Below are 69558 nucleotides of genomic sequence, written 5' to 3'. Positions count from 1 at the left end.
AAAAGAACACATGTAAAATGCCTAGTACAATATCTAACGCATTTAAGTTTGTTCAACAAATGGAAATTCAAAAACAAAACCAACAAAAGGAAACCAAAGAGTTATTTCCTGATACCAGTCTAAAAATCAGCAAGATCAGGGGAAAAAAAAGGTGGGGAGGAATAGGTTGACAATGTATCCCTCATCTACTGTTATGTACATTTTGAAGACCTTCCTGATGATTTCCCTTCGCAAAGGGACTGTAAGGAATAGTAATCTAAGGGACTTTTCTCATTCCCTGCCCCAGAAGGGCTGCAACATTTTTCTTCTTCCACCATTTTATGTTTTGAAGTCAATTAACACTTTTTCCCCACTGCGCCAGAGTGATCATTTCTTGCTGGCACAAACTATCTTGGTGGCCAGCAGAGTCAAAAGGGGATTTAGACTGAAGTCGACAACCACTGGTAACCACAGTGTTCTTCCAGTTGGCCAGGGGTTCCCCTGGCACCTTATTCCAGAAATGTCCTGAATGCAGTGCCCAACTGAGTCTTCTGCTTGGTTTTGGGGGGCCAGCTCATCTGAGATGGCAGCATTGCCCTTGCCTGGGTTGACCACATCCCAGACCCAGAAGTAAGCTCCTCATTGTCTCATATAAGGGATATCTTCCTTTATATGCCATGGGTTGTATCAGAGACGTGTTACTGACTCTATTTCTAGATGGAATTCATATCTTGATAGTAATTTATAAGACGAAGAGGTACTTCAGCAGGACCCTAAGGAAGCGGGACTGAGGACAGAGTATTTTGACATCTGAGAGAGGAATAGAGTTCCAGGGACTGAGCCAGCGCACAATGTCAAGAAGACCAAGAACATCACATGTGAGAGGATCCTGAAGTCAACTCAGAAATTCTCCTCTGTCCCTAGATTGGCTTGCAGATCCCCAATCCCGCCATCAATGGCCCGGCTCCCCTCATCCTGGAGTTACTGTTCCATCATTCCCAAGGACAAGGTCCCAGTGGACTCCTCAATGAAATGCTGTGTGGTGAACAGAGAAAACTCAAGAAGAAAGAGATCGGCATACAGTGCACACCTTCCACGCCCAAGGCACTGCAAACATGTTTCTGTACGTATTATCACAGTTGATCTTGATAGCGATCACCTACATTCCTGGTTCACAGGCACAGAAGCAAAGACTCAGAAATTCAGTAACCTGCCCAAAGTTAACTCACAGAACTACAATTGCACTGGGTCTCCCTGTTTCCTGGACCACTTCCATTCCCTTCTACCCTGTGTTCATCGGGCACTCTACCCATTATTCAGCGTCTTTGCCTACAACTGAGACTTTTAACACCTACCCTCACTCCATCATCAATCCTCCATTCTGTACACAAAGTTGCCAAGAGAACATCAATGACTTTCAGAAAGCCCTATGCCCCAAGTGGATAGCATCCTCCTATTCTACCGTTTCCTAGGTGTAACTGGGAGCTTAAGAGGGGACACCTGTATCACTAATCTATTGCCGCATGATACACCATCCCAAAGCGAGAGGCTTAAAACAACAATATTTGATATCTTGTGATGCTGTGAGTCGAAGCCACATTTAGCTGATGGGTTAGCCAGGTACTGGGCTAAACTAGGACTGTTTGGGGCGACAGGGCCTCTCTCCCCATGTGGTATTTCATCAGACTTCTTCACAGCATGGTGATCTCAGGGCAGTTTCAAGAGGACAAGGCCAGAATGAAAGCGCTTTTCAAGCCTGTCTGCATCACAGGTGCTGATGTCCCATTGACCAAAGCAAGACTTACGGCCATGCCCAGAGCCAATGTGGGAGGGGGCTACACACAGCATGGATACCACAAGGCATAACTCATTGAGGGTTATCCCTGTAACATGTGCCATGGTCTCCCCTCTGGCCCCAGTGATTCACGTTTCCCTCATTTGAAAAATGCACTCCCCCTCCCAAACCACCAAAGATCTCATCCAATCATGGCATCAAGCTTCCAGTCCGGTATCTCCTTCTCCTGATCTGTCTCAGGTCCAGATGTGCCTGAGGCTCCTGAGGTGCATTTCTTCCTGCAGCTTCTTGGGTGTGACTTCTCATCACTCAGAACCCCTGGACTAAAAGAAATGTAATGTGTTCCAGACATATCAGCACACAATTTTAAGATGGAACACCCAATAGACACTCCCATTTTAAAGGGGGGAGGAATGGGGAGCCACATAGCAGTCACTGGTCCATAGCGATTTTGAAATCTAGCCAGGCAATTGTTGCAGGACCTCCTACTCTGAGTGCAGGAAATCGTTCTTGCATAGAGCTGGTTCTGCTCCCTGGAGGTGTCTGACCTTGCCCTCTGAAATGGTCTTCCTTTGTAATAAGAAAGAGCCTGTAGCTTGCAGCTAACTGATTTTCTCTGCTGTCTCCCTGCACCATTTAGTCTAAGCTCATCCAATTCCCTTATAAACTTTGTGGGCTTTCTACAAGCTGTGGTCCATTTCATTACACAAAGACTATACCAACAACTATTTTTGGTCAGCATGTCAAGGTGCTATGAAAAAAAACAATGCCCTTAAGATTCTTAGAGGCCCTTTTGTCTTGCTAACAGAGTGCAGTGGACATCACTTTACATCTTCCTGTGGTCCTCACAAAGTCTTAAAGCCACTCTTGATTTGATCTATACCCTGAGGTCATTCCTCATTTTGAGAATCTTTTGCCAGTTGCAGAGACTGGAAACGTGAAGTGGTTTTATTTCCCAGCCCAGCATATCCTGGACCCTGCATATTGACTTAAATTCTGCTTTTGAACAAAGCAGTTCTTTCTTGAGTGCACATGTCTCTCTTCCCATACCCTATTAAATACAACTTTTTAAGTTAATTGACCTCTTCAGCCTCCCAAATGGAAACCTTAAGCAACAGCCACAACTTCATGGTGTGCATTTTCTATCTTACAGGTCTCTGGCGGTGAGCGTGCTGCTCTGGGCTCCACCAGAAGTCTGCTCGTGCTGCCCTTACGGCCTCTGCCAGCCACTCAGTCCCAGAGCCAATTCCACATAGTGTAGGTTTTTATTACAGCAACAAGCCACTTCTGGGTACCGATTTTTAGAGCTGCTTTCCATCTCTGTGTAATAAACCACCCCCAAACGCAGTGACCCAACAATTCATTACTTGTCATGATTCTGTGAGTTAGCTGGGTCACTCTTCCACAGGTCGCGTCTTGGATCACTTGTGCAGCTGCGTTCAGCTGACGGACTCTTGGGGGCTGGACCCAACAGCCCTTTCCTGACACCTGGTATTAAAATCCAAGCTTCCTCATAGTACGGTGATCTCAGGGTTCCTGGTGGACAGGGTTCGTTGTGAAAGTGCTTATTAATCTTCTGCCTCTGTCACACTTGTCTATGTGTCACGGGCCAAACAAGTCGTGTGGCTGAGCCCGGTCTTAACACGGAAGAGGAATACATAAGGGTGTGGCTACTGGGAGGTGAGTTTCACTGGACTTGTGGCTGTGATGCGCAGAGCACCAAAATGTAAGTTCTGTGTTTTTCTCTGTATCGTCATTTAAGTATATAGCCCAATATTTTGTGCACCCACGCATATTTGGTATATGTTTGTATAACTGAGTTGAAGAAGCACAGAGTTTTCAAAATGCAAGGGCCAGAAAGGCTAGGGCTACTACAGCCTTGGAGGTCCAAAAATATTATATAACAATGGTAACCATCACAAGACCTTTTTCTCACCATCTTTCCAACATTCTTGTGAACCAGATACCTTTTCTAGCTGAGGGTCTTTGGGTATCATGAATTTCAAAGAAATAACTTGTCGACCTTGTTTCTGTAATGGTCAGAGGCAAGCCTAGAAATGAATTCTATATGAATTTGAAAAATTTCTGATCCTACATAACTGTTTGAACATCTCGATAATCACACAATGTCTATTCCTCCGTATTTGGACAAGAGAAAAGGAAGTGAATACAATTACTGGCATTTCAAAGCCAGTATTTGAATTTTGCTAAGATCAGACATGAGACTTGATTTGTCTTTCTCATCTAAGGAAAAGGTATGTTTAGTTTTTCACTAAAATAAAGAGAATAGTGAACGTGTCTCAATGGCCTCACAAGCTCTCTTTCCATCAATCATTTTCTCTAGAATAGGTTGAGGTTTCCATCAACAGTAGTGGGTAATGATGAACACATTTTGAAACTGCCTCTTGATTAATGATGTCTTGCGTTCCTGGATTGATAGGTCATAAAATGCTGCTAAAAGACACATTCTTCCCTTGCTACCAGTTGTGATTCTAAGAATCTAAGTATGTTTGCACTGTTTTTCCCCATGAAGCAGAATATCCCTTCAAAGTGTGACGAAGGGATTCATGAGAATTAGACTTGCCTGTGCTGGTTTTCTGTTCTGTTTTTTGTTGTTGTTGTTTTGGGGTGGGTTTTTTTGTTTGTTTGTCTTATTTGTGTGTGTGTTCATTTTTTGTCTGTGTCCTTGTTATGTAATTAACTCTCTGCCTACTTTTCCGACCCCAGCTCTGCAAACGATGCTCCTACGCCCATCTGGGGAACAACAGGGAGAGTGCCTGAACCTATTCTTTGGGACCAGATGGGGGCGGAGGGGAACGGACATCATTCCTACTACCAATTAGTCCTGGTAAGTACCTAGAGCCTCCTGTGATGATGATGAGAACAAGAGCCGGCGTTTATTGATTTCTCACTGTACCCAATGTCGTTCAAAGCACTTTGCGTGGATTAACCCGTGTAATCCTCATAATCCTATGAGGTAGGTGCCATGATTATCTCCACCTAATAGAGGAGGGTGCTGTGGGGGGAAAGCAGTTTATGCCTTTAGCTTTAAATGGCAGCACTAGGATTCGAACCCACCACCAGCTCCTCGGCTTCAAAGATGCTAGTCTTGTCAAGAATCCAAAATTCCTTCCCGCATCCATGACCTTGGGGACCGTCCCTTCGGCGGCAGGTCACATTTATACGCTTATGATGTTCGTTGACCCAACTTCCTGATTCGCACAAATGGTTGACAGAAAGACGATTACAGAAGCTCTCACCGGTCGCGTTAGGCAGTGAATCTCAGGCGGGGTCCTTTTCCCTTGGGCTGTCTAGCCGTCTACAGTCTCCCGGGACTTGAATGGAGTTGCTACCCAGAGCTGGGACCCCAGTGCCAGGCGCCCTCCTCAATCAATCAAAATGTTTTTCTGAGGACTTCCTACATGCCCCGCCCCAGAGCCAGCACAGACGGACAGACCTGCACTCTGGAAGCTCTCGGCCCCCACAGCCCTGACTCCCACTTGGAGAAACACGATTAATTGGAGGAAATACCAACCTGGAAGTAATCGGAGGGGATGTTTTAAAAAGATTCAAACGACACCACCTTTGTGGTCCCTTCCAACCCTACCCCCATCTTGCTGATTTCTCTCTAAGGCAAGCATTTATTAGTTTGATTTCAACACACACACTTGTACCTGTAATTACTATATAATGTCTGTTTACTTTTTTTAAATGAAAATGAATTTAAATTAATCTTGTTTTGTGAATTTCAAGGCACCCCCTGAGATAAATGAAGACACTCCAGGGTGTCATCAAAGCAGTGCTGGGAATCCTTGCTCTAAAAAGTAGAGAAGCAAGCTCATTAAACCTTCAAGGAGCCAGAGGGGAGAAATGTATAGAGATACACAGAGCACAGTAAAGGGAGGGCTTTATATGTCTATTATTCACTTATATACACACGCACACAAATACCTGTGAAAGGTGGTTCACCAAAGTGTGGTTATCTTTAGGTGAACTGTCTGTTGTAAACCTCCCAGCAATGCCCCTCATTATTAAAGCCTCTGCACCACAGAGGAGATGCTGGGAACAATGTTTCCAAAGGAGAGAAGAGGCCATTATTTTCCAGAGGTGGGCAGCTGCATGGAGAGGTCCACACAGCATCCAGGTGAACCTCTTGAGACTCTCCACATTCGTGCTGCAGACTGAGATCATCGGTGGGAATTTTCCAGACATTCTTCAGCTTCATAGCAGAGTGGCCTCCAGGCAAGGTCTTTGAGAGCCTCTCACGCACATGTCCCAGGCTAAGATCAATCATGTGGGACCACATCCCATCCCACGGGTATGTAAACCTCTAGAGGCTTTGTATTGCCTCCCTTTATACTTGGAAAACGTACAGCGGCTTCTCCTTGAACACCAACTAATATAATTAGGTAAGAGGTGATCGTTTCTTTTCTTTTTTGTGCATGTATATTTTTAATGCCTTTGGACTAAAAACATGTCATTTGTATGGTAAAGCAATAAATGCTTCAAGATGTTTTAGATAAGGAACATAATAAAAGTTTTGATAGAGATAACTGCAGAAGCTCAGAGAGAGCTACAAAACACGATCGTGTGGGTGCGGGGAAGGCGTCCTAGAGAGGGTGCTGTGTTCCAAAGTGGACCTTGAGGGAGGTGAGGAGTTGCAAGGTGAGCCCAGGACAGCTAATGGGAACAGCAGGTGCACAGACGGGGAGAGAGCTCTGCTTCTCCAACGACCCTTACTTTACGAAGTCTGACAGGGACACATTGCTGCAGAGAGTGAGGTTAAGGTGGGGCTGAAGAGAAAAGCAAGAGGCCTCATCCCAGAGAGCTTTCTAGGCCAGTCCACAATTGGGATTTGTCTTGAAGGCAGTCAGGCGTTCTCGGAGAACTGGAGACGTCAGATCTCTGTTCTGTGAAAGTCACTGTAGCTGCACAGAGGGGAAACGTGTAGAGGCTGGAATGATGGAGGCCAGTCCAGACAGCCACGGGGCTGATGGGTCCTAAGAAGATGCCAGAGGGACGGGGTCTGGGTGGGAAGGGGTCTGTTGGGGGGCTGCGGGATGTGACAGATGGTGGTCCGTGGCTCTCTTCCCCTTTTCCCCAAATTGCAGGGAGGCTGGGGGGGGGGGGATGATAAATCAGGCAATTTCTGTCATGCCTGGAATGTGCTGTTAAGGTGGAGAGAGTAGAAAATGATGTTTCAAGAATGCCTCCAGAAAGGAAATCTGAGAACCAAGCCCTTCCTTGAAACAAAACAGGAAAGCCACAATGTACATCTAAGCATATTTTTCTTGGACATCTGCCTAACTTGTAGAGAAAGCAATAGATTGTTTCCATTAGGGACTGTTCGGTGTTACTAAATGACCTCGGGCTCCTACCCAGGCCAGTCGGGCCTCTTTGAGGCCTCTGTCTGCACTGGTTGGTTCCTCTGCCCACAGACCCGCTCGGTCAAAGCTTCCCAGCTCCAAGGAGGAGACACCTAGAGATGTCCCCTCGTGACCAAGCCATGTTTTAGGTGCTATCAATGACTGTCAAGCAGAAGAGGTCCACAGAGCCACAGAACAAAGCGGACTTACACCGGGACTTCTAGGCGAAGATGTGCATATGAACCACCTGGGGATCCCACAGGTCTGGGGCGGGACCTGGGTCTGTACTTCTCAAAGCCCCCCAGGTGACACGCAACTGTGGGCCCCACTCTGAGAAGGACTGGTTCCAAAGCGTTCAGAAGAACGGCCAGGAGGTTGGTAAGGCGACCAGAGGGAAGAAGATATTGACAGGTCCTGAGTTCCATTGATTCACTATGTTTGCCGCCTCTGCACTGGACAACAGACCTGTGCAGTTTACAGTTTTGGACACTGGGAGACTTAAAACAAGGGGACAAGACACAAGAAATAAGACAGCAATTCCAAAGCCTCAAAGATCTACTACTGCAACCAGCATACTAACAATAAGAAAAGAAAGAAAGTCAATTAGGGCATCTGCGTTCGTGGTCTATTGCTACATCACAAACCGCCACAAACTTGGGAGCTAAAGAGATATCCAATTACCGCTTAGCTAGATCCTCTGCCCAGGGTCTCATGGGGCTGAAATTGAGATGCCAGACGGGCTGTGACTGTCATTGGAGGCTCAGGGTCCTCTTCCAAGATCATTCAGACACGGGATTCACTTCCTTGCAACTGTAGGACTGAAGTCCCTGCTTTCTCGGTAGCCATCAGCCGAGACCTTGCCGCAGCTCCTCAAGGCCACCTTGCCATGTGCGCCCCTTTGGCCGTGCAACGAACATAATCATGGGAGCCACATCCTCTCGCCAAAGGGTGTGGGCCTTTGGACCTGTCTTAGAACTCTGCCCACCACAGCATCTCACGAGTGTGTGTTCCACACTGGAGCTATTTCAGCATAAGTGTGATTACTTCACTTATTCTCATCAGGCTCTGAATCACCTGGGATAATGGTGGCATCACCCTCCATGCTCTGAGCACCAATGATGTGCAGGCACTTTGCTTAGGTACTTTACAGGTTCCTAGCATGTTCAGCCCTCTCAATAATCCTTAATGATCAGTTTTATTGTAGACATCTATATTTTGTAGGCGAGGGGACTGAGACCTAGAAATGTTAAGTAACTTGGTCTAGCTACACAGTTTCGTGACCCAGTGACTTCTGATAGAATGGATGGGGTCCCCAGTCTGGACCACCCATGAGTTTCCTCACCTAGAAATGGAGAGGTAAACCCAGGAGAGCTCTGAGTTTCCTTCCAGTTTTGACCTTTATGCCATGAAAACTGCAACGTGGAGGTTTTCAGGAATCTCTTCCATTCAGATTCAAGGCAAAACCAAGGCTGTAGCAGCATGAACCGTAGATGTGAGAGAGCTCACCGAAAGAGTTTCCATCCCGCAGGTGGCTCTTACCTACGTGAGCATCCCCACTCCTCTGACTCGGCTCTCTCACCTGCCTGGGTTGGTAGCTTTGCCAAGGACCAAAGCCCGATCCCCTGCCCTTGCCCACCTCCAACGCTCCTGATCACAGCTTCTGGTATAAGACACCGTGCCCCAACATCTCAACCTAGAGTCTCAGTGAACTTCTGGAATGCTCTAAAGGAAAAATTTACAGTGTCATGAAGGTGATGGAATTGTCGGGAATACAAGGCATCAACTGGTGAATTGGGAGGGTCCAGTCATGGAACGTTCTGTAACAGTATACGAGTCAGAAATTTTTCAACAAGACGACAAAGAAAAACAAGGAAAAGCTATCAGTGCCATCTTGTGGAAAGACCTGTATTAAAATGTCCAAGGTAATCTGGCCACACCCAGACCGTGTGGAAGCCTCCACACTCAGTGCTGATGAGCATCCAAGAGAGAGTAGGGTGGCTTCACTCTTTGTTTACAGCCACAGAGCTGATTGGTGGAGGGTCTGTTCTGATAGCTTGCTTCCTTTGCCATGGGCAGTAATTAAATAATTTGTATATCATCCCTAACTATATGGATACCACGTAAACGCCCATACCTCCAACACCACACACACACACACACACACACACACACACACACACACAACCCACACTCAAGCTGTTCAGCCTCGATCCTGTACACAGCCCAGCTCTCTAAATGGGATATTGGCATTGATCTACCACGGCACCTCAGCCCCAACAAACATGCACGTACGACACACTTAGACCACAACTGTTTATGGTATAACTTTTTCTTGTAAAAACAAATCTGATTTTATTTTACGTCTTGAGTTGATTCGATCTGATTCTATCTGGATATACCCCCCTCGTATTAGTTACCTGTTGCTGCAGAAAAATCACACCTAAATCTGATGGCATAGGAAATAGTTATTATCTCCCGGTTCCCATGGGGTAGGAATTCGAGAACAGTTTAGCTGGGTGGTTCTGGCTCAGGGAATCCATGAGGTTGTCAAGATGCTGGCCATCTAAAGTCTTGATGGGGCTGGAGAATCCACTTCCAACAGCTAGCTCCCTCGAGTGATATGGCCATGAAGCCTCAGTTCCTCACCTCATCTCTGCATAAGGCTCATTGAGTGTCCTCGCAACATGGCAGCTGGATTCTCCAAGGCAAAACCACAATGTCTTTCATGACTTAAGAAGTCACCCGCCATCATTTCCACAGAATCCTGCCGGCTACACTTCTGTCACTGTGGGAAAGGACGAGGCAAGGCAGGAGGTGGTTCACGGGGGCCACCTTGGAGGCCGGCATCACACCATCCCTTCTTAAGCCCAATCGCCAAATCCTCAGGTTCCAGATATGAAATGCGTTTACACAAAGGAAGAGCAGCATACTTAAGATGCTGAGAATTCTGACTGCAATCCAGGGGCCACAGGGACCCAGCCCAAGCAGTCCAGACAACGTGTAAGAGTAGGTCAAAACATTTGTATGGACTGGGGAAGGGGGAGCTATGGTACAGGATGCCCCCAAACTGTTCTGTTGAGCTTGTCGATGAAAAGTTACTTTTAATAGAGAGAGGGAGACCAAATCCCAAGGGGGCTTCCCAACGTCAGCGCAGAGCCCAACATGGGGCTCGAACTCACAGACCTCGAGATCATGACCTGAGCCCAAACCAAGAGTCGGACGCTCAACCGACTGAGCCACCCAGGTGGTCCAATGAAAAGTGACTTGTAGGATTTCGCAATGGAGGGAACAAAATGTAAGGTCACAGGACTTTCTGGTGATTCTAACCCAGGCTTATCTTTCCCCTGCTGACTTCTTTGTGCTTGTTATTTTTACTACACAATTAACGTTTTAATATATATTAACTGATTATCTTTGATGAGGAATTTAGTGCTTCATTATATGAGAACAATGACATTTGAGTCTAAATCCTCGCAAGTATGTTGTAAATTCCTTCAAGTCGGGGAAATTAAGCTTCTTACTCAGCTCACCATCAGTGTCAACAGAACGTTCTCCGGGAATATGTCCCCACCCCCAACACACTCAACATACACACGCAATCACACACACGCGCGCACAACAGGAGAGGAGCTCTAAAAAAAAACCAAGGGTTATTTATCCTCTTTAACAAAACTAGTAATTAGACTTAGCCAGGATCATACCGACACAGGTGTTCTTTCCTTAAAAGCACAGACAGGTAAAAAACACACCGTAAGAAGGTGTTACAGGACACCCAATACGGTCCTCAAATCCACGCGATTAAGAAGCGACACATCACCCGTTGTCACAGAGTCCCGGAGACTCACGTACGCTCCCAGAAGTGTGTCTTCTCAGTCTGGCCTATGCACTCTTTTTTCTCCCCCATTCGTTGGTTCACTGCACACTTCTGAGCACTGCGTATCAGACTCCACGTTAGATCTGTGGAATTCAAAGACGAAATTCAAAGACGGAATGATGCAGCCTTGGCTTCAACACAAAGAGGTAACCACAATGCAATAAAATACCTGTTGCCTGGGACTACATATTTATATAAGGTGAGAGGCGAGCCCAGAAAAAAGAAAAAAAAAAAAGCCTAAATCTTCCTGAGCGTCAGGTAACACCTGAAGGAAAACCGGTATCATACAGGGCGTGCAAGGCGCTGACGTGGTTAGTGGCAAAGGTCTGGGCCAGGAAACCATCACAGAGGGGTCTTCCTTTCAGTCTGAGACTCCCGAGGCCCAAGACAAAAAGTTAAACAGCACCCCTGGCCATGGGACACAGCCCAAGACAGGGACCCTGGGCCCTTTTCACCGGGGCTCTGTTGGAAGGGAAGGGCACAACTGTAGAGAAGAAAGGAGTTCCTACAGGCTCTCCATAAGGGGGCCCAGGCAGGTGGAAGGATGCACAAGGGGAGAGTCACTGTTAGGGGCTCAAGGGAGAAGGGAATCTCTGTCTTCCCCAGAAATAGCTCCGGAGAAGATAGGCTTTGACGTAGATCTCAAGGAGACAAGGAAGGGGCACCGGGTGGCGGGGAGGGATGTGGGAAGTTTTCCTCTGACGAGTGAGGGCTGCAAAGACGGGAGAGCAAGACAGGGAGACCAAGAAATGTTCAACCCCAGGAGCCCTGGAGACTTCTCTCCACAGTCAGTGCAGCCGGAAGCCCTGGGGAGCCACAGCAGGCAAGGAGGGGATGGATGGATGGGGATAGGCAAGAAGAGTGATCAGGGGTTGGTAGGAAATGTGAGTGCCAAAAGGAAGGGCCTCATCAAGGCTCGGGTTGCAGGGAAGGCAGGGAAAGGGGAAATGGCTCAGCTCCTGGCACCCAGCGAGCGAGGGGGAGGCAATGTTCAGCCCTGTCTGGGTGAACGGTAAGTGCATCTTCCGCAGGGTCAGCAGAGCCTCTGAACTTTGGGGGAAGAAAGTTCCTTTCCATATTGCTGGAACCAGAGCTTTCAATGGCCCAATGTGTGCATCAGGGGCTGGAGGGGACAGGGGGAGGGAAGCGCATCTTTATGGCTAAGTGCCCTGGTCTTGGGTTCAGGGAGGCCTGGGCTCAGCCAGCCCAGCCACATACTGGTTGAGTGTCCTTGACCAGGTTAACCAACTTGTCTAAGCCTCAGATTACTCCCGTACAAGAGGGACATAAAAATACCGTCCGCGTGTTGTTCTTCCAGAAAGCGCCTGGCACAGGGCCTGGCACATGAGCAAATTCAAGGAGGGTTAAATATTTTCACGATTATAATTAGTCTGCATCACTAGCAAGCGCATTGTCCAAAAGAGGATGTGGGCGGGTCAGATCACAGGGAAGGCGCTGTGCTCAGAGCTGGGTCCCCACCTTCTCCGAGCAAGGCTGATGAACTCTGGTCTCCCCACCGGAGGGTGACTCAGCCTGGAAGTCATGAAATATGAAAAGAAATTAAGAAGTGCTGCACTTGCTTCACGCAGATGATTTGGGAGTGTGAGGACGGTTATATGAAGAGGCAGCATCCTTTCATTTAACCTGAGCAAACAAAACTGGGGCGTTAAAGATGCCGGCGCCAGGCTGTCTGGTTTCAAATCCCCGGACATTAGTCATATCGGTGGCATTCCTGAACCTCTCTGGAGCCTCAGTTTTCTCACCTGTAAAGCAGGGTGCATTAGATTACCCACGTCATAAGATTATGGTGGCAATTAAATCAGTTCCTACAGGTAAAGTGCTTAGAACACTGGCATGTAGCAAATGCTCAATAAACGGTAATTCTTATGCTGTGGGTTGTTATTATCATTGGACTCTAATTCCTACCCGGGTAAGATTTCAGGGCACCAGATGGCAGCCCCGTAGTTTTTTGAAGAATTCCAGCGATAGAAAATGAGAAGAGTCCCCGCAGCGGTGATCGCCCCAGCTGGACGGGTTCACCAAGTCACTGGAGAGACCAGTCGGTCATCATAGAAGGGGTTCCTCCCCGGAGGCGGAAGATCTGCTGGGAGTCCACTGTGAAGGAAGACTCCATGAGGCCAGGCCCTGGGGTTGCAGGGGCAGGGGACACTGGTGTAATAACTGCCACCGGCCGCCAGGGAGCAGCAGAGCCCGACCCCGGGTGGCGTCGTGCGCAGAAAGCAATTCATCCCGGCCTCTAGGTTTGCCTCCGGCTGTTTGAGTAGCTCCACCAATCCCCGTGAGCACCGCTGCGGCAATCCCGCCCATTACCGGCTACCCAACCAATCAACGAGCGCGCTGCCCCGGACTGCGGCCGGCTCGCGGCGCCCGTCTCGTCGGTCCGGCGCCCCAGCCCCGCCCCCGAGGCGGGTGGGCCAATCCCCGCGCCGGGACGGGGCGTCGCCGGACGGGGCGCGGAGCCCACGTGGTACCAGGGCGCGGGTGGGTGGTGCCGGGCCCCGGCGGCGGGCGGGGGACGAGGGGCTGGCGCGGTCGCGTGCCCTGTCGCCGCCATGGGGGTGCAGCCCCCCAACTTTTCGTGGGTGCTCCCGGGCCGACTGGCGGGTCTGGCGCTGCCGCGGCTGCCCGCTCACTACCAGTTCCTGCTGGACCGGGGCGTGCGGCACTTGGTGTCCCTGACGGAGCGCGGGCCCCCGCACAGCGACACCTGCCCCGGCCTCACGCTGCACCGGCTGCGCATCCCGGACTTCTGTCCACCGGCCCCCGAGCAGATCGACCGCTTCGTGCGGATAGTGGACGAGGCCAACGCGCGCGGGGAGGTCAGTGGGCGGGGAGGAGCCTGCGGGGGTCAGCGGGGGGCTGGGAGGGGCCTGCGCGGGGCGGGGCGGGGCCGGGCACGGAGGAGCCTGCAAGCGTCAGCTGGGAGCAGGGCGGGGCCGGGCAGGGAGGAGCTCGCGGGGGACTGGGCGGGGACAGGGCGGGGCTGGGGAGGGAGGGGCCTACAGGGGGTGAGCGGGGGGGAGGGACAGGGAGGAGCCTGCGGGGGGACTGGGCGGGGCCGGGCAGGGAGGGACTTCGCAGGACTCGGGGAGCAGAGGGAGCGCCCAGGGGCCAGGACGAGAAGACGGGCGGAGGCGCGCAGTGGCGGGTAGGGCCCGCAAGGAAGCAACGAGTGTTGTGAGCTGAGAGGCAGAAGGGTGGCCGCACTGGGGCGACATGCGGGTGGAAGGCAGTGGCTCGTGAGCGCTCTCCCGAGCCACACTTATTCCAAATATAACGGAACCACATTTGCAATTTTAAAGTTTCTAGCAGCCACATTTTGAAAAGGTAAAGAAGAATGAGGGGAAACTCGTTTTGATGATGTAGGTTAACCCAGTAAGTCAAAAATATTACCATTTCAGCAATATAATCAATATAAATTCCTCATGAGATATTTTAATACTTTTTTGTACGACGTCTTCAAAACCTGGTTGTACTTTATGTCATATCTCAATCCGGATGAGCAGCGGCTCCGCGCTCCGCGGGGGGGGGGTGGGACAGGGGGGAGGCGGGCGGGGGAGTGGGGGTGTCACTGGTCAGTGCAGGTAGAGGGTTGTGGGCGGGCAGGCCAGGAACCCGGCTCTTGAACCAGCTACTTGAGGTGTGATTGGCAGCCTCCAAACCACAAGGGACGGGACAGCCCTCCCTGACTTTGATGTCACTTCTCCGGCCCCTGAGAGCCTGAGCCGGCCTGTGAGGTCCTGGGCCTCACCCAGAAGCAGCAGCTGCAGGGAGAGGGAGGGGTGTAAGGGAAGGGCAGGGGGCGGGTAGGGCACCAGGTTCCACCCGACCAAGCTGCTTCTTCGCAGGCTGTGGGAGTGCACTGTGCCCTGGGCTTTGGCCGCACTGGCACCATGCTGGCCTGTTACCTGGTGAAAGAGAGGGGCCTGGCCGCGGGAGATGCCATTGCTGAACTCCGGCGCCTTCGACCCGGCTCCATCGAGACCTACGAACAGGAGAAAGCCGTCTTCCAGTTCTACCAGCGGACTAAATAAGGGCCCCCGGCACCCATCTGCCTGGCCCATGCCCTGACCTGCACTGGAAGCACCAGGCCCTCCCGCTGGCTCGAGAGACTGAGTGGCCATTCCCTGCAGGCAGGCCTTGACCAAAGAGAGGGCTGGGGCTGCACTGCAGGGGGGGCGGGGGGGGGGGGGGCCTCCGCTGCTTCCCCGAATAAATAACTTCGAAGAGCCAGCTCGCAGCGTATAGCTCCGTGCAGTTTACAAAGCATTCCCACATGCCAACTAACTGGAGCCTCACGCTAGCCCTGTGACCCAGGAATGACAGCAGGGCCATCGCTGTTCTTTGGGTGAAGTAGCTCAGGCCCAGGCCCAAGGCCAGGCTTCTAGAAAGTGGAAGGGTGTGCCGGGACCACAGCACACGTCTTCAGCCCCTGAAAGATGCTGAGACGCTATGTGTCTGTTCTCTGACAATCTTTGATGTCTCTCCCGGGGAGCCGGTCAGCGAAAAGGTCACAGATCCCCAGGGGCCCGGGGTCTCTGATGCTCACAGGCCGGAAGCGTCCTGTGGACACAACCCCTCAGTCTGGACCCGCATGCCCCTCCTGTGTCATCCTGTCCACCCTCTCGAGACGGAGAAGGCCTGGGTGTTGTGCACACAGATAACTACTATTGCCAGTTCCCCAGGACCAGGCGTCTCTTACCAGCCGTGGGCTTCTGGGCTCCCCCGTGAGCCCCTGCCTGTGACACTGTCCCCCAGCCCCAGGCCCAGGGAGGCTGGAACCGAGCCAGCCTGGGCGGTTGTGTGGAGAGGGCTATTTGATGGTTAGATGAAGGGATGCGGGGCCATGACTCTTAGCGTGTTTCTCTGACGTTCCCTTCCCTTCCCGGTTGGAGACCATTCTAGAAGGCCCAGAGCCTTTGAGGCACAGGATGAATGGGGTAGACCAGCCACATGGACTCTTTATTGTAACTTCTGTCTGAATCCCCGTCCCCTGTTGTGCGGCAGGCCGGGCTGCACGAGGCAGAGGTTGGTCCTGAACCACGTCCTGAGTGCTGTGCGTCCCCGGCCTTGTCAGGTGCGGAGGCTCCAGCTGAGTGAGATGACTCACCACCTCCTGCAGGGACGGGCGCGGACAGGGCCGCAGCACGGACAGGGGCACTGGGACAGCCCTGCCTTCCAGATGCAGTGGACACAGAGGAAGGAGGCCAGCCCCCCCACCGCGGACCCCGTCCCGTATAGCCTAGGCCAGAGGCAGGCCCAAGCCGCCCGCTCCTGACCCATCTTTCTGCTCTCTCAGGCAGTGTTACGGCTGGAGTCTTGCCGCTGTCCCCGGAAGGGAGACAGGCCGTTAAGTTCCAGTCCTACAGCGGACTAACTAAGGGCCCCTCTCCGCTGAGGACTATCAGAGCCGAGTAATCGGTCCTTCATCCTGCTCCCCTGGGTCCCCACCAGCCCGGCCAGGCCGCGCGTGAGAGGCACCCACAGTTGCAGGCACTCCGGCTGCAGCCTAGCCGGAAGCGGCTCGGAGACCGATGCACCGAAGCCCGGCCACCTGTTCCACCTGCCGCCTCACCGGAGGCCTGGGCCTGTTTCTCCCACGTGCACCAGAGCCCCCTTCCACAGGGGAGCGTGTGTGTGTGCGTGTGCCAGAGCCCCTTTCCACAGGGGAGTGTGTGTGTGCGTGTGTGTGTGTGCGTGTGCCAGAGCCCCCTTCCACAGGGGAGTGTGTGTGTGCGTGTGCATGTGTGCGTGTGCCAGAGCCCCCTTCCACAGGGGAGTGTGTGTGCATGTGTGTGTGTGCGTGTGCCAGAGCCCCTTTCCACAGGGGAGTGTGTGTGTGCGTGTGCATGTGTGCGTGTGCCAGAGCCCCCTTCCACAGGGGAGTGTGTGTGCGCGTGCGTGTGCCAGAGCCCCTTTCCACAGGGGAGTGTGTGTGTGCGTGTGCGTGTGTGCATGTGCCAGAGCCCCCTTCCACAGGGGAGTGTGTGTGCATGTGTGTGTGTGCGTGTGCCAGAACCCCCTTCCACAGGGGAGTGTGTGCGTGCGTGCGTGTGCGTGCCAGAGCCCCCTTCCACAGGGGAGTGTGTGTGTGCGTGCGTGCGTGTGTGCACTAGAGCCCCCTTCCACAGGGGAGTGTGTGCGTGTGCGTGCCAGAGCCCCCTTCCACAGGGGAGTGTGTGCACGTGTGTGTGTGCGTGTGCCAGAGCCCCCTTCCACAGGGGAGTGTGTGCGTGTGTGCATGTGCCAGAGCCCCCTTCCACAGGGGAGTGTGTGTGCATGTGTGTGCGTGTGCCAGAGCCCCCTTCCACAGGGGAGTGTGTGCGTGTGTGCGTGTGCGTGCCAGAGCCCCCTTCCACAGGGGAGTGTGTGTGCGTGTGTGCGTGCGTGCACCAGAGCCCCCTTCCACAGGGGAGCGCGTGCGTGTGTGTGTGTGCACACGTGCGTGAAGGGAGCAAGCCTGTGGATGGCTTGCTCCCCGGACCCCTCCCCTCCACCCACCAGGATGGGAACAGGGAAGTGGGGGCTCGAGGCTGCACCCCAGGGTTCACGTCTGCTCTGATCCTGCCGGGCCCTGTCGAGCAGCCAGTCCTCACACTCCTGCCCTCCGCTCCCACCCCCCCCCCCCCCCCCCCCCCCCCGCATCCTGTCCTCTGGACGGCAGGAGGGGAGCCTGCCCTTCCCTTCCTCCCGGGGCTCCTTCAGAGGAGACGGAACATTTTTCTAACCCCATTAGAGCCCCCTATGCAGCCTCCGTCCCCATAATTCAAGCAGATCTCTGCTGCCTCAAGAGTTCCTCGGGGAAATAAACATATAATTATGTGCTTAAGGAAATCGGTTTTTAAATAAGTAAGAGTTGACTTGAGATGAAAAACTCTGCCCGTATCCTTCCACCTACCTGGGGAGGTTAGCCTGAGGCGCCTTTTGGGCGCACCCCCACCCCCAGATACTTGGGGATTGGGAGCAGAGGCCTGCTCGCCTCTCCTGTGACCACCAAGGAGGGGCTACAGGCCTCCCTTCCCCGTCCCACCTTCACTGAGATGACGGGTGTGAGGAACGGGCCACCCCCGCCGACACGGAGCCTGTGCCCCCCCCCCCCCCAAACCAGGCTCCCTCCAGCTCAGCACCGCTGGCATCTGGGGCTGACGCTTCTTCTTGGTTGCGAGGCCATCTGCGCGCCGTATGGTGTTTAGCAACATCCGTGACCTCTCCACGCACCAGATGCCGGTAGCGTGCCTACCCCCCCCCCCCCAAAATGGGACCTCGAGAATGCTTCCAGGCATTGCCAAATGTCCCCCAGGAGGACAAAATTGGCCCCAGTTGGGAACCAGTGCCTCGGCCCAGCAAAGCGCCAGAGGCAACCGTGAGCTTTCGTTCCCTATAGGAACGTGCTCGGGCATTTCTCCTGTGGACGCACGCGTCTCGAGGGGGGGGAAAGGGCCAGACGCCATCAAACGCTTCCGTCTTGCAGCGCTTCCTGCTGCCCGCTCCCAGCCCCGCCCCCTTGCCCAGGGTGGCTTTCCAAGATGGTGACAGACACCGTTCACTTTCACCGTCTGCAGTGATGTGGACTCACACCCCCGTGTCTTTAAAGCTCACGTCTACGGTCCGGCAGGTGGCTTGCCATCCCTGCCCGGTGGAGGCCGTTCTAAGTGGAAGACATCCGTCCACGTCATTCGGGTTCTGCGGCCGGCGCCGTTTCGGTTCCTCTCCCGGAAAGCTGTTCGGATGCGCGAGCGACCAGAATCGGGACAGGAGGCGCACGGGCCGCTCTCTGAGACACTCCTCCCTGGTTCTTCCTCCTCCGCTTCGCCTGCCGCAAGCCCCACAGGGGTACTTCTCCGTGGGCTCTTCCCAGGCCATGTGTCCCCGCCCTGGGGGGGGGACATGCGTCCTCCTGTGCAGAGATCCGTCTGCATCACGTATCCGGCACCCACCGCGTAGGGACCTGTCCCACGGGGCGGCCCCTCCTCCCCCTGGTGAAGGAAGTCCGCTCCTCGTGCCCGGGCCCCCAGGTCTCCCCAGGAGAATGATGAGCACGTCACGGGGACCAGGGATTTGATCCAGATCTCGAACCATTTCCCAGAATGAACCGCACTCCTGCGCCGAGCCTCAGACCAAAACTTCTGCTGTCTGCGTTGCCATTTTTCCTAAGAAGGAAACCAATTTGGTCTCACGGGACTGTTGCGTCGCAAAACAGCATCAGTGACCACGAATGCATCTCACGCTTCGTCGTGACTGAACCGTCCCATTTATGAAGCACCGACCGCGTAGCAGCTGTTTTACACACATCGTGTTATACCATCTTCTCCTTACAACCGCTCTGCGAATCAGGTATTTTTCCCTTTTTATAGATAAACTGAGGCGTGCAGAGCTGGCTAACTTGCCCACATTTGCAGCGACCGAGCTGGGATCAAACAGGGACCCTGCTCCCGCTGCCCGACCTCCCCCCAGCCCCAGTCACGTGTGGCAGTCTGTCTTCATGGTCAGAGCTCGGCCTCAAGGGCCGTGTTCACACAACCTCTGACGTCCCTCTGTCCATCCTCCGAGGAGGTCAGAGAATACACTGCACCTGACGCTGAAGCCAATGCATCCGAGCTGTGGCTGTTCCTTAAAATGCAGCCCCAGCGTTTAAGTCCCGAACAGGGAAGCCGGTCATCAGGTCACCTCTGTCACAGCTGCTACTACAGGACTCGGAGCTTGTGATGTCCTCGCCCAGCAGGACGATCTGGAGGCACGTGTGAATGTCACTGAGCCCTTGAAAATATCCAATGATTTATTGAAAACTCGAATCTCCTTTCTGGCTTTGTTGTCGTTATTGGAGCCCTTAATGCGTGCCAGGCTCTATGCCAAGTGCCCGACAGACATTATCGCAGTCGATCCGCAGAGCGACCCTACGAACAAGGTCATGATAATGACCAGTGCACGTTATGAGTAAACTGAGACCCAGAGAGTTTGAATAACATGCCCAGTCACATAGCTAGACCAGGACTCAAACCTGGGTTTCTCTAACTGTAAATGCCTTGTCTCTCAGGGGTGGAGAGGGGACATTGTTCTCATTAGAAAACACACAGCAGCATTTCGTGTTTCCCCAGAAACAAAGTATTTGGACCGACAGGCTCCCGGTGGAGCTCTGGGATCATGCACCCCCCCTCCACGGGCACCACCGCTCTGTCCTGGGAGTGTTGACCTGCCTGACCAGCCGCCACCCCAGCCGGCTTCCGCCTCAAGCCTGCTGCACCATCAAAAATATAGTCCCCTATTGATTTAGAAGTGAGTCACATAAGCACCTCTTCCATTACTTAAAAATTTGTCTCCGCTATTATGGACTCGAGGTGTACTCTCGAGAAGGCCTGTGCTTGTGCAAGCAAGCAGAAATCTGAGAAACACTTGGTGCACGTCTATGCCTCAAGTTGATGACTTATTTGCAACCTTGATAACCGAATCCTTTGTGCCAACAAATTCCCTGAATTGCTTCGGCCACCCTCTCACCCTATTTTTCCCTTGACTCGCTCTGTCACCCTGGACATGTGATCACGAAACAAAGTGGCAATGTCACCTCTGAGCTTTCGGTGTATGGGACTCAGCACCGCCAACAGTTCTGGGATGTCCCCCCTGCCTTTTATACTAAAGACATCACTGTGTCCTCCTCGGCGATGCGTGCTGAGTAGTGAGCCTGCTCCAAACCCAGGGTGGGACAGATGGGGAATAACCAGTGTAGATGCCCCACGTGTCGCACTGCTCACCTCCTGCAGTGCGTCTTCTGTGCCGCTGGGCTCCCCAGGCCCACGCCAAGCAAATTCACCGATTTGCGTGTTTAGGCACCTGTTGTGAGGGCTGGTTGGAGCTGGGTGCAGCCTGGGGCGTGGAGTAGAATTGAATAAAGTAACCACACTGGGATCAAGTGCACAGAGAGAACAGTGCTACGTTTGACCCTGACCTATGAGGCCCCAAAGAATCCAGTCCTTTTCGGGGTCCCCAGGACCACTCTTGCTAGAAGGACTCACAAACAAAACTGTTACATTACCAATTATATTATTGCAGAGAGAGGACACAAATGACGATCAGCACAGGAGGAAGGCACAAGGGACAGAGCCCGGGGAAACCAGGCATGGGCTTCCAATGGCATCACACGGGCACATTTATCTCCCCCGGAATTGTGAAAATGCATAAATAGTGCCTGACGGCGAGGTTCACCGGAGCCTTAGTAGTGCCCAGGGGTTTTGCAGGGGACACTCACAAAGGCACGCAGCCCCGGTGTGACTGACCTTCGCCGCTCGCTCGGTCTGCAGCCCCAGAGGGCAGAGTGAGGCCGCCCGGCCCCAAGCAGCCTGGCGTCCACACAGTCACGTTGTCAGCACACACCCTCTGCCCGGCCCGGGGTCTCAGGTGCCCAAAGACGTCTTTATGAGGCAGGATGTTTCAAGAGCTCAGAGATCACCTCACAGGAGCCAGTTGAGGGGCAGGCCTGACGACCTTGGAAAAGCGTAAGGTTTGGGCCACCCTGCCTGCTGAGCTGACCCCGTCTTGCGCACGACCAGGTATCCCGCGCTCTGCCCGTGACAGCCTGGGGGGTGCTGTTCCCTCTGCCAGCGAGGCTTTGTCCCCAACTGTGCCCAGCTCCCAACACCCGCCCCCGCCCCCCCCCCTTGGTCTCGGTTTAAAACCGTTTCTTGGGAAAAGGTTTCCAAGCGCCCCCACATACGCTCACACATATTCCCGAAGCATCTGTCCTTCTCCCTCACGGGCCCTTGCTCACCTATGATTCCTTTCACTGTCTCTCTCTCCTACTAGAGTGTCGGGACCTCGCCCATGCTGCCGGCGCCCAGCACAATGCCTGGAACCCCGGGTGCTCCGTAAACACGTGGCAACCGACTGACCGGGTACCTGCCCCGAGACGCAGAACCGGGAAGAATAATCCAGGGCATATAATCTAGTGGCGGATCCGTGGCACGCGTGACCCGAAGTGTGACGCAAAGATGGGCACAGGGCGGTGCACAGGGAGCCGACTGGCGCCGAGGAGCTAAAACCTCCCCGAGCGGGCGGCGGAACACACGTGGGTAGATTCGGTCGGTGAAGGGGCCGCAGACACTCCTGCCGGAGGGTCTGGGTGGGTTGCATCCGATCGCCAGTGCGCAGGCGCCGCAGGCCTCTGAGCAGAGGCCACCCCGCCGGGCTCCGCGTTTTTTCTTCAGTTCCGCGCGACAGCAGGGCCCCGTCGCCGGGCGGCGCTGCGGTGCTTTGTGATTTCACGCCGGCCAAAGAGAGACAAGGCCTCACCGCTGCTGATCCTTACGACGTTTCAGAAGATGCGAGTTAAGTAAGAACCCGCTTTCCCCGCTTGCTGAAAGTTAATGACGTTAACGCGTTGCCAGAGAAAGTAAAGGGGTTGTTCCAGCCTCTGGGCTTGCGGGTTGTGATTTTTTAATGCTTTTCAAATGCGAAAGGACCTCTAAGGGAGTGTCGCGCCCGCGTGCTAGAGGTGCGTGTCTTTCCCACGGCAGCTGGCACCCGCTCCCGCGCAGCCACCGCCCTGGCCAAGTCGCTGGTGTCGCGTTTTAAATCTCCGGCCGCTGCCTTAAGCCAACTAACCCTATTCTAAGGTCCGCAGCGGTGGTGGCCCCAATTCTGCATTCAGTCCAGTGTCCTGGCGTGTCTCCCTAGTGCCCCAAGGCCAAGGGTGCCCCATGAGCTCAAACTTTCCCCTGCTCCCCACCCCTCCCGTGATGTCTGTCCCCTGACCTTCATACTTTCTTCCTGTTGTCAAGTGGTGGTCAATTTGTCAAGTATAGACGAGCAAACAGACCAGATGGTATGTTCTCCCACAGGTTCAGGGCACCGTGCTTGCCAAGGAGGGGCAGTGCCGGGGGCTCCAAAGGCCGCCCCCGCCCCCAGCGCAGGAACACGCAGATTTTCAGTGGAGTTGAGGCAGCTGTGAACACCAGAGTACCCCTGAGCCCCACCTGGAGGCCTGGAGAAGAACAGACCAGCACGGACACCCAGGGAGCCCTCTCCTGCCCCACACGGGAGCCTAAGTCTGCACACTTTACTCCTCGGTCCTGCGGGTCCTGGGTCTGGCCTGGCAGGTGCACTCAAAACCCTCTGGGAAGGGAAGGAGGCTGGGGATGCATGGAGAGACCTCCAGGCCCACGATGCAGGCGTCAGGCTGCACCCTTGAGAGCTTGAGGGTGACTGACCTTCAACCCGCCCCAATCCACTTCTGCTCATCTGATAACCCAGAAGCCACAGAGGGAATCATGGAGGGGGGGGGGGTGGTTGGAAAGGAATTAGGGGAGTGCAAATTAAAGCGGCAATAAGATATGAGTTTATATAGGTCAAGCTGGACACACATACACCAAAGTCTCAAAGCACCAGAGTTAGCACGGCTGGGAGAACGGGAGCTTGCAAGTTGCTGGGGGGGGGGGGGGTATGTAAATTGCTCCAATACTCTTCAGAGAGTCATGTGGCCAGCTCACCTGGAAATTCCAGCCACTTCACGTCGGTATGTACATTCTGGGCAAATTCTGCATGTGAGCCTAGAAACATGTGTGAGGTTGTTCGTTTATTCATTAATCTCGATACAGATGTGCTGAGCACCTAGCATATCGCACACTTCTAGGAGCTCAAAACCGAGCGTGAACAAAACACGAAAATCTCCACCCTCACGGAGTGTATATACAGCATTGTTTGAATGGCCAAAACCTGAAAACATTTTTAAAAGATGTCGTTAGGAGAACGGATGAACACTGAACTGAATACACAGGTGTGGACGTGGCTATGCCGTGGGACCAGTGTTGGGTGTATAAGAAAGAAGCTTGCAGGGGCGCCTGGGTGGCTCAGTCGGTTAAGCGTCCGACTTCGGCTCTGGTCATGATCTCGCGGTCCGTGAGTTTGAGCCCCGCGTGGGGCTCTGTGCTGACAGCTCGGAGCCTGGAGTCTGTTTCGGATTCTGTGTCTCCCTCTCTCTCTGACTCTCCCCCGTTCATGCTCTGTCTCTCTCTGTCTCAAAAATAAATAAATGTTAAAAAAATTTTTTTAAAAAGAAAGAAGCTTGCAGAATATTAGGTACAGAACCATTTGTGTGAATAAAGGCAAACACTACTATATAATTGCTTATGGATACATACCTGTGTTATGAAATTAATGCTTTGGCTAAGCCACTGCTCAAACCCAGGGGCTTAGCTGCCTGCTGGAGGGGTGGGGTGTGGGGGAGAGTTTAAGTGAAGGACTAGGGAGGAGAACTCCAAGCAAACTCTGGAATGTTAAATTTCCTAAAAAGAAAACATCTGAAGCAAATATATACGTTAAGATGCTAGCATTGTACTTTCCGGGTGTGAAACACACAGATGTGTGTTTTCACATCCTGGGTCCTTTATATACAGTTTTAGTTCAAGGTGGGGAAGTTTTTGTTCTGTATTGCTTTCACTTTCGAAAAGAGTTGGTTGAAAGAAGGATTAAGGCCACATCCCCCCACCTCCCCCCTCAGCGACCCGGGGCCACAGAGCGCCCGCCGTCGCTTCTCTGGGATCGGGCCCTCCGTGGGGCACCAGCAGGTGCAGGCGCGGCCCAGGCGGCGGCGCGCGTCGTTGCGCCCCCTGGCGGCGCGTCCGAGCGCGGCAGCCCCGACGGCGCCCAGGCCCCGGCAGGTGCAACCGCGGGGATGAACACCTGGCGCCGCCTGGCCGAGCTGGAGGGGCGCGTCCGCTTTTCTTCTGAAATGCTGCTTTTAAGGGTCTACCCTAGGGAAACTCAAATACGTGCCAAAGGAGACGTGTACAAATGTTCTTTGCAGCTGCGGTTAAGATGGCCAAAAGTCGAAAACTGTCACCGCTATCCATCATTAGGAGAATCGATAAAGTTAGACGTAGGTATCCGATGAAATGAGGGCCAAGGTGGCGGTGACAGCTAGAGCCACGTGCGTCAGCGCGGACCCACCTCCCGAGCCATACCCGATCCTCCCACAATAAAACACCATTTGCGTCAACTTTACACGTGCCCCAAACACTAGATATAGTTGAGGGACAAATACGTGTCGTGAAAGTACAAAAAGAGAGAGGGCAACGACAGATACCAAATTCAGGGGTGACTTCTGGAAGGCACAGCGGGGGTGGGGGCGGGGCCTCGGCTGATTCCGTATTACTGTATTTAAAGTAATAGAGCTGGATGGTGGGTACCCAGGTGTCTGTGTCACCTGCTCTGCCTTCCAGAATGTTCGATGCCATTGTGCACACACACGGCAGAGCCCAGAGGCGAGGGGAAGAGCAAAGAGGAGGCCCCGAGGAGGAAGGAGCTGGAAGTTGCTCGAAGAACTGAAGGACACACACCCCTCACCCCCCACACGGACGCACAGACAGAGAAGGTCGCGGCCTCACAGGAGGCCTGAGAGGCAGACAGGGTCCAGCCTGCGGGGCATGACACAAAGGGGTATGTTTGATGCTCTGGAGGTGGAGGCACAGTGGGAGTTTTAAGCAGAGGCGTGTTGACATTGTGTCTGTTTATGTTCTGAGTAGGTCACTTCTTTCTTCTGTGTGTGACACTCATGGGAGGCCAGAGCAGAGTCCGGGAAGAGAATTTAAGAGGCTTTCACAGCAGCGTAGGCAAAAACCGTGGAGTGTCCCCGGAGGCAGGGCCGGCGAGGACGGGGAGAGAAAGGGGGGTCTGAGGCACACTTTGGAGAGGAGCCAGTGGAACTGAGGGCGAGATCAAGGTGACCCCGGAGTTTCTGTTGGAGTCATTGCTGGCGGTGTCTGCTGAGGCGAGGCCACCGAGGAGGAGGGGGGCAGGGGTGCTGCAAAGGGCGGTGGGCGTCTTGGTCCACTGCCACCAAGAAGGACAGGGCGCAGCAGGTGTCCGAGAGCTACCCAAGGGGAGGGGGAGAGCCTTCCCGTATATTCCAGCCTCGAGTCCACCCGCGAGGTCAGTCGGTCAGGGATTTGGGGGCCACCACGCGTTGTTTAAAGCCTTGGGACTGGGGCACAGTCAGTTGAGAGGTGTGGCCAGTGGAGCCAGACCCTCCATGACGGGACGGGGAGTGACTCCAGCAGAGGACGCGGTAGATGTGGGCCACCCTGGGGAAACCGGCAGCAAAGGGAGGAGTGAGGTGGGGTGGGAGCTGGAAGGAGCGAGTGAGGCCAAGGGAGAGGCTGTCTCATCGGGGATGACGTCTGGGCGCCCCCGCACATCAGCACCGAGAGGGACGGATGGCGGGAGGGAGGAGGATGAGATCCGAATTCTATGGATGCAGCCAAGCTGGGGTTCCTGTCTGACCCCGAATGCCACACTCCTTCCCAAATATCTCCTGGCCTCTTGACAGCTTGTGCCTGCTCACCGGCATCCAGCCCGGGGCCCAGCGTGTGAAATCCTTCATCCACCGCCTCTAAGCACGCACGGCTTCCGGCCTTTCCGCTTCCACGTGGGGGCCGCGTCGGCCCAGGGAACTGGAGGAGAAAATGAGCAAACCGCAAAACATGAAGTCTGACCTATTTTATGCATTCTGTATAAATGCGTGAAATAGATTATGTTTGACGGTGGTAAACAGAGAACCCAAAACAATCCAATTCATCACTTGAATTATGTATGCTTTTCTTCTCCCATCTCCAGGGAAGAATGCAGCTCCGTCCATTCCCAGCCCCTTCTGGGCAGGGCTCCTCCCTACTTTCTTTGTTTTTATTTATTTTGGGAGGGGGGAGGAGCAGAGAGAGAAGGGGAGAGAGTGCAAGAATCCCAAGCAGGCCATCGCAGAGCCAGAGGCGGGGCTTGAAGTCACAAACCATGAGATCATGACCTGAACAGATATCAAGAGTCGGAAGCTTAATGGACTGAGCCACCCAGGCGCCCGACCTACTTTCTAAGTCTGTTGTTGGTGACCCGAGGCTTCGGGTCCGGGCTGTCCTCCCTGGAGCACACCTGAACACCAGTCACGTGCTGCCAGGACCACACGGGCAGGGGAGAATGTCACAGGCATACACGACGGACGGCAGAGCAGAGACAGAAGCTGCAGACTGAGTGGCAGAACCACCAGCGAGGAGCAAAGGTATTGAATTGTTTGGATGCTAGGCTCACTCAGGGTCAGCCAAGCACCCTTATGCCGGGGAATCTCACCTAAGATCCACTGATTTGGGAATAAGAGAAGGAGAGGGTGGGAAGGCCTGAAGGAGAGCCCGTGAGACCCCAGTTAGCAGCCCTCCCATCGCACCTGCATAGGAGCAGGGCTCCCCGGGGTCAGCTTCCCGTCTCAGTCTCCACCCACAGCCGTGCCAGACGCTGAGGGTACAGAAAAGCACGAGACAAACACGGCCGTCCCCTTGGCAAGCCGGCAGTCCTGGGGACATGCGTGTGAGAGGCCACGCATGCGGGATGGACGTGCTAAAAGCGGGGACAGGATGTGTGTGCACCTGACCCAGCTGGGTGGGGCACCGCAGTCAGGCTGGGGTTGTGCGGGAATGTTCTATAAACTGAAATCTGGAACGTTACCAGGATTTTAGCCAGACTGGCAGTGGGGGCAGGCGGTGGGGAAAGTACGAACAACAGAAATACAAAGCATGTGCTCTCTCTCTCCACACACACACACACACACACACACACACACACACACACACGATAGCTGCTATCCCAAAGGTGCCATTCATGGGAACATTTTTGCTGAGCTAATTTGCACTTTGGGGCAAATCAGAGTGGTGACAGCAGGTTTCTGACTTGCACAGCAGGGTGGTGAGTGGTGCTGCTGACCGAGGAACGCAGGAAGCATCAGGAAAGAGCCAGGCTGGGAGGCAGAGACTGGGTGCGGTCTTGACACGCAGAGTTTAAGGAGCCTCCGAGCCCCCCACGCGTGATATCCTGTCACCCGGTGTTCCGTTGCAATGTGATTTTCTCCAGGTGCCACACAGCCAGACGGACTGGGAAGCACGGCGCTGTGTGTATTCCTACGCTAGCGGATCTTAGGCGAGATTTTCCGACATAAAGGCGCTTGGTTGACTCTGAGTTAGCCTGACAACCAAATAATTCACCACCCGTATTCCTTCCTCCGTGACGGGAGGGGACGGTCACTTTCTTGGGCAGGAGGCCCACTTAGCCTGCGTTGCTCCTTTGAATCGCCACCCCGAGATCCACCTCCTTGTGAATCCCCTCGGCACGTCCTTACTTTTCAAGTCCTGCGCGCCCATGACAGCTTAGCCCCCAGGTAAGTTGGTTCACGTCCCGAAACAGGGGGTTACCGCCTTCTCTGGAAAGACACATTTGGGACTCTTGCCTTAGAGGCCATCATTCAGACCCATGGTCACAGATGAGAATAGCTAGGGAGAGAACATAGAGAGAGCAAGGGCCCTGGGGCCTGGGTCTGTAGAACTCATCTAAAGCTCCCAGAGGAGGGAGGCCGAGAGCGCGGGAAGGAGAAGCCAGGGAATGGGGAGGAAAACAGGACAGGCGTCCTGGTGTCCCCGTGCCCCGTGTTTAAGGACGGACGGGGTCGTCTGCGGTAACAACGGGAGCACACAAGCAAACACAACGGGAACCTGCCCGCCAGATAGGCCTAGACAGAGAGTTAGTGTGGCCCTGGAAGTCCACGGCGCCTAAGAACACGTGGGGGCGGAATTCACTCTCAGGCGGAGGGACGGGAGTCCAGATGCTGCGTGTGTGGAAATGTAATCCCCCCCGTGATACTAGAAATCTGACCGGTTGTACAGCGGAGGTCAGTGACACTAAGTCGCAGCCCGGGGTCCCCTACTTAAGAAGCGGCAGAATCTGGATTAGAGCCCGGATCTTTCTGATTCCAGAACTCCTGACGGTTACACTTCGATGTGTCTAGAAGCTCATAGCGTGCGCGGCCTGGAGACACCGACAGGAAGTAGACTTAGCCTCGCCTCTGAGGAGGTCACGGCCTAGAAGTCGAGAAAGGCAATGAAACAATCATGATGCATTGTGACAAAATAGAATAATGGAGGCATTTAGGAACTACTGAAAGGGGCGCCTGGTGGCTCAGCCCCACTTCGGCTCAGGCCACCATCTTGCAGTTTGTGGGTTCGAGCCCCACGTCGGGCTCTGTGCTGACAGCTCAGAGCCCGGAGCCTGTTTCGGAATCTGTGACTCCCTCTAGCTCTCTGCCCCTCCCCCGCTCTGTCTCTCAAAAAATAAATAAACGTTAAAAAAAAAAAAAAAAAGGTAAAGAAGTACAAAGATTGTACCGAGTATAAGCCCGTCTCTTCCCGAGCTCCCCAGGCAGGGCTGGGCTGCGCACTGACCAAGAGCTGAACAAAGAAAGCTGGGTGGGTGGCGAGCCACCTTCCAGGACGAATTCCCTGCTGTCCATGTGGCCACAAGGGGTCGCTGCAGACTTGATACGCTCTCTCCACGGGTCCCTCGGCCTCTCTCCAGCAGCTGCTAGAAGGAAGGAGAGCAAGGCGGGGAGGGAGAGTGTGGTGACCAGATGCCTCCCGGCGAGTCCTCCCCCTACAGACCAGCTCGGACCTCCGTCCTCTGTCCGGTTCCATCCTCATCGACTCCTGGTCTACCCAGCTCTGTCCTAAGGACTAGGCTTTCGACCCCTTTCTGCAGCTTGCTGTTTTTCAGACTCAGGAAATGGCTCCTGGTCTTGCCTTGGGCCTCCGGTCGCAGCCAGGGATGCGGCCCGGATCCTGGCAGCCTTCGTGGCTGAGTACCTTCGCACACATCACCCCACCTCTCTGGGACGCGCTAGTAAAAGCCGACGGGGGAGGCAGGGTCGGGGGCTCAAGGCTTCCGGGCTGGCTCCCTCTCTGGTCAGACAGCCCAGAGAACAGCTCCACGGCCACAGAAAGCTCTGGCAGCACCAGGGGCCTCTCACGTTTTTGTCTCACGGAACCTTCACAACAACCCTACGATGCAAGGGTAACCATGCATCCACCGGAGGTAAGCACCCGGACATGCACAGAGGTTGCAATCGCAGCCCGGCCCTCAGCGGGTTGGGGTCCAGAGTGAGGATTTAAGCTCAGATGGGTAGTTCCAGGGCCCAACATGCTGTCTCTGCACCCAGAGCTGCCCCTAATCTGGGCTGTGGTTCTCTCCCCCCAACCTCCTATGAGTGGGACTGACCTTCTGGTCCTCAACACCCACTGTCCCTCACGGCTGACCCTGAGTGATGGGGACACTGAGGTTTAAGCACCCCCCACCACCACTTTTAAAACTGAAGTGGGATTGCCTGGATGGCTCAGTCGGTTGGGCGTCCGACTCTCGACTTCGGCTCAGGTCATGATCTCACAGTTCGTGGGATGGAACCCCCCGTCGGCCTCTGCACTGACAGCACAGAGCCTGCTGGAGATTCTCTCTCTCCCTCTCTCTCTCCGCCCCTCCCCTGCTCATCACCACCCGCCCCCCTCTCAAAAAATAAATTAACAAATTGAAGAGTAGTTGACAAACAAAATTATATTAGTTTCAGGTGCACGACCTAGGGAGTCACCAGTCCTAGACATTATGAAGTGATCGCCATCTGTGGTTGCCACACCGAGTTGTTACAACCTGTTAACTGGATCCCCCATGCTGCACACGGTACCCCTGTCGTATTTATTTTATAACCTCAAGTGTGTGCCTTTTAGTCCCCTTCCCCTATCTTGCCCACCTCCTCCCCCTCTGGCGGCCACCGGACGCTTCTCTGTCTTTCTGAGTTTTTTTCTGTTTCAGGTTTGTTGTTGTCCTTGTTCATTTGTTTCAGTTTTCAGATTTCAAACGCAAGTGAAAACGCACTGCGTTTGCCTTTCTCTGACTTATTTCATCTAGCATGATGCTCCCTAGGTCCATCCACGTTGTCACAAATGGCAAGAGTCCCTTCTTTTTATGGCTGAGTAAGACTCCAGTGGGTATATATACCACAGCTTCTTTGTCCCTTCGTCTGTCAGTGGACACTTAGGTTGCTTCCATAGTTTGGCTCTTGTAAATAATGCTGCAATAAACATAGCGTTGCATGTATCTTTTCAAGTTAACGTGTGGGTTGTCTTCAGATAAATACCCAGAAGTGGAATTGCTGGACTGTAAGGTCTTTCTATTTTCAATTTTTTGAGGATGGTCATCCTACAGGTCATCCACAGAGGCTGCACCAGTCTGCATTCCCACCAACCGTACGTGAAGATTTCCTTTTCTCTATGTCTTCGCCAACATTGGCTATTTCTTCTCTTTTTGAGAAGGCCCTTCCAACCAGGTGTGAGGTGGTATCTCGTTTTGGTTCTGATTTGCGTTTCGCTGATGATGAGTGATGCTGAGCATCTTTTCATGTGTCTGTTGGCCATCGGGATGTCTTCTCTGGAGAAATGTCTGTTCAGGTCCTCTGCCCATTTTTAAATTAGATTGTTCGTATCTTTTACGTATTGAGTTGTACGAGTTCTTTATATATGTTGCATATTCGCCACTTATCAGTTATATCATTTGCAAGTATCTTCTCCCTGTAGGTTTCTTTTTCATTTTGTTGATGGTTTCCTTTGCTGTGCAGCTTTCTAGTTTGATGTAGTCAAACTCTTTTGTTTTTGTTGCCCTGGCTGGAGGAGACACATCCCAAAAAACATTGCTACGACTAATGACCCAGAGCTGACTACCTGTGTTTTCCTTTAGGAGTTTTATGGTTTCTGGTTGTACATTTAAGTCTTTAATCCATTTTGAGTTTATTTTTGTGTATGGTATAAGAAAGTGGTCCAGTTTCATTCTTTTACAGGTAGCTGTCCAGTTTCCTAGCACGGTTTATTGAAGAGACTGTCTTCTCCCCATTGTATGTTCTTGCCTCCTTTGTCAAAGATTAACTTGACAAAGCGTGGGTTTATTTCTGGGCTCTCTATTCTCTTCCACTGCCCTCTGTCTATTTTTGTGCGAGTACTATACTGTTTTGATGACTGTAGCTTTGTAGTATCATTTGAAATCAGTGAGCATTATGTCTCTCACTTTGTTTTTCCTCAATTTGCTTTGGCTCTTCAGGGACTTTTGTGGTTCCATACAAATTTTAGCATTATTTTTTCGAGTTCTGGGAAAAACACCATCAGTATTTTGATAGGGCTTGCACGAAATCTCTAGATTGCTTTGCGTAGCATGGACATTTTAACAATCGATGAGCACAATACATCTTTCCATTTATTTGTGTCTTCTTCAGTTCTTTTTATCAATGTTTTAGAGTCTGCAGTGTATAGGTCTTTTGCCTCCTTGGTTAAATTTATTCCTAGGTATTTTATGCTTTTAGATGTAATTATAAATAGGATTGGTTTCTTAATTTCTCTTTCTGATAGTTCCTTATTAGTGTATAGAAATGCAACAGATTTGTGTGTATTTATTTTGTATTCTGCAACTTTACTGAATTCATTTATTAGTGCTAATAGCTTTTTGGTGGAATCTTTAGGATTTTCTACATCTATGCAAATAGTGACAGTGTTGCTTCTTTTCTAATTTGGATGCCTTTTATTTCTCCGTCTTGTCTGATAGCTGTTGCTGGGACTTCCAATAATACGTTGAATAAAAATGGTGAGAATGAGCATCCTTGTCTTGTTCCTGATCTTAGAGGAGAAGCTTTCAGCTTTTTACTGTTGAGTATGATGTTAGCTGTGGGTTGCTTATAAATGGTCTTTATTATTTTGAGGTATTTTCCCTCTATGCCCACTTTGCTGAGATTTTTTTTATCATAAATGGATGTTAAATTTTATCAAATGGTTTTTCTGCATCTGTTGAGATGATCATGATTTTTTTTGCTTATTTTTTTATTTTTTTAAATTCAAGTTAGTTAACATATAGTGTAGCATTGTTTTCAAGAGTAGAACTTAGTGATTCGTCACTTACATATAACACCCAGTTCTCATCCCAACAAGTGCCCTCACTCATTAATGCCCATCACCCATTTAGGCCATCGCCCCACCCAACACCCCTCCAGCAACCCCTACTTTGTTTTCTGTATTTAAGAATCTTTTATGGTTTGCCTCCCTCTCTGTTTTTATCTTATTTTTCCTTCCCTTCTCCTTCTCCTTCTCCTTCCCTTCTCTTCTCTGTTTTGTTTCTTAAGTTCCACATGTGAATGAAATCATAAGGTATCTGTCTTTCTCTGACTTATTTCACTTAGCATAATACACTCTAGTTCTATCCACATTGTTCCAAATAGCAAGATTTCATTCTTTTTGATTACCAGGTAATACTCCACTGCATATATGTATCACATCTTCTTTTTCCATTCATCAATCAATGGACATTTGGGCTCTTTCCATAATTTGGCTGTTTGTAATAGCACTGCAATAAACATTGAGGCGCATGTGCCCCTTCAAATCAGCATTTTTGTATTCTTTGGATAAATACCTCGTAGTGCAATTGCTAGGTTGTAGGGTAGTTCTATTTTTAATTTTTCGAGGAACCTCTGTACTGTTTTCCAGTGGCTGCACCAGTTTGCATTCCCACCAGCAGTACCAAACTCTTCCCCTTTCTCCACATCCTTGCCAACACCTGTTGTTTCCTGAGTTGTTAATTTTAGCTATTGTGACAGGTGTGAGGTGGTATCCGTTGTGGTTTTGATTTGTATTTCTCTGATCGTGAGTGATGTTGAGCATCTTTTTATGTGTCTATTAACCATCTGAATTGTCTTCTCTGGAAATGTGTCTATTCATATCTTTTGCCCATTTCTTCACTGGATTATTTGTTTTTTGGGTGTTGGTTTGATAAGTTCTTTAGATTTTGGATACTAACCTTTATCTGATATGTCATTTGCAAATATCTTCTCCCATTCCATCAGTTGCCTTTTTGTTTTGCTGATTGTTTCCTTCACTGTGCAGAAGCTTTTTATCTTCAGGTCCTAGTGAGGGAGGCTTTTGTTTCCCTTGCCTCCAGAAATATATCTAGTAAGTGGTTGCTGTGGCCAAGGTCAAAGAGGTTGATAATTTCCTGTCTCATGTTTAGGTTTTTTATCCATTTTGAATTTGTTTTCATGTATGGTGTGAGAAAGTACTCCAGTTCCATTCTTCTGCATGTTGTTGTCCGGTTTTCTCAACAAAATTTGCTGAAGAGACTGTCTTTTTCCCATTAGATATTTTTTCCAGCTTTGTCAAAGATTAGTTGGCCATACATTTGTGGGTCCATTTCTGGGTTCTCTATTCTGTTACATTGATCTATATGTCTGTTTTTGTGCCGGTACCACATTGTCCTGATGATCACAGCTTTGTAACACAGCTGGAAGTCTGGAATTGTGATGCCTCCAGCTTTGATTTTCTTTTTCAACTTTAGCTATTTGGGGTCTTTTCTGGTTCCATAAAAATTTTAGAATTGTTTGTTCTAGCTCTGTGCAGAATGCTGGTGTTATTTTGATAGGGATTGCAGTAAATGTGTAGATTGCTTTGGGTGGTATAGACATTTTAACAATATTTGTTCTTCCGATCCATGAGCATGGGATGTTTTTCCATTTTTTTGTGTCTTCTTCAATTTCTTTCTTAAGCTTTCTATAGTTCTCGGTGTACAGATCTTTTATTTCTTTGCTTAGGCCTATTCCTAGATACCTTATGGGTTTTGGTGCAATTGTAAATGGGATCTATTCCTTGACTTCTCTTTCTGCTCCTTCATTATTGGTGTATAGGAATGCAACCGATTTCTGTATGTTGATTTTAGATCCTGTGACTTTATTGAATCCATGTATCAGTTCTAGCAGTTTTTGGTGGGGTCCTCTAGGTTTTCCACATAGAGTATCACGTCATCTGCGAAGAGTGAAAGTTTGACTTCTCCCTGCCAATTTGTATGTCTTTTCTTTCTTTTTGTTGTCTAATTGCTGAAGCTAGGACTTCCAGTACCATGTTAAACAACAGTGGTGAGAATGGACATCCCTGTTATGTTCCTGACTTTACAGGGAAAACTCTCACTTTTTCCCCATTGAGGATGATATTAGCTGTGGGTCTTTTGTATATGGCCTTTAGGATGTTGAGGTATGTTCCTTCTATCCCTACCTTATTCAGGGTTTTTATCAAGAAACGATGCTATATTTTGTCAAATGCTTTTTCTGCATCAATTGAGAGCATCATATGGATCTTATCCTTTCTTTTATTAATGTGGTGTATCACAGTTGACTGATTTGTGAATATTGAACAAGCTCAAGATGATCATGATTTTTGTCTTTCATCTTGCTTATGTGATGTATCATGTTGACTGATTTGTGTATATTGAACCATCTTTGCATCCCTGGAATAAGTCCCACTAGATCATGATGAGTGATCCTTTTAATATATTGTTGAATTTGGCTTGCTAATACTTTGTTGAGGATTTTTATATTAATGTTAATCAGAGATATTGGCCTGTAATGTGTGTGTGTGTGTGTGTGTGTGTGTGTTTGTGGTGTCTGTCTGGTTTTGGTATCAGGGTAATCCTTGCCTCACAAAATTAGTTTCAAAATGTTCCTTCCCCTTCAATTTTTTTGGAATAGCTTGAGAGTAGGTATTAATACTTCTTTAAATGTTCAGTAGAATTCACCCATGAACCTGTTTTGTCCTGGACCTTTGTTGGAATTTTTTTTTTATTACTGATTCAATCTCCTTACTAGTAATCAGTCTGTTCAGATTTTCTATTTCTTCATGATTCATTTTTGGAAGATTATATGTGTCTAGGAATTAATCCATTCCTTCTCGTTGTCCCATTTGTTGGCATATAATTGGTCATTCTTATGACCCTTTGTATATCTATGGTGTCAATTGTAACTTCTCTTTAACTTCTGATTTTATTTATTTGGCCCCTCCCTTTTTTTCTTGATGAGTCTGGCTAAAGTTTTACCTACTTTGTTTTCTTTTCAAAGAACCAGCTCTTAGTTTCATTGACCTTTTCTATGTTTCTGTCTCTGTTTCATTTCTTTCCACTCTGATCTTTATTATCCCCAATCCTTCTACTAACTTTGAGCTTTGTTTATTCTTTTTCTAGTTCCTTTGGGTATAAGGTTAGATTGTTTATTTGAGATTTTCCTTGTCTCTTGAGGTAAGCCTATCATGGCTATGAACTTCCCTTTTAGAACTGCCTTTGCTGCATCCCAATGATTTTTGAAGGTTGTTTTCATTTTCATTTATCTCAGTGTATTTTTTATTTCCTCTTTGATTTCCTCATTGACCCATTGACTGTTTAGTTGCATGTTGTTTAGCCTCCATGTTTATGTTTTTTTCCAATTTTGTCTTGCAACTGATCCCTAATATCATACCATTATGGTCATAAAAGATTTTTGATATGATTTCAGTCTTCTCAGATTTATTAAGACGTGTTTTGTGGCCTAACATGTGGCCTATCCTGGAGAATGTTCCATGCACACCTGAAAAGAATGTGTATTCTGACATTTGGGGATGCAATGCTTGATATGTATCTATGAAGTCTATAAACCCATCTGGATGAGAATTCCCTCGCCCCCATTATCCTCCCCACCTCCTTTTAACCCCGAATTTCCCTTAGAGTTTTAGTATTATGGGTTTTGATCCCTCTCCCAACCCATTTCCATCTCAGTTCAAGGTCAGTCTGGGTTCTGGATAATTCCTAACCTAGCAGCAGCCCACCTTCATCCCCAAAGCAATGGTATGCAGCCAGCTCAGCTTGGAGAGAAAATCCCACTAACACCTTTAAAATTGCAGCAACATCTGGGGCTCCTGGGTGGTTCAGTTGGTTAAGTGTCCAACTTTGGCTCAGTTTATGATCTTGCAGTTGGTGGGTTCGAGCCCCACGTCGGGCTCTGTGCTGACAGCTCAGAGCCTGGAGCCTGCTTCAGATTCTGTGTCTCCCTCTCTCTCTCTCCCTCCCTGCCCCTCCCCCACTTGTGCTGTCTCTCTCCCTCTGTGTGTGTGTGTGTGTGTGTGTGTGTGTGTCTTTCTCTGTCTCTCTCTCTCTGAAAAATAAATAAATATTAAAAAAATAAAAATAAGATAAAATAAAATTGCAGCAACATCTCACTCTTCAAGGGTAGAGTGAGAAGTCAGGGAGAGTTCACATGCCCAAACTGCTAGAACCTGGCGAAAATAGAAGCAGCTAGGGTAGAGGCCTCAACTGTTCTGCATGCAAAGCACAGTAAGTGCTTGCAAGCTAGACCGTTTGCGGTTGCCCCATCTACCCTAGCTGCAGCCCTGCAGAGCTGCTGCCCCACACTCTGGACCTGCAGCTGAGCAGAGGTGGAGTGGAGACAACTTAAGCCAAGAGATCTGGTGGAAAGAGAACAGTAAGGGAAATGCATAAATGTTAACATCTTAGGGAGACTGGATAAGACACCGGTTTCCTACATTACTTCCTCGCTAAGTGCACCTCTCTCCCGATCAACAGAGTCATGACAGAATTGCCTGTCATTGTCGGATTGGTTTCCCATTTCCAGTCAATCAGAAAATCTAGAACACAAAAAGTTAGAAAGGTCACACTCTCCATTCCTGTCTTTGGCAATAAGCACATTGAATTCTTTCCAGACTCTATGGAACTTCTCACCTAAAGACTTCTGAGAAAAACCTTACTCTCAGAAACTGCTTCCTGGTATTTAACCCGGCCCTCCATGCTTCAGTTTAAACTCACATGTTCTGTCTTTAGAGGAGATGAGGGTTCATGGCCTCCTTCTCTGTTGAGGGCTCATTAAGTAGCTTCCAGATTTTATCTATTTTTTTAATGTTTATTTATTTTTGATAGAGAGAGAGAAAGAGAGTATGCGAGCAGGGGAGAGCAGAGAGAGAGGGAGACACAGAATCCCAAGCAGTCTCCAGGCTCCGAGCTGTCAGCACAGAGCCCGACGTGGGGCTTGAACTCACAAATCATGAGATCATGACCTGAGCTGAAGTTGGATGCTTAATGGACTGAGCCACCCAGGCGCCCCTCCAGATTTTTATCTATTAAAAGTTATGCTGCAGTGAGCAGTCCTGTGTATGTCTTTTGGTGCCAATACATATGCATTTCTGTTCAGTATGTACCTAGAAGCAAAAATGCTGGGTCATCGGGCATTCGTATAACCCATTTAGGAGATTTTGCCATGCAGTTTTCCAAAGTGGTTGTACCAATTTACACTCCTACCGGAGGTCTACAAGAGTTCTGGCTGCTTTGCATCCTCACCAGCACTTGGCTGTCTATCTTAACAGTGTTAGCCATTCTTATGGGGAATGTAGTGTTTTCATTTAGTTTAAATCTGCATTTCTACAGTGATTTATGAAGTCAAGCTTTGTTTTCTGTTTATTCGGCGCTCAGGTGTCTGCTTTTGTAAATTACCTATCCAATTATCTTGCCCATTTTCCTAGTGGGTTGTCTGTCTTTTTCTTACTGACTTGTAGAAAGTCTTATATTCTGGATATGGATCCTTTTTCAGTCATATGTATTGAAAATATCTTGTCACCCTGTGGCTTGCCTAATTCTCTCTCAATGGTGTCTTTTTAAGGCATAGTTCTCAAAATAATAGCCTGACAGTCTTAAAACCTCAGATTCAGGAACTCTAGCCTGATCTACTCTGACCTCATCGATCTCTGAGCTCCTCTGATGGTCTTGTGGACCATTTTCAGGATTCCTCTTTTCCACCTCATTGCAGTGTCCAAACACATTTCTCCTTGGATAGGAGGGAAGCTTGGAGAACTGGAGGTCACTCAAGGTAGAGAACAGATCTTAGTGTATCCAGAACTGTGCTGCCTTGCAAGCTAAGTGATGCTGAAATCACACAAATTCTGGTAGTCTCTGGATCTTCCCATAGCCGTGTCCCATCCTGTTCACTAGCATGAGCTTTTCGAAGCCATGGAGAATGTTCAAAAGTGCTTACTAGTAAATTCCCTGACTCCTTCATGCTTCATGGTGAAGAAAGTTCACTTAAATAATACCCCCTCAACCAGAGAGGAAATTTGAACTTTTGAAGTTTCTTCCCCACTTCCTCTATATAGGCTATGAAGCAGTAACACCACCTACGTCACAGGGGTCACTCACCCACCCCTGGGCCTGTGGCTCAGATGCTCTCCCCTCCACCCCGACTTCTCGTCTGCCTTCGGTTGGACCTGTATCCCCGCTCTGTGCCAGGCCAGGCCCCATGCTGCTCTGCAGGGTTCTGCTGTTTTTCGGTAAGTCACCGAGCATGGGCTTTACTTCCTGGGCACCAAAAACTGTAAATTATTTATGGGAATCCTAATTTCCCCTTTCCAGGTTCAAGTGGGTTTTATGGCTGGAGCTTGAAATGAGTGTGTGCACATGGGGTGTGGTGGGGGGCTTCCCTGATGTTTCCCATTGCATTTTCCTGGGTCCTTGGTAAGGCAGGCCTTCAGTGTATCAGAGCTAAACTAAGGAGGCAGAAAATCACCTTCTGAGGCCCACCCACATGTTTACCCCATGAAATAAGGTTAAGTTACTCATTGGGCTGCCTCAAAAGGAAAATGAAGTTATGGAAGAAGGAAGGCTTTGGGCAGGGGTGGGCTGGAGGACCAGGGAAATGGGAAAACGCAGTTCTGTGCATTTTGCTCAGCAGTAGAAGGTGGGATTTTACAAAAAGTATTTTGGGGGGCACCTGGGTAGCTCAGTCGGCTAAGCATCTGACTCTAGATTTCAGCTCAGGACATGATCTCATGGTTCATGAGCTCGAGCCCCATGTGGGCTCTGAGCCCACAGTGTGGAGCCTGCTTGGGCTTCTCTCTCTCCTTCTCTCTGCCCCCTCCCCACTTGAACTCTCTCTCTCTCTCCCCCTCTCTCAAAATACATCAATAAACTTTGGAAGAAATCAAAGATAAATTTTTATGAAACCTCCGCATTTTTTTAGAACCACTCTACAATGTCCAGGCTGCTCACCTGATTAAGAGGCTTTGCCCGGAGTGTTCAAGCCCTTTACAAACTGGCCATCCTCCTTCTGCCTCTCTCTATTGGGGATTGTGGTGGGGAGGTCTGTTTCAGGTCTGACTGGTCCTTGGGGATGGTTTGAAGAATCAAATCCATTCTCTCTGATCTATATCTCTCTCTTTGAGCTACCTCCCCAGGGGCCACCCGTCACCCTCACCAGAGACTGAAGGGACTGGTCTTCCAAGGGCAGAGGATTATGAGAGTGGGGAGAGGGCCACTGGGCCTCCCCGACTCAACTCAGTCTCAGCCACTATCACCCTGCCACACTTAGAAGGAACAATTCTGGGCATATGTTTCACGTTACAATTTCTGAGTTGACTTACTTTTTATTTTAAACTTGTTCCCAATAGTTTGTTTGTGTTTGTTTGTTCGTTTGTTTGTTTGTTTGTTTGTTTCCATTGAACCAGAAAAGCAAACCATTCCTAAATGTGATCTCTTCCTGGACAGGATTTGCGGGCATTTGACCCTGTAAAGAAACACTTGTTCTGCCCAATGCTCTTCCTTCTCCCACCTCATTGTTACCCTGTGTGCTTACAAATGGCCATTTGGACAAGGGAAAAGGTCTAATGGTCATACTGGACAAGGTCAGGATGGCCTAGTGCCTGGATATATTCCAGAAGAAAGGTTATCATGGGCAAATCACCACCTTGTAAGAGGAAGAGCCCTTGAACTTGACTGGATAAAGCCCAAGCGTTTCCCAACTTGGAACCCAGTATCTGGATGGGGAAGACCAAAGCAAGAGAGGAGAGAGTCAAAAGCTGACTGACTAGGGGACAGAGTGGTGGAGGACCCAGATTTGACAGGGTCATGCATGATGCTTGGGGACCCCAGAAGACCAGCCTAAAATGGAGACCCCATGGCTAGATGTGGAGGAACAGAGTTACCATATGTGCACAGCTGCTATTTCCTCTTAGATGTGGGCAGAGAGACAGAGAAAACACCCTGCTCAGTAGTACACATATTATCTCATCTAACCTTTCGAATCTTATTGGGTGGGTATTTTTTGTCCCTATTGAGCAATTGAGGAAACTGAGGTTCAAAAAGGTTAAGAAACTTGTGTAGAATTGCTCTGGCAACAAGAGCAAAACAGAAATACAACTCCAACTCCACTTGTTGCCAGACTCATGCTTTCTCCATCCCACCCGGATGCCTCGGGCAGGACTCTGGTTGGGTTCTAATCACGTAAGACTGGAAAATAAAATTCATTTAAAGTGCCTGGTGGGGCATGTTCACACAATAAATGGTGCCCGTTACTCTTACTGGCCATCAGACACTCGACAGGCGAGGGGCCCCTGGCCCTGAACGTGCTGGGACACGGCCGTACGTTAAAGGTGATTTGAAGTTTAGGAGATGAGACTTAATTTCCTTCTGAGCTGAGCATCAGCCAGGTTCAGCCCCAGGACTGGAACCCACCACCCGTAGACACACACACCATCCATGACAGGTGTCTCTGGGCTTCCACGTCACGGCCACCCCTAGCACCACGGATGCCATAGCTTGGCAAAGCAGCGGGTTCCAATGTCCTAGACCTCGATTGTGACAAAGTCCCTCACACTTTGGTGAAATCTGCTTCCTTGGTCTCTCTCATTTCCTCTGAATTAGTCTCACTTTTACCTGAAAGTCTCTTCCCTCTTTTACACTTAGCCCATCAAATATTTGGAGACCTACTGTGTCCCTGCTTGGCTGTGTCTTCCTCGAGTGGGGAATGGTTTCTTGGCGTTGCTCATCAGCCTGGTCTGCTTGGGCTCGATGCCCTTTGTCAGTGGACCAGGCCCTGTGCCTTCCCCTCCCCGCCCCCCACCATGGCCTGAGTAGTGCCAAGGTCAGCGGGGCTGTGGCCTCCATTGTCCAGGACTCTGTTGTGCAGCTTATTCAACAGCGGCTCTTGGCTGTGTTGTCGCCTCATCTTCAGCCCATGGCCCTCTTTGTAGGAAGTGCTGTAACGTGGCCGCTGCCCCTCTGCACGTCCCGCTGCCCACTGCCTTCGTTACAGGCACTGGCTTTGTGGGCACAGCTCCCAGGTCTCATGGGGTCTGGGGACACAAGCTCATCTGAAGTGTCTCTGTGCTCTCTGGATGCCCCTTCTCTGGTTGTAGGGCTTCAGTGCCCTCACTCCTGTTTACTCATCACTTTGAAGCTGCAGAGGTATTTTGCGGGTGAGAAGGGAAAAGGAAGAGGGACATCACTATACTGCGAGGTATTAGTCACTCTGAGGTCAGGCCTCCTTTCTGCTTTCAGTCAATGCGGTAACCGCTTTTCCAGGTGGTGGGTCACGGTAATCTACGCAAACAGTCCGCAGGGAAGAAATGGCTGTGACGGCTCCCACTGTGCAGACAGGACCAGGAATTCAAGGCTATTGGAATTTCAAGGATCTGTCCAAGTTCACATAGAAAGAGGTGGAATCACGAGTCCAGTTCAGGTCACGTGACTCCGAACCCTGCTTGTTTCCCACTGCACTAAGCCCAGGGAGGACATATGCTTAGGGGCGCCCTGGGGGGCTCAGTCGGTTAAGCGTCACGACTCTTGGTTTCGGCTCTGGTCATGATCTCATGGTTCCATGGGTTTGAGCCCGGCGTCGGGCTCTGCGCTGGCAGCGTGGAGCCTGCTTGAGATTCTCTCTCCTCTTCTCTCGGTCCCTTCCCAGCTCGTCCTATGTCCGTCCATCTCAAATAAATAAACTTAAAAAAAAAAGTTTCCAAGAGATATGTTTAGATGGACCCAGTGAGAGATAGAGGGTTGATAAGAAAGACTCATAATTCTGCACACGCTGATCCTGTGGCTGAGCTAACCCCGAGCTGAGCAGAGAACTGAGGCTAAAAGCCTCCATCTGGGTCCAAGGCCATGTGGACAGCAAGGGTGACAGCGAGTGATTCAACACACCAAACAGCCGCACCTCAAGCCCCTGGTGAGAGGGTCTTCACCCACCCCTCCCAAGGCCATTCCCACGTTCCTCCCTGTCTACACAGCACCTAGGACATGTCAGTGTGAAGGACACAGTAACTGCCTGAGGACGGCTGGCCCGACCACGCTCGCCCAATGCCACTGACTGCTTCACCCCTTGTCACGCAGTCTAGAACACTCTCCACCACGTCACGCCCAGCTGTGCCTCCCCACCCCCCCCCCCATGCCATCCCTTGTGCCTTTCATACCTGTCTAACCTCATCAGTCATCACTTCGTGGTTTGGCCTCTCTTCCCGGGCCACCTATGCTCCTCAAATATTCATTCATTTAAAAGCATTCATACCATGGGGCACCTGGGTGGCTCAGTCGGTGGAGCGTCCGACTTCGGCTCAGGTCACGATCTCATGGTCCATGAGTTCGAGCCCCGCGTCGGGCTCTGTGCTGGCAGCTCGGAGCCTGGAGCCTGCCTCAGATTCTGTGTCTCCCTCTCTCTCTCTGCTCCTCCCCCGTTCATGCTCTTGTCTCTCTCTGTCTCAAAAATAAATAAACATTTAAAAAAAATAAATAAAAGCATTTATACCACATATAAAGTTCCAAGCATAGTGCGTGATGCACTGGCCTGTGTGTTATCCCCTCACCCGTCCCATCTGACCCGCCCATCCGGGGATTCCTCACCTCCCTCAGCCGTCACTTCCAGGCTCTACTCTCCAGAGCCGCGTAGACAGATCTGGCTGCAGGAAACGCCAGGTCTGCTCTCTGAGTTCTTCGTAGGCGTTCAGACCCACTAGTGCAAGAGTCCACTCTTGTGTCTCCCACGTCGCGTGCCCTGCCCCACGTGGCTGGACACAGAGGAAAGCATTTATTCAGTAGATGCTTGTTGAACACTGACCCTTCCGGGCACGGGTCCGAGACATAGGTGACAAGACGGTGAACAAGTCTCCACCCTCGTGGGGCTTACGTCCCAGAGTGAGGCAGCTGATAACAAGTAGCCAATTTAAAGAATAAGATAATTTCAAATAGAGATAAGTGCTCTGATGATAGTACAGTGGGGTGTTATAATAAGGGTTGAGGAGAAGTCCTTCAGTGGGGGGCCCCAGAACCACCTAAGGAAGCGACATTTGAAAGAGACAGGGAGCAGAGGATTCCAGGCGCTGGGTCCAACGTAAAAGCTAGGTGGTTTGGTGCTTGGATGGCTGAATGGTTGAGGGACTGAGGGACTGAGTGGCTGAGTGGGTGGTTGAATGGCTAGGTAGCTGAGTGGTTGAGTGGCTGGGTAGTTGGATGAGTAGGTGCTTAGGGGGCTGGGTGGTTGGTTTATTGAATGGACATGAGCACCCATGCCTGAGGGGACAGGCCTCTTTGTGAAAAAGTTCTATTATTTACCCTAATTCTATCACTCTGTTCTCTTACAGTTCCCTGTGTTGGGCAAAGTGGTGAGTCTTGTGTATGTCCTTTCCATCTCCAAGTGTGTCTCTGGACCAAAACTTAATTGATGGGCCACTGGGTCCCCCGGAGGCATCTTCAGCACAGCATACTAGGCCCATTCCTCAGGAGCCTTGGCTGATACCCGGGCAGAAATGAGACCTGGGACTCCACTGTTCTCAGGCTGAGAATAATTCTAGGTGGCTCAAGCCCCAGCAAGTGGCTCTGGGGCTCATCCTATTCCCTTGTAAGTGGCACTGGCCTCTGTCCCTCTCAGGGTGGCTCTGGAGCTCCTGTATTCTCCACTCAGCAAGGCCCTGGACTCCCTTCCATCCCTCGTATGTTCAGAGAAGGCAGCTTTGACCCTCAGCTCCTTCTGCCTTCTAGTCCATCCTGACCTTCACGGGGCTTTCTATCAAGTAGGAAGAAGCCTGACCTATGAACATCTTCACCTCCAAGGACATGTTCTATGGTTCCGGAGGCAATGGGGGCTGCTGGGCAGAACTCAAAGCCATGCTCAGTGCTGCTCGACAGAACAGGAGTAAAAGCAAGGCTCGTCATTCAGTCACCCCGTGAGGCTCCAGGGGCGGGTCCTGAGGACTGAGGCAAAGGCAGGATATACCGCGAGTCCCTATCTGATTCTTCATTATTGTTCTCAGTTTATCAGGCCTGGCTCCTGAGACTCTCTGGGACCAATGGTGTCTGACTTGTCAAAGAAGTATGACCTGGGGACAGACCCAGGCTGGGGTCCCCGGGAGCTCTTCTCTTGTCCACATCAGGCCATAGAATGCGTTTTAAGAATGAGGACAGACAGGACAGATCCCTCCCCACGACCGTGGTGGAAATGAAACTCCCTGCTGGGGGAGGAGGTGGAGGCCAGGGGCCTGAGAAGGAAGGCAGGAGGGATGAGCCCTGGCGGGCACTTCCTACATCCATCCATCTGGCTTCTGGCTGGCGGTCCGGGGCCAGCTGTTCTCAGAGGTGGACGCTGCAGAAAGGCTTGACTGGGGGAGCCAGGGGGCAAGTAACCAGTCTAGGGAGGTGAGGATTGGGTGAGAAGGAAGGAGTTAGGACAATGGATGGAAGGAATTCAACTGGACCCAAGCTTGGCAACATCGAAAGGGTGAAGTAAAAGGAGCAGAGGGGAAGTGCAAGGGATAAAGGCCAAAGAGAAGAGGCAGGGGAAAGAGGGTGGGAGGGGAGTAGAGAGAGAGAAGAGGCAGGGGAGAGGAAGGAGGGGAGGAGGGGGAGGGGAGAGGAAAGCAGAGGCCCCGCCCAGGTCTGGCAGGAAGGCCTGGGGGGCGGGGCGGCTCAGCAGGTGCCATCCAGCAGCCTGTGTCCCCAGGGGGAGGCCTGAGGCGGGCTTGGGGGGGGGGGGAGGGTGGGGACAGAGGGAGAAAATGGCCACGCAGTGTGTGGCTCCGGGGCCACCCTGTTCCCGTGTCTCACAGCCTGGCTGTACCTCCGAGCCTGGCCAGACCCCGTGTTTGAGGGAGATGCCCTGACTCTGCAATGTTATGGATGGACGAACAAGGCCCTGTCCCAGGTGAAGTTCTACAAAGACAGAAGATTACTCCAAACCCCGAAGACCAGATGGTCCCTGTCCGTGGGGACAGCTACCCTGGAAAGCAGCGGCCAGTACAGCTGCACTGGGAAGGTGGCCTACGTCCCATACCTGGGCAGACAAACCTCAGAGCTGGTCAAGGTTCAAGTCCAAGGTGAGTCACCAGCTCAGGGGGGTCGGGGGTGGGGCTGGGATGCTGCTCAGGGATCTGGTCTCTAGAGGTCAGCAGCTGTCCCTCTGGCTGCCCCTGATGCCGGGTGACCACAGGGCCCCCCGTTTAGAGCCAGGGGAAGGAAGTGCCCTGAACCAGTCTGGGCCAGACCCTTCCCCTCTGGGGACCAGCTGACCCCTACGGCCCTCTGGCTTTGGCTCGGGACTCCAGAGAGGCTCTGGCGGTGTGGGTCGTAGCTGGGAAGTGGGTCCTGGGACACAATGACAGGGTCTCCCGTGGGGCGTGGGGCTGTGACCTGGGATGCGCTCTGGCTTGGACCCGGCCTCTGGGGACTCAGGGTTCAGGAGGCCCCCCCTGAGCCTGGGCCCACGTCTCCCCAGAGCCATTCCCGCCTCCTGTGCTGAGCGCTGTCCCCTCTCCCGAGCTCCGTGAGGGGAGCCCGCTGACCCTGAGATGCCAGACGAAGCTTCACCCCCAGAAGTCGGCCTCGAGGCTCCTCTTCTCCTTCCACAGAGATGCCAGCACCTTGCAGGACTGGGGCCCCCACCCGGAGCTCTACCTCCCAGGAGCCCAGGAGAGAGACTCTGGGCTTTACTGGTGCCGGGCCACCCTTGAGGGTGGTGTGGCCCAGAAGCAGAGCCCCCAGCTGGAGGTCAGGGTGCAGGGTGAGTGGGGAGGGAGGGGAGACACTCCCCAGGGGCCTGGGCTTTGGGCAACGGGACCTGTGGGCCTATGGGGAAGGATCCCCAGGGGAGGAGGGGCCAGGAGCCTGGGTGGCACAGCTGAGCCTCCCCTCTCTGTGCTGCCCCAGTTCCTGTGTCCCAGCCTCTACTCACCCTGAGATCTGGCCCCACCGGCCTCGCTGTGGGGGCCATGGTGGAGCTCCTCTGTGAGGCCCAGAAGGGCTCCCCTCCAATCTCGTACTTGTTCTACCTGGACGGGAAGATCCTAGGGAACATCTCATCTCCCTATGGAAGAGCCACCTGCTTCCCGGTCACCGTGACGTCAGAGAGGGATGCCAGATACTCCTGCCGGGCAGAGAATTATGTTTCCGGAGAGACCAGTGAGCCCAAGATACTCTCCCTGGATGGTACGTCTTGTCCCCGAGCTGGGTTCTGAGCCCCAGCAAGCTGGCAGGGGGCAGGTCCCACCCCTCCGTGTGCCCCCTACCCACACCCTGCACGAAGCTGGGCCCGTAGCAGGCACTGCATGACGGAGCCTGGACGCTGCTCAGAGTATCCATCCACTGGACCTGGAGGGAAAACAGGAGATCCTTGGTGGGGGGTGGGTGAGACGGCTGCCCGTCCTTGTTGGCGTCCTCGGGGCCATCCCTGATTCCACCTGCAAAGCTCCCCAGGCCACGCCATCCCCCCTGATGCCAGCCATTCTGCCTCTTTCTGTCCATCTGGGGTACAATTCTGAATTTCATCCTCAGCACTCATGGTCACCCCTACCTGGGGCTTGTCTGCCCCCAACAGCCCCCACTGGCTGGTTGCCGGGCTGTCCGCGAGCCTGCTTGGTGTGCTGGTCATCGCCACTGCGCTTCTGGCTTGCTTCAGACCCTGGAGAAAAGCTGGTCAGTAACCTTTTTGACTTTCTTGGTGGTTGAATCCCCATGCCGGGCATTACCCAGCCTTTGGAAGGCCTGCCGGGGCCAGCTGCTTCCTTTTCCGGGGTGTTGGGTGAGAGGAGGGACTTCTCTTTACATGTCACCCAAAGTAGTCCACGGAGGGACCCTTACAGCTTCCAAAACGCACACACACACAGTCACCCAGGGATGTGCACAACACACGACTGCACGCTTGGGCATGAATGGAGGCACAAGCAGAGGAATTCTCACCCGCCAAACGCAAGCTCCATCAGATTCTTTCACTTTCGAAAGATAATCTGTGGCTGCAAATATAGCAGGGAAACCCCAGACCTCCAACCCTCTGTCACTAAGCTCGGCAGAGGAGAGAGAAAGAATGAGAAGCCCGATGCGTGTCTGTGCACCTGTGCGCACACACCCCTCTTGTCCAGCGCCGAGCCCGAGGTGAGTGCCCAGGGGACATTCAGTCATCCGAAGGGAACACAGTGGAGAGGGCCAAGCAATGGCCCGCTCCCAACACCGCTATTTACAAATTCCGTGACCTCGGGCCAGTTCGTGAAGTGTCTCCCTCCCGGGGTTATTGTGAGCATTTCGGCTGATGACAGCTACCTGACAGGTGACGTGTTGGGCTGGCACTTGGTGGGCGCTCAGTACATTCTCCGTCTAGTCGACGCAGATTCCCCAGACCACCCCTTCTCCTGCCACACGTCCCCTAGTCTCTCCCGTGGGAACTGCTGAAAATAAGAAGCGTGGTTAGAATTCAGATGCCGTGGGGCCCATAGAGAGAAAAAGGGAAAGCAATCAGATAAATGGCATTTCCAGGGAGCCCACTGATGTTGGGAGACCCTCCTCCTCTCCTGTCCGGTCGTGACGATGAAGCAGGAATGGGGGCCCCCACAGCCATCACCTTGGGTGGCTCCAAACTTATTCCTATTCTAATCTTTCTTCGCCTCAGGCCACATTTAAGGGAAGGCCTATCGGTGCCAAAGCTGTTTGATCCCAGCTTCCTCCTAGGCCTTCAAACCCACCTACTGAGACTCAAATCCACCCCACCCCCTCCTCCCCAGGGACAGCATTCTTATTTTCCACTTGCCAAGGGAAAACGCGATTGCTCCCACAGACCTCCAAAGCTGGGTTTACTTATTCAAGTTGGCAGCTCCTTCTGTTAAGGAATTCGCGATGAGTTTTTCGGGAGCCGGGCCAGACCACTCCGTGAGAAAGACCACCCAGTCATGCACTCAAAGCATTCCTCCCTGAGCACCAGCCAGGATACCTGAAAGGGCCTCTCCCTAGCCCTGGACCCTCTCCCCTGCCTTACCAGCACCCCAGGTAGGGCTCGGGCCAGCCTCCAACTTCCTCTCCCCTTGTTGACTTATCAGTCTTTGTCCAATGAACATTCCCTCTAGTCCTGAGTCAAGGTTCCATGCAGGCTACCTTGCTTTAAGGTATATCTACCCGGATGGTAGGAGAAAGGTGGAGGCAGGCCCAGAGCTAGATGGGGAGGCAGCTGGAAAAGCGGACCAACACTGCATGTGTGACTTCTAGAATCCCTGGGTCTACAACAAAGCCCTCTGCAAAGGGCCCGGCCATTTACCTGGTGTCGGTAACACAGGTGTTTCTGTTTCTGTCCGCTCATCTCTGGGTCAGAACATTAAAGACAAAGCAGTGCAGTTGGGGGGGGGGGGAGTCGCTGGGGAGGGGTCCTCAAGAGGAAGAAGCCTCCCTCTTCACGTGGAGGTTCTGCCCCTGCACGGTCCACGCTTCCCCCGCCCCCGCCCCGCACTGCCAACCCGGGAGCAGCTGGGTTCTATTGTATTAAGGAACCTGTCGCCAGAGAAAATAGGGCTTCGGGTGGCGGTCCTCCTATCTCAGAAGCTCGGCGACACAAAGGGTTTAGAGTATCACACAGAAGACCACCTCCGGGCCCAGTTCCAAAGCTCCCCGAGAAAAGCTGTAGATCAACAGCTTCATCCCCCACACCCCGTTCTGGAAGATTCTTAACCATCTCCAGATAACCTAGCCACTTCTTCGACAAGCAAAAACCATGCCGCCACCAAAGATGCCCAACGGGCTGCATCTCGCAAGGCAATTTTCAAAACATGTTGGCCGATGATGGTGTCCCTGGCACCATATGCAATTGTGCAAGGGGCCCACTTCAAAGCAGCCCTTGCCTCGATGTGCAAGCCCTGGTTTGTTTGTTTAAGAGCATTCGTTTTACCGCCTGTTGTCACACCTCCCGTAAAACAGAGGCCCAATGAATTCCTGGAGTTCTTCAGTGAATGGAGACTCAGAAACACAGCCCCTGACGAGGGAGCGTTAGGGGATGCTTAACAACCAAGAGCTCCTCGGAGTCTCCGTAAATGCACTCTTGGTTCTACGGGAGGCTCTGTTTCTGGCAGTCCTGCCCGCGATTCTGGTGCCTTCTTGCTGTCAGAGCTAATGGACATTTCCTGGGCACCAGGTGTGAGCAGGTGCTCTAAAATCCACATGTGGCCCAATTCCTATCCCAGGAGCTAATCTTTAAGGTTCTGGAAGCACCCGCTTTCACAGAGGCAGCACGCCAGTGGAGAAAAAGCATATAAACCTAGATTGAGATTCTGTCCCTACCCCTCACCTTGTATGACCTTGGAGAAGTCGCCTCTCCCAGCCTCAGTCACCTCCTCCATAATACTACATACGATACTATGATATCATAGCATCGACCTTTGCAAGACGGTTGTAAAAAGACTCTCAGACCCCGAAGGGTTAGGAAGGGAGGCTCTTTTGCCGTCCAGCTACGTGCTGGGCACGGGGTTAGCCACTGTACCGTGAAGTAGACATCGTGTTTGAACCCCCTGGCCCAGTGTCTCGCACATAGTGGGTGGTCACAGTTATCAGCTTCTCCTTCTTCTGTAAAGCAGCCTGACTGGTGAATCTGGGCCCTCTCCATGCAGGGGACGTGACCCATCCTTGGCGACCCTACTTCCTCCCGGTCTGTGATTCCCATGGGGCCATGCTACCCTCTAGGGTATTTTTCAAAGGAAACATCCCATAAAAATTAACCGTGTCCAGACCTGTGAATTAGCCCTCGTAAACAAACCAGACTCAGACCTCCAGCAGCCTCCACCGACTTTCTTTCTCTCAGACTCTCTACCCCCTACTTTCCAGCACACTTTCTCAGGGAACTCAACAAATTGTGCCTTTGTATCTCCCAGAGTCCCTTCCATCTCAGAATCCACCCCCAGCCCCCGGTGGAGAGCAGGACCTACTGTATGGCGAAGGTGAGTCCCTCCAGCAGGACCACGCATGGTCTGTCCCGGAAGGCAGAGGAGGGCCTCTGAAGGGGAGCAAGAATGAGCCCCCTGGGAGCCCCCAAGTCTCAGGAATCAGTCATCGGGGAAGGAAGCGGATGGTTTCTGGGGAGAGCTAGAGGGGACAGTGCCGCGAAGCCGGTGGAGGCACAGGGAGGTAGGAGGGAAGCCCGGCCTCCGAAGAGAGGGCGTGGAGAGGTTAGACCAATGGTCGGCAAACTCTGGCCCGTGGGCCAAATCTAGTTCACCACACAATTTTGCATTTGTGAAGAACATTGCATATGTTTTGTGTGATGGCTCCTTTCACACTACAGAGCTGAGTGGAGGCAACAGAGACCTTATGGCCTGCAAAGCCTCAAGGGTTGACTCTTTTTTACAGAAAAAGAGTTTAAACCTCTAGTTGGGGCTGGTAAAGCTACTGGAACCTGCTGTGGGGGCGGGCACCTTCTGCCAAGATGGGTATCCCACATTAATGGCTGCCACCCACTCCCAGCTACCGCCATGACAGAGCCCCCGACTGGCTTCCCTCCATAGGGGTCTTCAGGACACGGGGGTCTTGAGGTGGGAGAGCAGGTGGGTCCTATTCGAGCCCCATTCCTTCTTTCAGTTCGTTGGCAGAATGAGAATGAAGATGATCATTACTCTGTAGTGTGCACAACCTCACAGAAGAGTAAAGGTGAGTACTCTCGGATGAAACTGGACATTTTTGCCAATGTAAAGGGGAAGTTTGGGGCCTGGAGTGAAGTATCATTACCAACATTACCGCTGTGCCATGACCACGATTATCATCATCACCTCCTCCCCCCATCACCACCCCCACCATCACCACCATCCCCCCCAAAAACGCTACGTCCACCATGACTGTCTTCCACATCATCTCCATCACCGTTGCCACCCTAACTAGGGAGTGTTTCCGCCTTTTTCTCAGCACCGTGGAGGAACAAAGAAAAGAGAGAGAGAGAATAACACACTGTGCCTTTGCCCCAGAGTAAAAGTCTCAGCAGGACAGTCCCAGCTCTTAGAGGAGCCGAGACCCTGAGCTCCGGCCACCGACACCAGAATCAGATGGCAGGGACAGGGAAAGGCTAAGTCATCCCTCCAACGGGGGTGGAAAGCAACATGGCGTCATGGGGAGAATATGGGTTTCTGAGTCAGTCGGGTCTGAGTTCGAAACTGGGCTCTGTGTATTCACTGTGCTGCTACAGGGCAAGTTACTTAAGCTCTCTCTCTTAAGCTCTCTAATGTATAAAAAAATGGAGATAACGCTTAATTTTGCAAGACTATTTTAAATTACTAGGAATGGAACCGGGGTTCTCGACACTTTACAGGTTATCTGCTGTGCCACAGGTATTCAAAACCAGGAAGCTTCTAGTTCTTGTTTTGCTGCTATTTCTATTCCTGGGCTGTACAATGGGTTTGAATCAGCCTGGGGTTCCTGCTCCTTCCCATGAAGGGCACCAGGGGAAGTGGACAGACAAGGAGTCTCTTGGACTCAGGAGCAGTTTCCCCAGGACCCTAGCATGGCCGGGTAGATGGGAAGGAACACGCACGTGGACACGGGTCATTTCAGCGGAGAGTCACAACGGGGACTTGAACACGAGAGAGACAAAAAAAGAAGCCAACCTCCAAATATGGTTTTCACTGGCTGCAAAAAGGAAATGTGGCCGTTTTCATCGCAGCAGGGCAACAAGGCGAAGGCATGATTCAGGGCCGGGTGGCCTCCTCCCAGCTCACGATAAGCTTTCCCTGATGGGAGGGCGAGGGGTTCCGAAACCCAGAGTCAGGAAAGGCCATTGTATTCCAAGATTCACAGGAAGGGGACGCTGGATCTTCTATCATTGGAAGAATGCTTCACGTATGCAAAGATTTGATATTTGTCTACAGTTCCCCTTCTTACAGACATGACCGCAGGGAGTATCAGCCACTCTGAGCCTCCGTTTTCTCATCTCAATTGGAGAAGGAATCAATCATCGCTACTTTGCAGGATTGGTGTGAGATTAATATAATAAATATAATGCTCACACCAGAAGGATTGCCTGGTGCATGGTAGCTGTCTAATGAAGTAGCTGTTTTAAAGGCACGTTTGATAGGCTCATCTCTCTTTCTTCTCCTTATAATCCCTGTGACCACCCCCTCCCTTCTCCCTGGCCGGGGAAGCTGAGGTCCCAGGGCTGAATGGCTGGCCCGCAGTCACATGACTGGGCTGTGGTTGAGGTGGAAAGACCCAGACCTCCTGTGTTTGGATGAAGAACGAGGGGTCCCCAGAGGCAAAAGGGGGAGCAGCGCTCCCTGGGCTGGTCCGTGCGTGGAGGAGGCGGGCTGCAGGTGCGGATGTGCCAGGCACCCTAACCTGAGTGTTTCTCTCTCCCCCACAGCCGGGCCTGCTGCCTCAGCCTCGGGGACTCAGGTGAGCTGGGCCCCCTGCCCTCCCCCCACCCTCTGTGTTACATCTGCCTCCTGATCCCGACCCGCCTCTCCCACAGGACAGTTCTGTCATCTACACGGAGGTGAGACAATCACAGCTTGGTGAGCTTCCAGCCGCGAAACGGAATCCGAGAAGCAGGACCCACAAAGCCCTCCCTGGCCACTTCGAGGAGGTTCTCCACTACTGACGGCATTCCCCCCAACGCCACCCTCCAGTGCTCCCCAGGAGGCCAGCGGGGACCCCAGCCCCTTCCGTAGGTCCCCAGTCCCTGAGTCCGGCAGTGAGGGAGCCCTGTGTCCTGGCCAGGGTCCCCGGGAGACTCGAGGAGCGCCTAAATGATCTCGGAGCCCCCCTCTGAGCAGAACAGGCAGCGTGTGGGCAGGGACATCCGCACTCACGCGTGACAAGGGGACTGGACACGGGAGCCACAGATGTTTTCTTTCACACGAATGGAAGCATTGCAATCCCTTCTGTCTACACATCTGTAAGTGCTTTCTCCCACAGCCCTCGGTCCCCATGGATGTGCTTGGCCTCACCCTGCCGGAGAGAATTAATCTGCACACCCTGAGGGCTGGCCCTGGGCAGCTCCCATAAAGCATTTCCAACTTCCAAGCTTCTGCTGAGGCCCCTAAGTGACCAGAGGGCTGAGGGCCTCTCAGAGGCTTGGGGGCATCAAGGGTCGAGGGAAAGGGCCTGGAGCCCACAATATCACACAACTCTTAACCCCTGAGCCAGAGCCCCCCCAGGCCCGGAGAACACTGCCTTCGCATGCAACCCGTTTCTGTCCACACCCCTTCGAGGCTCCCAGGTTACCCACGTTTATGGAATGAGGCCTGCCCCGAATCCCCCCATGGGGAGCACCGCAGAAAACCGTTACCCCTTGTGTTTACAAAGATGCGTGCTGGTAGAACGTATTTGTTCGTAGAAAAGCATCAATATTATTCACCAATACCAATCGCTTGTAGTGCCTGCTGGTTCAGTTTGGTCTGGGGTTGTGGAGCCCACACTCAGTGACGCTGAGAGTGTCGCACTAGTAACTAGGAAGATCAATTATCCCTGCTTCTCCTCCGAGCCCCGGTTCCCTCTGGGTCCCTGCTCCCGGGTCACAGAGTGGGGTCCCGCAGACCCCGCCCGCCTCTCCTGGGAAGAGGTCCACGTTTTCAGAGGACTCCGGCCCCGACACCCAGAGCTGGACACGGTCAGGGTTCATCCTTGAGCTTAATAGAAACGTAGCCACTCAGAGGCAACCCCACATCTGTTGAATCTCAGTCCGCATTTAAAATAAGATTTCTAGGCGGTTCGTATTGCACAGTAAAGTCTAAAAAGCCTGGTCTGCCTCCAAACTTCGTGGGAATACTTCTGTCCACTCGCCTTCTGGAGCGTCACTGGATGACACAAGGGGGCCCAGAGAGCTACTAGGCCAACGCATGTGCTGGCGTTTCTCACTTCCCTATGCCTTCTCTTCCTTCCCTCCCCCCACCTGACCTTCCTCTTCCCCAGCCTCTGCCTCCTCTTCCCCATCTCTCTCGAGGTTGGTCCAATCCACATCCAGGATACACCGGGGCCCCTCCCCCTCGCTTCTTGTCTGCCAGGCCGAGAATCACATGCCAGGTCGAGAAGCACATGCCAGGTCATTGGAAGCACAGAGTCCTATCTGGTCAATCAGGAAGCAACTGTAGAAGCCAAGCCTTGCCACGCCCTCTATAAACGGGCCGGGCCCCTGGGCCCCTCGTAAAGAGTCCAGTCAAAGACAGGACAGCTCATGAAGGAGACACTGATGCTGGGGACCCGGAAGGAGCCGGCCCTGCCGATCATCCCCACGGACCGCCTCCTCCCTGAGAATTCACGCCTCCTGCCCTCTGTCCTACACCAGCGACACGGGGCCCAGCTGAGGATGGTCTTTATCGGTCCAGGATGGGCTATGGGGAACAATGAAAAGCAAGAACTTAGACCCTTTTATAGCAATCTGACAGAGCAATTTTGTTTGTTTAATATAGTCCTAAAAAATAGGGCTTAGATTTTGTATGTTTCTTTTTCTTTTAGTTTTTAGTACATTGCTTTTATTGTATCCTACAAAAGTATGGGTCCGCGATGGATGGGAAAATAAAGAAAACAGTTCCTTTGACCCAGATAGGTGAAAAGTCCCACCCTACACACACACACAGACTCGGTCTACATACGCGCCTGGCCCGGTCTCCGCCCCCCCCCCACTATGCTCCTCCCCCAGAATTCCTCCCCACCCCCACTTCTATTGACAGAGCCAAAAATATCCTTTCCCCTTAGTTTAGAAAAGAATGAGCCGGCATTTTTTAAAATGAACAATTACTCAGAAAATTGAAGACAAAGAGAATCCCCCAAAAGAACATAGAGAAAGCAGCGGCACCCGGGTGGCTCGGTCAGTTAAGTGTCCAACTCTTGGTTTCCATTCAGATCATGATCTCACGGTTGGTGAGTTCGAGCCCTGCATGGGGCTTTGTGATGACAGTGCAGAGCCTGCTTGGGACTCTCTCCCTCTCTCAAAATAAATAAATAAACGTTAGAGGGGGGAAAAAAGGCCACAGAGAAGGCAGAGCCTTCAGAGGGGACCCCAGACGGGACCCCAGACTCTGGCTGGAGCAGGCGGCCCCAGGGCTCGCTGCCAGCCCTGGAAGCAGGAACCTGCTGCTGGCCCTGGAAAGTAGTGGTGGCGAGGAGAAGAGGACTGTCACGGGTCTCTGGGGACAGACCCTGCAGACACCAAGGAAGGCGGCACATGGAATCCCCAAGCACCGCTGCCCGCAAGGCCCTGCGCTGCAAAACGTCATTCTCCTCTCCGAGTCAGAGCTAAATGCAAACACCGCCCCCCCAGCCGCGGCGAGTTGTCTGCCTGCTCCAGGGACAGGGGCTCCGAGGGGCCGCAGCACCTGCTGGGCAGGCGACAGAGATCACCCGCTGGGTAAGCGGGAGGGAAAGGACTCCAAACCCAGCCGGGCTGAGGGCGGAGGCAGCCACCGCCCCTTCGGGGAGACTGAGAGCGGACGGGGCCTCGCGGCTGCCCTCTGCTGGCCCCCTTGGGTCCGACCACCCGCCGGACAGCTTCACCGCGCGGTGCCATTAGGCACCGGGCGTTGCTTTGTGTGCGGCTAAACGCTTTAGATGCCAACGACTAAAATGAAACGTGGCCCTTCCCTGAACCGGGCAGGTTGCAGATACTGGGATTTCTTTCAATTCTGGGTTTATTTTAGATTTGGCTAGAAAGCAAGGTCTTGGACAATTTGTCCTAAGCATCCTCCGCTAAGCAGCCCTGCAGGGGGCGCCTGGGTGGCCCAGTCGGTTAAGCATCAGACTTTAGCTCCGGCCACGATCTTTGAGTTCCTGAGTTCGAGCCCCGCATGGGGCTCTGTGCTGACGGCTCGGAGCCCGCTTTGGATTATCTCTCTGTCTCTTTCTCTCTCTCTCCCCCTCCCCCAATTGCACTTGTCTCTTTCTCTCAAAAATAAATAAACATTTAAAAATAAAAAATAAAAAAAAAAAAAAAGAAACAGCCCTGTATCCTTCATCTTTATATTGACTCTCAGGCTCTTTGAAAGATCGGCCTGCGTTGTACTTGTTTGGGGATTCTTTCTGCCAGCGGGGTGCAGATGGGCGGTGACTGGGTCGGAGAACCTCCGTCCAGTCCTACGCTCACGGGCTTACCGTGCTGAGTGCTCACCGGCGCAAGGTGCCCAGGGTGGGGATCCCGCAGATGTTTGCTGAATGACTGAATGAGCAAATGAGAGTCCAGCCCCTCCCTCGCTCCCCCCACGAAGCACAGTCCTGGCATTGTCGCTTTTGTATGCAGCCTGCCTTCAGCTCCCTGGGGAAGTATGTTTTTGCCTCAAAAGCAAATCCTACCAAGCCTCGGACCGCCCCACCCAGTTCCTATGGGCTGATCCCCTTCTCTCCCGCCTTCCATCTCAAGCTGCCTGCACCTTGCTCCCGGGCACCAAAGAGCAAAGCCAGGCAAAGCCAAAGAGCAAAGCCTGGCCGGCAAGGCCAGGACCAGGGTGGGACAAGACAGGCACCATCCGCACAAATATTAAAGAGGCAGCTCAGGCTGTGCATGCAGGCTGACAGTGTCCTCTGGTGGGAGGTCAGGTGCACCGTTTCCACACGTGCGGGCACTGCCCCTGCTGCCCAAGCTGGCTGCGGAGGGAGTGGTGGGCATGGGCTGCCCCACCCTGGGCAGCCTTGGGGGCCAGCCAGCGCCCGGTGGCACCGTGTCGGTTTAGGCAGGGCTCTACCTGGCCTCTCAGCCCCCACCCCCCCACCCCTCAGAAGGTAACATCTCTGCCCCCTTCCCCCACCCTGGCTCCCAAAAAGCCCGCTGAATGCCCCTCCTTCCTGCCTCCCTGCCTGCCTGCTCCCCTTTTTGTCCCTCCTCCACCTCTCCCCTGTTCTGGGTGGCCCCATTCTGTGTCCAGGCCAGTCCGAGAATTAACGACAAGGGTGAGTGGGCAGGGCAGGTGCCTCCCTGACACGCACACCCTCCCCCAGATTCCACTGGCCCCGAACAGAGCTCAGGCGGCCTGCGTGGTCACTGGGGACACCTGCTCCCCGCCCCCGCCCGCAGCGGAGGTAGGCTGAGGGCAAGGTGCAGAGGGGGCCGCAGCCCCAGCGTCTCCCTGGGTCAGGCTTCCCAGAAGGGCCCAGCTGCCAGCTGCTCTCTTAATTAAGGAATGTGGGAGTGGTGCCTTTGAACTCCCAGCCCGTGACTCGAGAGCTGTCCCCGCGGTGTGGTAATTACCGTGCTCTGCGCCAGTGACCAGCAGCGGGGGCGAGCCTGTCTCCGCAGACCCAACCCAGCCCGCACTGCCCCTGTCCATCTCTCTCCAGCCGTCACACAGCCTGGAGCTCTTCCCTTTGGGAGACGGAATGTCCGCTGACCCCCCGCCAACCCCCTCCTCACCCTTCCTTGGCTTCCCTGAAGTTCCCCTGTAGGTAAAGGGCACGGGGTGGGCTGGGAAGGCAGCGATTTCAACTCAGTGCCTGCTTGGATAGACCAAGTGGGAGAGGAGGGAGTACGACCGCCCACCATCTGCCCTGCAGGAATTGGGCGCCCCTTTCCCTACATCCCCGCCACGGCCCCACTCCTGCGTCTCACACCCTCGCCGTCCCAGGCCTGACACCTGACCGGACACCTGACCAGGGCACTCCGGCTTGGGGAGGCTGTCCGTGGCTATCGACGGGGGGGCGAGGCAAGGGGCTGGGGGGGTTGCCGGAAGGGGGAAGGGTAAGGACCTGGCCCTGTCCTCACCAAGCTTCCAGTCTGGGACCGGCGGATGGAGCTACTCACACCCGAACCCCCTTGCTCTGCATTAACCTGCTCTCCTCTCTTCCCTCCCTGGCCACTTAGTAGCAACGGTTAAGATTCTTGTGAGTGCTGACCACGCACCAGACCCCATTCTAAATAAGCCCTTGCAAGCCACCCTTACCAGGCTGACTGTCATTATCAGGTGACACAGCCCATCCCCTCCTCCAGACTGCAGACTCCTCGAGGGCAGGGCCATGCCTTCCATGTCTGTGTTCCCGGCACCTGGCACGTAACTGGGTGCTCAGTAAACCCCTGATGAAGAAGGATGGAATTCACAACGGGGTCATGAATGAGTCCCCTCCGCTGGCCTCTCTGCCCCAAAGCCAGGTGGCTTCCGAGTTCTGTCCCAGCTCTGCCCTGTCCCTTCCTCTCTACTCTGGGGGCTTCCGTTCTAGTCCAGCCAGGACCATCCCAACGGCTGCCACCCAGGCTTCCCTGCCTCTTCTTTCTCTGCCCGCCTGCCCTGCGTGCAGTCCTTCCACCAGCCAGGCGCCCTCAGCTCAGAAGGGGCCACATCCCCTCCCTCGGAGCCTTCCCTCGGCCCACCAGCTGCAGAATCTCCTGGAACACAGGCTGGTTCCACTAGATTCCCGGGTCCTGGCCCAGCCCCCGCTGAACCAGAGTCTCCAAGCATTTGAGCCCAGCGAGGTTGAGAGCCGCTGCCCCCAGAACCAAAACCTGATGCCTAAAAGCCAGTATTCAAGCGATCTGACCCTGGACCTCCTTTTCCAGCCCCACCCACGCCAGCCCTGAGGGGCTCCTCCCCTCCCTGCCCTCCTTCATTGTCCTGGAGCCCACCTGGGGCTCCCCCTGCCTGGCCTTATCCACTTGGCTCTTCTTTTCCGCCCTCTGGCTCATCCCTTTTCTCCGCCTACCCAAATCGTGCCTATCTTCAAGGTGCGGCTCAAAGCCCACCTTCTAGGGAAGCGTCCCCTGCCCGCATCCACGGACGCCTCTTCCCCACCGCACCCTCTGCACGGAGAAGCCGTGCTGCCCATGGCACAGAGCCTGCGGCACGGCCGACCTTCATCCTGGGCATATCCAAGCCAGGACACTTGGCTTGTGAGCACCTGAAAGGCAGGAAGCCTATCCTCCTGCTGTCCCGACACCATGGCTGCCTCGTTCCTGGTCGGGTCCCTAGCAGAGGCCAGGAGTTCTGCGGGGCCAGACACGGCGAGCCACGCTCGGGACGCGGGGACTCCCCTCGTCTTCCCGAAAAGCCTCCCCAGACTGAAGCGGCCACATAACCGGAAGCGCGAAGAGACCCAGGGCGGGGGAGACACAGCTCTGGCAACGTGGCCCGGGCTCCCAAGGGTGAGGCTCCCGTCCCAGCTCGCACTCGTGACCTCCGCACGGGGCTGACCTCGGCCCCACGCCTGACAGGCGGCAATGAGACCCTCGCGGAGGAGGCCTGTGACCGTGTGCAGGCTTTGTGCGCTCCTTTCCAAGTGTTTATTAAACGCCCACGGTGTGCCGAGCGCCAAGGGGAACACAGACATGAACGGGTGAAGACCTCGCCGGCAAGCAGTGCGTGGAGACAAGAAAGCCATCACAGGACAGCGTGCCAAGGGTCATGGCAGAGACCCGGCCGGCACTGGGCTCGGGAGAGGAGGTCCCTCACTCCGTCTGCTCAGGTGGGAGCCCGCTGGCTGCAGCCTACCCGGCCCGGAGGGGCGAACGGAGCAGGGCGCCCACTGGAGGAGCCAGCACCGGGCTGGAGAGGGTGCTCCCAGGAGGAGCACTCCTGGCTTGGGATGGCCAGAGAGCAGGCTGGGCCGGGGAGGCCAGCTCGGACAAGCGTGCCGGAGTCGAACTTAGGAGAGTCTTGCACACCAGGCGGAGAGTTTCGTCTTTATTTTGAGGGCGGCGGGAGGTGCGGAAGAATTTTAGAGAAGTAACAGAGGGAATTGCGATCTGGAGGCCTCTCTGTGGCTGCGGCAGGAAAGGCGGCCAGCCAGGGGGCCAGTGGGATGCAGGGAGGGCCGGCGGGTCCCACAGGAAGACGTGGGCTTGTGTTGGGGCGCCTGCCACTGGCAATGGCATTGGCCAACCACGGGCACATGAAAGAGGCTGACTTACAAGAATCCGCTCCTGAGAAAGTCCAGCTAGGCCGATGGCCAACTTCCACTTTCCTCTGGATATTTTCACTTTCGGGCCATCCTGTTCTGAGTCAAGATTCCTCCTTCTGAACATGGGACTTCCCAGAAGGACCACAGCTCCCTCTGGGTATCCACTTGACCCAGGATGTTCTGGACTGGGGTTGTCGAAAGAGCTTGCTGGCCTCTCTGGAGAAGGATGGCCATGTGGTCCCTGTGGAGTCTGCTTCTCTGGGAAGGTAAGTGGGGCAGGTGCGTGACCAGGGCCCCTCACCAGCCTTCTGGGCAGGGGCCTCATCCCAAGCAAGGACCCAGGGGCCGAGGAGGGCCAGGGAAGGTGGAAGCAGGTTCTCAGGCAACCTTGAAAAGCCAGAGGGAGCCAAAGAGATGCAGGGTCCTGGATGGGATGTGCTGGCTGCTCTAGAAGCATCCGCGTCCGTGAGACATGTCCTGTGGTCCAGGGCCATTAAAACTTAGGCTGGTGGTGCCAGTGGTTCGGACAGAGACGGTTGTGAGAAGGGTGAGGGGATTCTCGTAGAGGAAGACAGGGCAGAGCAGACTCTCACAAAGAAGCACGTCTTTCCATCAGCCTGCGGGAGGCCTAGGAGCCTCGACTGGGAGCCAGCACCACTCTGCACACCCAGTACGCATTAACACTGTAGCCTCTGCGGCCTGGCCCGATGCGTAGGGCCGGGGAGGGCAGCGAGAGGGGCAGAGGGCCGGCCAAGCGTCGCCCCCAGAACACGACTCCTCAAGCAGACGCCCGGCGCTTGGGTGCATTCTCTACGGGCCATGTTGTGCCCCGCACCCCGGGTGACCCCTGTGCCAGGTGCCCCCTGTGCCAGGCGCCAGGTGAGTCCCCCGGGAATCCCATCATCCACCCAGTACGGCAAGTTGAGTTTCTGAACAGTGGCGGGCAGGGGGTACGAAGAGGACAAGAGGAGCTCGCCGTCTCGTGGCAGGCGCCTGACTCATCTATGGGCAATCGCAGCAGAGGAACGGGGCGCCCCAGGGTGCTGGGCGCACAGAGAAGCAGGGTGGATGTTGCCCTGACGGGAGGGGGGGTTCAGGGGAGGCAGTGGGTCCGGATGAGCAGCGATCGGCCAGCAAAGGGTTCAGGGGTACCTCCCGCAGAGGCATCACCCCACCTCAGCCTCTCACCTCCGCCAGCTCCTGACGGCAGAGACCGGCGCCCTCGGGTCCCTGGCATCCGTGACTCCCCCTCCTTGGCTCCCCGGACCACAACTAGGCTCAGGCCTCACTGATTGCACACCTGAATCCCTCTCCACCCCTCCCACTTCTCCCCATCGCTGCCGCCCACCCCCCTGCAGCAGGAGTTCACTCACTGCAGGTGGAAAAACAGCAGCAGCCCGCCCCCGAAGCTTCCGGCACATTCCCTGCGCTTCCCCCCCCCCCCCCACCATGGTCTTTCGAACCAGAATTTCATCCTGTTACTCTCTTACTTAAACCCTGCGCAAGGCCTCCCACGGCTCTAAAGATAAAACCAGACGCTGCTTTCAGGCCCCGGGTTGGCTCCGGCCAAGGACTCCGCAGTACGGTTTCTGACTCCCCCCTGCAGAGAACTGGTTTCAGTTCCCCTGCACCCTGCCCTCCTGCTCGCCTGCTGGCCGGGCCTTCCTACCCTCCGCAGTCCTTCCCTCTGCCTGAGACGCTTCCCGGCTCCAGACAGCCCTCTTCTCCTAGGCCTGGCTGATCCCCACTCCCCCTTCTGGTCTCAGCTTAGCCATTTCCCCTCTGAGCCCCTCAAGACCATTCACCCTCCCTGGGTTCTCCCGGAGCCTCCCTTTCTCCCCATCGTGGTGCTTACTATATTTTAATCATTCGCTTAGAGTCTGACTTCCTCTGTGAGCGTAAGGGATTCTCTCCCTTACGGTTTTATTCCCGGTCCCTGGCACGGTGCACCTGCTCAGCGTGGGTGGCGGGAGCGTGGGGAGAGGGGCCCTAATGTGCTGGCTTCACGGCAGCTTGGCGGGGTGCGGGAGGAGCAGAGGGAGAGAGGCGAGGAGCTGTGGGGCAGGCAGACCGATGGGCTCCATCCTTTCAGCCCTCCTTCCCGCCGCCGTCCATGGTGCCCAAGTGCACGGCCAGATCGGGGGCTCCGTGCTGCTGGCGGCAGAGTGCCCCCCCGGCTTCCAAGTCCGAGAGGCCATCTGGAGATCGCTCTGGCCTTCGGAGGAGCTCGTGGCCACGTTTTTCCGGGGCGCCCTGGAGACTCTCTACCACTCCCGCTTCCTGGGCCGAGCCCAGCTGCACAAGAACCTGAGCCTGGCGCTCCAGCCGCTGGAGTCGGGAGACAGCGGCAACTTCTCCGTGCTGCTGGTGGACACGGGGGGTCGGGCCCGGACCCAGATCCTGCAGCTCAAGGTGCATGGTGAGTACCCCCGACACTGGAAAGGCATCCTGCGTCCTGGGAGCTGGGGAGGACAGGGTTCCAGGGGCCTCTGGCCTCTGACCTCCCGGCTGACGCGGGGCACAGCTGAGAAAGTTCCTCCGGTGCTCCCAGGTGAGCTCCCGGCTGGGGCAGCCTGGCTTTGCCACCCCGCGGTCCTCGCCTGAACTCCAGAGCGGCCTCTTCTTGGCTCGGTGGCCAAGGACACAAGGTTAAGCCTCCCTGGCGCTCACCTTTCTCCCTTAGAAAACGGGCGTCGTGAGCAATGTCACAACGAGGCGCCTGCAACGGGGAAACAGAGCGCGTCTGGGAAAACATCTGAGAGGGCGCTGGGCCCGCACTGCAAACTTCTAAGCTCATAGGATGTGCCATTACCTGACAAACTCCTACAGGGGAAAAAAGTACGGCCCATCAGACCACGACGCGATGTTTTTTATCATACAGTGTGGAATTTTTATTTGACACTGCTTTTGAGAGTTCTTTTCGCCGTGTTTAGAGATTTTCCGATGTATAACGGTCACAGGTTCTCTCCGTTGTTCACTGTCGCAGCGCAAACCGTCCCCAAACCTACGGGCTGAAAACAATGCTGTTAATTTCTCATGATCTGTGGGTGACGGGGCTCGGCTGGGTGGGCCTCCTGCTCCCCGAGGTCCGCCAAGGTCGTTCAGGCGGCTGCGTTTGGCACCTCAGCTGGGGTGGCTGACTTCGCTGCGGACTAGGTGGACCCTGCTTTCCAGCAACTTCCCCCCTGCTCCCTCTGCCTCCTGCCACATCACCTCTGTCACCATCAGCCCCTCTACTTCTGCATCTACTGCCCCCACCTCCACTGTATTCCTGCCGAACAAGCAAAAAACAGTGGCCTTTGAGCTCTCATTCATCTACCTAATGGCTCGGAAAAGGTGGGTGAGTTACCCCCAACCACTATTTCAGTAAAACCTCAGACATTTGGTAGAGTAGTGGGGAGAGCAAAGCCCAACTTTAAGAATGAAAAGCACGAGCGACACCTGGGAGGAAGAAGACGGTGAGGGAGAGAAGGGCAGTCGTAAACTGGGAAGGAGAGAGCGCCCCCCACGAACCAACCCAAAGACAGCTAGCTGGCTGCCCTTGGGTGAGCCCCTGGGGGTGCCAGTGTGCGGTTAGATGGGTGTCCCGAATGCACGCAGCCCTGAACCCAGCTGCCCAGCTTGGCAAGCAGAGGGGGGGCTGGATTTAGGCAGCCCCACCCTCACCTGTTATCCCCTCAGCCCCATTCCCTTGTGCAGTGAATAACCTCCACAACCACACAGGCAGCCCTGGAGCCTCTTCCTATTCTAAGTCTCAGCTGCTGCACATGTGAAATGAGGACATTGAATGTGATAATACATGCAGCACCCACACCACTAAGCTCTAAAATGCCTTGTTCTCAGCATCTGAATTACAGATTTTAAGGAAATTGCTGTTTTATTGCTTCCAAATACATAGCGTGATTAGAACTAATTGCACAAAGCTGCCAAGCAGCCGTCCTGGGGAGCTCTGCTTTGACAATAGATAAGAATGATTTGAATTAGCAGATCAGTTACTAGAAATGTCAATGGGTGTTTCTACTGTGCCTGATAGTGTTTGGAAGCAGCTTGTCCTCTTAAGCGATGTAAATATCTACCACACGCACACGCACGCACACACACACACACGCTCGCGCGTGGTAATCTTTGTTTATACTATTAGTGTGCCCAGCAAATCTTTCCTTTGCCATCTCACAAATCCCCCCAGATTGAGCTGGCATTAATGAGGTTTTACTCGGCTTGACTTTGGAATACTGTCAGAGACTGAGCCCTCCCGTTGTCACTAGAATGCTCTCCCGCTGGCCCCCATTGCCACAGAGACTCAGGATTTACTCATCAAGCTACACAGGAAAGGGAAGCCACAGTCTAGGATGCCAGGACTCCAATTTGCGCAGTGGTCCAGGTGTCTGTGCACCTAGAGGGCTAAGGTTATGAAGAAAACAAAACAGAACCCCCAGCCCCCTGCCCGGGTCTCCTTCGTAGGGCGTTGCAGCCTTGTAATTATTTTCTTAGTTATTCAATCACTTGTCTTCTCCACCAAACTGTAAGCTCGAATAGTCCAGGAATGTGTGTTTTCTTGCCTGACTCAATATCTGCCGATCATCTCTCTGGCTGATATATCATGAAGAAAGTGCTATGACAAGGGACAGGCCGAGTTCTTGGAGAGTTCGGAGCCTGGAATGTGAGGGAAGGCTTCACAATCGGAGCAGTAAGCAACGTGTCCGAGCTGGGTCTTGAAGGATTGGTAGGAGTTCCCTAGGAGGAAGAGAAGAGAAAGGTACATGTGCGCAGGCGACCCATATGAGAGCATGAGAGACGCGGAAGGGCGCCGTGCTCCGGAGAACTGGAAATTCATTAGGGCAGGTGAGTCAGACCGGCAGGAAGCTACCACTGGAGAGGTTGGCATTGACTATCTCCTGAAGGGTCTCGACTCCCAGACTAAGGAACTCAGCTTCTGTCCTGGACAACGGGAAACCAGACTAGGCTCTGCAGCAAGAGTGCGGCGCCTGGTCAGAGGTGACCTCCAACCCTGCATGGATCCCGGGGCTGGCGCTCTGGGCCCTGCCCAGCATCACTGTAACCCGTGCCTGCTCTTCTGTTCTTGCCTAGATGCAGTGCCCAGGCCCGTGGTGCAAGTATTCATCGCTGTGTCAGGGGACGCTCAGCCCCCCAAGACCTGCCAGGTGCTCCTGTCCTGTTGGGCCCCCAACATCAGTGACATAACCTATAGCTGGCGACGGGAGGGGACCACTGACTTTGGTATTGAGCCAAGCAGCCTCTTCACGGATGGACAGGTGCTGAAGGTTTCGCTGGGACCAGGAGACAAGAGTGTGGCCTATTCCTGCACTGTCTCCAACCCTGTCAGCCGGGACGTGGCCACCGTCACCCCTTGGGAGAGCTGCCATCACGAGGCAGGTATGCCAAGGGCCGGGGGTCAGTGGTTAAGGGATTGTGAAGCCTCCAGCCCCCCTCTGACCCTGCCCCCTCCGTGTCCAGCCCCAGGAAAGTCCTCCTACAAAGACATGGTGCTGGTGGTGGTGCCCGTGGCCCTGCTCCTGACCCTGGCTGGTCTCCTCTCTGTCTGGCACCCCTGCTACTCAGGTAGGAGTCCTCCAGACACCAGATGTCCTTGGAGGAGGAGGACCTACTGGGAAGGAAGGCAAGGTTGGACCTCCTCCGTTTTAGGCTTCGCATGGTCTGTCCTCCTTCCCTCTATCACATCAGGTCCTGACTCTCACCGCATCCCCTGGTCTCCAATCAGATTAAACAAGGCGAAGTGTCTGTTGCACTTCTGAAAATGACCGCTCCTCTTGCCTGCCTCTTCAGGCCTTCGTGCCAGCCGTTCTCTCTGTCTGGAACGCACTTTCCATGGCTTCCGCCCGATCCCCCTTCTTCATGTGACTATCTCCTCCACAGTCTCCAAGGTGCACCTGCTCCCGGAGGCCTTCCTGACCTGCTCCCCCAGCCCAGGCGCGGTTGGTGTTCTTCCTTTAATCTCCATCGCCCCCAGCCCTCGTTGCACTCACTCTCCCGCTGCCTTCTCAGCCCCTTGAAGGCAAAGGCTGACTTGCCACCGGGTTATCTAGCGATGGTCCCTGGAACAGCGCTCGTAGGGATAAAGTTCTGTTGAGTGCAAGTCTAAATGGACGCCAGCCCCGTGCTTGCCCACCATTCCTAGGAAATGCTCCCTGAGAGAAGTACCTGTCTGGCCGGGAGCTGATAAGTCCTCCTTCTCCAGGAGAAGAGAAAAGGGGAAAGTCAGAGGTGGGGCTGGGTTCTGAGCCATCCCTCCGGCACAGCCCCTGCCTGGACCCCAGGATGCCCTGCCCCTGACAGAAACACCCCACTGACCTGGGCTTCATGGGGATGTCCACCCCAGGCTGTCCGGGATGGCTTCGGGCCAAGCCAAGATTCCAAAGTGAGAGGGCAGCTGTTGGAAGGTAACCTTTCTGATCTCTTTGCCAGGGAAAAAGCAGAAGGACATCTGTACCGACAGAGTGGCTCCAGAGACGGAGAATCCCCTTGTGTAGGGTCTGCAAAGAAGGAGGATATAAACTGTTGCCCGGACCATCAGGAAGTACACGATGCTCTGGGCCATAGCTGGTGTCTGGAAACGACCACGGTCCTCATGCCTCTGGTGACACTCCTGTCCCACCTCCAGGAGCAGCCCGGGAAGCTCTTGCACTGGGAGCCACCACACGGAAAACACTGGCACAACCTTCCACGTCCCCTCCTTCTCTGCCCGCCCCCCACCCTCCGCTCCTTGCATGTCCTGGCTCTGCTCGGGCCAAGATCACAGAGCACCCCCTCCTTAACCTTTGTCTATCTCTAGATCTCATGATAAGGCCTTGGTCATCAGGGGACATCGGGGTCTCAAACTACAGGGGTGGGGCTGGGGCCAGAGCTGGAAATGGGCGATTCACAGTTTCTCTGTTAGTTCAAATGTCTAATATCTTTTAGGGTCCGGGACCCAGACTGGATGCAATTCTTTGGTGCCAATTAGTTAATACTTGCATCGGTCTGCTACGGCCGCCGTAACAAGATATCACAGAATTGGGGGCTTAAAGAACGGAAATTCACTTTCTCGTAGCCTTGGAGGCTAAAAGCACAAGACCAAGGTGTAGGCAGCTTTGGTTTCTTGTGAGGCCTCTCTCCTTAGCTTGCAGATGCCTTCCTTGTCTAGGTGTCCTTCCGTGGCCTCTTCTCTACGTGTGCACGTATCCCTGGTGTCTCTCCCTCTTTTATAAGGACACCAGTCATAATGGACTAGGGCCCATCCCAGTGACCTCATTTAACTTTAATTATCTCTTTGAAGTCCTATTTGCAAGTACAGTCGTATTGTGAGATCTTGGGGGTTAGGACTTGGACGAATGGATTTTGAAGAGACAAATCCAGTCCACAACAATAGTTCATCAGCAGTGGGGGGAGGGGGGGGGTGAATGCCTGAACAGTCAATGTCCCTGTGGATCCTGGAGAACATCCAGTGTCTTAGAGGGGATGTTCTGTGATAACAGTGAGGAAACGGGGCAAGTTTTGAAGTATTTTCCCAGGGAAACTTCAGTCACTCACTAGGTCAGTCCTGTGCCAGGATCTCCCCTCTTTCTCCCAGTTGCTGGAAAGTCACTTTACCTTCAACGAATGGTCAGGGTCAGCACAGCTGGCCTCTAGCGTCACATCCCCACTCCTCCACTCAACTTGTTCTGGAATTTCCCTGCCTGCCGGCTCTGCTCAGTGGTCCCCAGCGGGTCACTGGGGCAACACCTGTCTTCTTGCCTTTCCTGCACCCACTTGTCCCCACCCAACCTTCCCCCTGTCCCCCTAAACAGTGCCCGTGGCCTCCCAACCTGGAAACGGGTGTTGCCCCCACCTGCCACCTAGAGGCATTCCCTATGGTCACTGATTTCTCATGCAAAACTGGCCTCCATCCCTAAAAATGATGTGGAAGAGACAGCCCAGGATCTAGCAAGGAGCCATGGTGGCTGTGTGGAGGAAACACACACACACACACACACACACACACACACACCCTGTATCCCCCCTACTTTCTTCCCTCCATCTCCCAGGCCCCACCTCAGATCAGGCAAATTCTGGATGGGGGGTGGGACCCACATTTCTCCCTTCATGAGTTAACTCTTAGTGACCTCATTTAGCCGTGGTTCTGTGATGTGGTGCACCGGGGCCTTTTTAAACAGGCCCACGCCACTCAAATAGACGGATGCTCCCGTTCCCCACGATACACTTGTCAGCTAGTGGACTAATCAGCCCTCCACCGAAAAACCCAAAGAACTTCCGAGAGAACCACGTGCTAACAAGCACCGGGACCGATGGTTTAAAGGTCACACAGGACAAACATCGATTGAAGGTTCGGCACGTGCTGGGTAAGGTCTGAGGCAAATCAGAAGCGGACAAAGCCCTTCCTTCGTGGAGTTTATATTCTAGAAATACAAACAAGCAAGGAGGTATGTGTCAGAGGTCGATGGGCTCTAATAAGAAGATAAAGCAGCGGGGCGCCTGAGTGGCTCAGTCGGTTAGGCGTCTGGAGCTTGATTTCATGGTTCCAGTTATGATCTCGCGGTTCGTGGGTTCAAACCCCGAGTCAGGCTCCGCGCTGCTGGCACAGGGATTCTCTCTCTCTCTCCCTCTCTCTCTGCCACGCTCTCTCTTTCTCTCTCTCAAAATAAATAAACTTAAAAAAAAAAAAAGAAGATAAAGCAGAGTAAAAGGCTAGAGAAGGGTGTGCTGGGGAGGCGGGGCCCATCTCAGATGGGTGAGTGGGGTGAACCGTGCGGTGGGTGGGCCAAGAGTAATCCAGAGAGCAGAGGGTACAAAGAAAGGCCCGGAAGTGGGGGCATGGTTAGTGCTTTCCAAAACTCCACGCTAGTGGAGGCCAGGGAGGGTGCGGTGGGGGAGGGCGGAATGGGAGGGTCGGGGCGACTGGGGCCACAGCAGGGGGGACCTTGTGGTCTTCAGAATACACATCCCTGGGGTTGAGGTAGCCAGGAGCTACCCCATCTGTTTGG

The 69558-nt window shown here is 53.2% G+C and overlaps 3 protein-coding genes across 3 annotated transcripts; all 3 read left to right on the top strand.

Moving 5' to 3' along the window:
• The first annotated feature begins 13502 nt into the window (after positions 1-13502).
• DUSP23 (dual specificity phosphatase 23) lies at positions 13503-15268 on the top strand. The gene is made up of 2 exons (XM_060644564.3): positions 13503-13854; positions 14884-15268. Exons 1-2 carry the CDS (start codon positions 13588-13590, stop codon positions 15067-15069), a joined length of 453 nt encoding a protein of 150 aa, XP_060500547.1. The 5' UTR covers positions 13503-13587; the 3' UTR covers positions 15070-15268.
• A 23610-nt stretch (positions 15269-38878) lies between these two features.
• Positions 38879-55142, top strand: LOC132686679 (Fc receptor-like protein 6). The gene is made up of 10 exons (XM_060644563.3): positions 38879-39030; positions 44110-44130; positions 45571-45837; positions 46236-46520; positions 46667-46945; positions 47291-47431; positions 50638-50703; positions 51341-51409; positions 53109-53140; positions 53217-55142. The coding sequence occupies exons 1-10, from the start codon at positions 39000-39002 to the stop codon at positions 53343-53345; spliced, it is 1320 nt and encodes a 439-aa protein (XP_060500546.3). The 5' UTR covers positions 38879-38999; the 3' UTR covers positions 53346-55142.
• Positions 55143-60364: 5222 nt separating this feature from the next.
• Positions 60365-69208, top strand: SLAMF8 (SLAM family member 8). The gene is made up of 5 exons (XM_060644562.3): positions 60365-60825; positions 62652-62978; positions 65648-65953; positions 66035-66139; positions 67004-69208. The coding sequence occupies exons 1-5, from the start codon at positions 60735-60737 to the stop codon at positions 67066-67068; spliced, it is 894 nt and encodes a 297-aa protein (XP_060500545.3). The 5' UTR covers positions 60365-60734; the 3' UTR covers positions 67069-69208.
• Positions 69209-69558: the final 350 nt, after the last annotated feature.

Source organism: Panthera onca, chromosome F1 (assembly GCF_046562875.1).
Source record: "Panthera onca isolate mPanOnc1 chromosome F1, mPanOnc1 haplotype 2, whole genome shotgun sequence".
Classification (NCBI taxonomy): domain Eukaryota; kingdom Metazoa; phylum Chordata; class Mammalia; order Carnivora; family Felidae; genus Panthera; species Panthera onca.
Note: the sequence above shows the minus strand (reverse complement) of the source record. Positions and strands in the feature narration are given on the sequence as shown.

Excerpts from the sequence above, each read along its gene's own strand:
- DUSP23 (XM_060644564.3), top strand. The coding sequence starts at position 13,588 with ATGGGGGTGCAGCCCCCCAACTTTTCGTGGGTGCTCCCGGGCCGACTG. Across the intron at positions 13,855-14,883 it reads AGGCCAACGCGCGCGGGGAG|GCTGTGGGAGTGCACTGTGC; the intron begins GTCAGTGGGCGG and ends GCTTCTTCGCAG.
- LOC132686679 (XM_060644563.3), top strand. The coding sequence starts at position 39,000 with ATGCTGCTCTGCAGGGTTCTGCTGTTTTTCG. Across the intron at positions 45,838-46,235 it reads GGTCAAGGTTCAAGTCCAAG|AGCCATTCCCGCCTCCTGTG; the intron begins GTGAGTCACCAG and ends ACGTCTCCCCAG. Across the intron at positions 50,704-51,340 it reads GGACCTACTGTATGGCGAAG|TTCGTTGGCAGAATGAGAAT; the intron begins GTGAGTCCCTCC and ends TCCTTCTTTCAG.
- SLAMF8 (XM_060644562.3), top strand. The coding sequence starts at position 60,735 with ATGTTCTGGACTGGGGTTGTCGAAAGAGCTTGCTGGCCTCTCTGGAGA. Across the intron at positions 62,979-65,647 it reads CCTGCAGCTCAAGGTGCATG|ATGCAGTGCCCAGGCCCGTG; the intron begins GTGAGTACCCCC and ends GTTCTTGCCTAG. Across the intron at positions 66,140-67,003 it reads CTGGCACCCCTGCTACTCAG|GGAAAAAGCAGAAGGACATC; the intron begins GTAGGAGTCCTC and ends TCTCTTTGCCAG.